This window comes from Heptranchias perlo, chromosome 9 (genome assembly GCF_035084215.1).
Source record: "Heptranchias perlo isolate sHepPer1 chromosome 9, sHepPer1.hap1, whole genome shotgun sequence".
Classification (NCBI taxonomy): Eukaryota; Metazoa; Chordata; class Chondrichthyes; order Hexanchiformes; family Hexanchidae; genus Heptranchias; species Heptranchias perlo.
In genome coordinates, this window is record NC_090333.1 from 83,648,456 (window position 1) to 83,720,544 (window position 72,089).

A 72,089-nucleotide genomic window follows, 5' to 3' on the forward strand; every position below is an offset into this window, starting at 1 on the left:
TATACTTTGTGTGAGTGTTTTATACGGGGTGTGAGTGTATTATACTGGGGTGTGAGTGTTTTATACGGGGTGTGAGTGTATTATACTGGGGTGTGAGTGTTTTTTTTTATTCGTTCACGGGATGTGGGCGTCGCTGGCGAGGCCAGCATTTATTGCCCATCCCGAATTGCCCTTGAGAAGGTGGTGGTGAGCCGCCTTCTTGAACCGCTGCAGTCCGTGTGGTGACGGTTCTCCCACAGTGCTGTTAGGAAGGGAGTTCCAGGATTTTGACCCAGCGACAATGAAGGAACGGCGATATATTTCCAAGTCGGGATGGTGTGTGACTTGGAGGGGAACGTGCAGGTGGTGTTGTTCCCATGTGCCTGCTGCTCTTGTCCTTCTAGGTGGTAGAGGTCGCTGGTTTTGGAGGTGCTGTCGAAGAAGCCTTGGCGAGTTGCTGCAGTGCATCCTGTGGATGGTACACACTGCAGCCACAGTGCGCCGGTGGTGATGGGAGTGAATGTTTAGGGTGGTGGATGGGGTGCCAATCAAGCGGGCTGTTTTATCTTGGATGGTGTCGAGCTTCTTGAGTGTTGTTGGAGCTGCACTCATCCAGGCAAGTGGAGAGTATTCCATCACACTCCTGACTTGTGCCTTGTAGATGGTAGAAAGGCTTTGGGGAGTCAGGAGGTGAGTCACTCGCCGCAGAATACCCAGCCTCTGACCTGCTCTTGTAGCCACAGTATTTATATGGCTGGTCCAGTTAAGTTTCTGGTCAATGGTGACCCCCAGGATGTTGATGGTGGGGGATTCGGTGATGGTAATGCCGTTGAATGTCAAGGGGAGGTGGTTGGACTCTCTCTTGTTGGAGATGGTCATTGCCTGGCACTTATCTGGCGCGAATGTTACTTGCCACTTATGAGCCCAAGCCTGGATGTTGTCCAGGTCTTGCTGCATGCGGGCTCGGATTGCTTCATTATTTGAGGGGTTGCGAATGGAACTGAACACTGTGCAGTCATCAGCGAACATCCCCATTTCTGACCTTATGATGGAGGGAAGGTCATTGATGAAGCAGCTGAAGATGGTTGGGCCTAGGACACTGCCCTGAGGAACTCCTGCAGCAATGTCCTGAGGCTGAGATGATTGGCCTCCAACAACCACTACCATCTTCCTTTGTGCTGGGTATGACTCCAGCCACTGGAGAGTTTTCCCACTGATTCCCATTGACTTCAATTTTACGAGGGCTCCTTGGTGCCACACTCGGTCAAATGCTGCCTTGATGTCAAGGGCAGTCACTCTCACCTCACCTCTGGAATTCAGCACTTTTGTCCATGTTTGGAACAAGGCTGTAATGAGGTCTGGAGCCGAGTGGTCCTGGCGGAACCCAAACTGAGCAGGTTGTTGGTGAGTAAGTGCCGCTTGATAGCACTGTCGACGACACCTTCCATCACTTTGCTGATGATTGAGAGTAGACTGATGGGGCGGTAATTGGCCGGATTGGATTTGTCCTGCTTTTTGTGGACAGAACATACCTGGGTAATTTTCCACATTGTCGGGTGGATGCCAGTGTTGTAGCTGTACTGGAACAGCTTGGCTGGAGGCGCAGACTAGTTCTGGAGCACAAGTCTTCAGCACGACAGCTGGGATGTTGTCGGGGCCCATAGCCTTTGCTGTATCCAGTGCACTCAGCCATTTCTTGATATCACGTGGAGTGAATCGAATTGGCTGAAGTCTGGCTTCTGTGATGGTGGGGATATCGGGAGGAGGCCAAGATGGATCATCCACTCGGCACTTCTGGCTGAAGATGGTTGCAAACGCTTCAGCCTTGTCTTTTGCACTCACCTGCTGGACTCCGCCATCATTGAGGATGGGGATGTTTGCAGAGCCTCCTCCTCCCGCTCGTTGTTGAATTGTCCACCACCATTCACGACTGGATGTGGCAGGACTGCAGAGCTTTGATCTGATCCGTTGGTTGTGGAATCGCTTCGCTCTGTCCATAGCATGTTGCTTCCGCTTTTTAGCATGCATGTAGTCGTGAGTTGTAGCTTCACCAGGTTGGCACCTCATTTTTAGGTACGCCTGGTGCTGCTCCTGGCATGCTCTTCTGCACTCACTGATCGAACCAGGGTTGATCCGCTGGCTTGTTGGTAATGGTAGAGTGAGGAATATGCCGGGCCATGAGGTTACAGATTGTGCTGGAATACAATTCTGCTGCTGATGGCCCACAGCGCCTCATGGATGCCCAGTTTTGAGCTGCTGGATCCATTCTGAATCTATCCCATTTAACACGGTGGTCGTGCCACACAACACGTTGGATGGTGTCCTCAGTGCGAAGACAGGACTTCATCTCCACGAGGACTGTGCAGTGGTCACTCCTACCAATACTGTCATGAACAGATGCATTTGCGACAGGTAGATTGGTGAGGACGAGGTCAAGTAAGTTTTTCCCTCGTGTTGGTTCGCTCACCACCTGCCGCAGGCCCAGTCTCGCAGCTATGTCCTTCAGGACTCGGCCAGCTCGGTCAGTATGCTGCCGAGCCATTCTTGGTGATGGACATTGAAGTCCCCCACCCAGACTACATTCTGTGCCCTTGCTACCCTCAGTGCTTCTCAACATGGAGGAGGACTGATTCATCAGCTGAGGGAGTGCGGTAGGTGGTAACCAGCAGGAGGTTTCCTTGCCCATGTTTGACCTGATGCCATGAGATTTCATGGGGTCCAGAGTCAATGTTGAGGACTCCCAGGGCCACTCCCTCCTTACTGTATATCACTGTACCACCACCTCTGGTGGGTCTGTCCTGCCGGTGGGACAGGACATACCCAGGGATGGTGATGGAATAGTCTGGGACGTTGGCTGAAAGATATGATTCTGTGAGTATGGCGAGGTCAGGCTGTTGCTTGACGAGTCTGTGGGACAGTTCTCCCAATTTTGGCACAAGTCCCCAGATGTTCGTAAGGAGGACCTTGCACGGTCGACTGGGCTTGGTGTTTTGCCGTTGTCGTGTCCGGTGCCTGGTGGTCCGTCCGGTTTTATTCTTATTGTGACTTTTCGCAGCGACATTTTACAACTGAGTGGCTTGCTGGGCCATTTCAGAGGGCAATTAAGTATCAACCACATTGCTGTGGGTCTGGAGTCACATCTCGGCCAGACCGGGGAAGGACGGCAGGTTTCCATTCAAAAAGGTCATGAGTGAACCAGATGGGTTTTTACGACAATCTGGTCGTTTCATGGTCATCATTACTGATACTAGCATTTTAATTCCAGATTTTAATTTAATTAATTGAATTTAAATTCACCAGCTGCTGCAGCAGGATTTGAACTCATGATTCTTGGATTTTAGTCCAGGCCTCTGCATAACTAGTCCAGTAACATAACCACTATGCGACCGTACTCTTATACTGGGTGTGAGTGTTTTATACTGGGGTGTGAGTGTTTTAAACTGGGGTGTGAGTGTTTTATCCTGGGGTGTGAGTGTTTTATCCTGGGGTGTGAGTGTTTTTTGCGAGGTGTGTGTGTTTTAAACTGGGGTGTGAGTGTTTTATACTGGGGTGTGTGTGTTTTATACTGGGGTGTGAGTGTTTTATACGAGGTGTGACTGTTTTATACTGGGTGTGAGTGTTTTATACGAGATGTGAGTGGTTTATACGGGGTGTGAGTGTTTTATACTGGGGTGTGAGTGTTTTATACTGGGTGTGAGTGTTTTATACGAGGTGTGAGTGTTTTATACTGGGGTGTGAGTGTTTTATACGAGGTGTGAGTGTTTTATACTGGGGTGTGAGTGTTTTATACGGGGTGTGAGTGTTTTATGCTGGGGTGTGAGTGTTTTATACTGGGTGTGTGTGCATTACACTGGGTGTGAGTGTTTTATACTGGGGTGTGAGTGTTTTATCCGAGGTGTGACTGTTTTATCCGGGGTGTGAGCGTTTTTTGCTGGGTGTGAGTGTTTTATACGGGGTGTGAGTGTTTTATATGGGGTGTGAGTGTTTTATACTGGGGTGTGAGTGTTTTATACTGGGGTGTGAGTGTTTTATACTGGGTGTGAGTGTTTTATACTGGGTGTGAGTGTTTTACACTGGGGTGTGAGTGTTTTATACGGGGTGTGAGTGTTTTATACTGGGTGTGTGTGTTTTACACTGGGTGTGAGTGTTTTATACGGGGTGTGAGTGTTAAATACGGGGTGTGAGTGTTTTATACTGGGTGTGAGTGTTTTATACGAGGTGTGTGTGTTTTATACTGGGGTGTGAGTGTTTTATACTGGGGTGTGAGTGTTTTATACTGGGTGTCTGTGTTTTACACTGGGGTGTGAGCGTTTTATACTGGGTATGAGTGTTTTATACGAGGTGTGAGTGTTTTATACTGGGGTGTGTGTGTTTTATACTGGGGTGTGAGTGTTTTATATTGGGGTGTGTGTGTTTTATACTGGGGTGTGAGTGTTTTATACGGGGTGTGAGTGTTTTATACTGGGGTGTGAGTGTTTTATATTGGGGTGTGTGTGTTTTATACTGGGGTGTGAGTGTTTTATACGGGGTGTGAGTGTTTTATACTGGGTGTGAGTGTTTTATACTGGGGTGTGAGTGTTTCATAATGGGGTGTGAGTGTTTTATACTGGGTGTGAGTGTTTTACACTGGGGTGTGAGCGTTTTATACTGGGTGTGAGTGTTTTATACGAGGTGTGTGTGTTTTACACTGGGGTGTGAGCGTTTTATACGGGGTGTGAGTGTTAAATACGGGGTGTGAGTGTTTTATACTGGGTGTGAGTGTTTTATACGGGGTGTGAGTGTTTTATACTGGGTGTGAGTGTTTTATACTGGGTGTGTGTGTTTTACACGGGGGTGTGAGTGTTTTATCCGGGGTGTGAGTGTTTTATACGGGGTGTGAGTGTTTTATACGGGGTGTGAGTGTTTTATACTGGGGTGTGTGTGTTTTATACTGGGGTGTGTGTGTTTTATACTGGGGTGTGAGTGTTTTATACTGGGTGTGAGTGTTTTATACGGGGTGTGAGTGTTTTATACGAGGTGTGTGTGTTTTACACTGGGGTTTGAGTGTTTTATACTGGGTGTGAGTGTTTTATACTGGGGTGTGAGTGTTTTACACTGGGGTGTGAGTGTTTTATACTGGGTGTGAGTGTTTTATACGAGGTGTGTGTGTTTTACACTGGGGTGTGAGTGTTTTATACTGGGGTGTGAGTGTTTTATACTGGGTGTGAGTGTTTTATACGAGGTGTGTGTGTTTTATACGGGGTGTGAGTGTTTTATACGGGGTGTGAGTGTTTTATACGAGGTGTGTGTGTTTTATACGGGGTGTGAGTGTTTTATACTGGGTGTGAGTGTTTTATACGAGGTGTGTGTGTTTTATACGGGGTGTGAGTGTTTTATACGGGGTGTGAGTGTTTTATACGGGGTGTGAGTGTTTTATACTGGGGTGTGAGTGTTTTATACGGGGTGTGAGTGTTTTATACTGGGGTGTGAGTGTTTTATACTGGGTGTGTGTGTTTTACACTGGGTGTGAGTGTTTTATACGGGGTGTGAGTGTTTTATACTGGGTGTGAGTGTTTTATACTGGGGTGTGAGTGTTTTATACTGGGGTGTGTGTGTTTTATACTGGGTGTGAGTGTTTTATACGGGGTGTGAGTGTTTTATACTGGGTGTGAGTGTTTTATACTGGGGTGTGAGTGTTTTATACTGGGGTGTGTGTGTTTTACACTGGGTGTGAGTGTTTTATACGGGGTGTGAGTGTTTTATACTGGGTGTGAGTGTTTTATACTGGGGTGTGAGTGTTTTATACTGGGGTGTGTGTGTTTTATACTGGGTGTGAGTGTTTTATACGGGGTGTGAGTGTTTTATACTGGGTGTGAGTGTTTTATACTGGGGTGTGAGTGTTTTATACTGGGGTGTGTGTGTTTTATACTGGGGTGTGTGTGTTTTATACGGGGTGTGAGCGTTTTATACTGGGTGTGAGTGTTTTCTACGAGGTGTGTGTGTTTTACACTGGGGTGTGAGCGTTTTATACGGGGTGTGAGTGTTAAATACGGGGTGTGAGTGTTTTATACTGGGTGTGAGTGTTTTATACGGGGTGTGAGTGTTTTATACTGGGTGTGAGTGTTTTATACTGGGTGTGTGTGTTTTACACGGGGGTGTGAGTGTTTTATCCGGGGTGTGAGTGTTTTATCCGGGGTGTGAGTGTTTTATACTGGGGTGTGTGTGTTTTATACTGGGGTGTGAGTGTTTTATACTGGGGTGTGAGTGTTTTATACTGGGTGTGAGTGTTTTATACGGGGTGTGAGTGTTTTATACGAGGTGTGTGTGTTTTACACTGGGGTGTGAGTGTTTTATACTGGGTGTGAGTGTTTTATACGGGGTGTGAGTGTTTTATACTGGGTGTGAGTGTTTTATACTGGGTGTGAGTGTTTTATACGAGGTGTGTGTGTTTTACACTGGGGTGTGAGTGTTTTATACTGGGGTGTGAGTGTTTTATACTGGGTGTGAGTGTTTTATACGGGGTGTGAGTGTTTTATACGAGGTGTGTGTGTTTTATACGGGGTGTGAGTGTTTTATACTGGGTGTGAGTGTTTTATACGAGGTGTGTGTGTTTTATACGGGGTGTGAGTGTTTTATACGGGGTGTGAGTGTTTTATACGGGGTGTGAGTGTTTTATACTGGGGTGTGAGTGTTTTATACTGGGTGTGTGTGTTTTACACTGGGTGTGAGTGTTTTATACGGGGTGTGAGTGTTTTATACTGGGGTGTGAGTGTTTTATACGGGGTATGAGTGTTTTCTACTGGGGTGTGTGTGTTTTATACTGGGTGTGAGTGTTTTATACTGGGGTGTGAGTGTTTTATACTGGGGTATGAGTGTTTTATACTGGGGTGTGAGTGTTTCATACGGGGTGTGAGTGTTTTATACGGGGTGTGAGTGTTTTATACTGGGGTGTGAGTGTTTTACACTGGGTGTGAGTGTTTTATACGAGGTGTGTGTGTTTTACACTGGGGTGTGAGCGTTTTATACGGGGTGTGAGTGTTTTATACTGGGGTGTGAGTGTTAAATACGGGGTGTGAGTGTTTTATCCGGGGTGTGAGCGTTTTATACTGGGTGTGAGTGTTTTATACGGGGTGTGAGTGTTTTATACGGGGTGTGAGTGTTTTATACGGGGTGTGAGTGTTTTATACTGGGGTGTGAGTATTTTATACGGGGTGTGAGTGTTTTATACTGGGGTGTGAGTGATTTATACTGGGGTGTGAGTGTTTTATACTGGGGTGTGTGTGTTTTATACTGGGGTGTGAGTGTTTTATACTGGGGTGTGAGTGTTTTATACTGGGGTGTGAGTGTTTTATACTGGGTGTGAGTGTTTTATACGAGGTGTGTGTGTTTTATACGGGGTGTGAGTGTTTTATACTGGTAGTGAGTGTTTTATACGAGGTGTGAGTGTTTTATACTGGGTGTGAGTGTTTTATACTGGGTGTGAGTGTTTTATACTGGGGTGTGAGTGTTTTATACGGGGTGTGAGTGTTTTATACTGGGTGTGAGTGTTTTATACTGGGTGTGAGTGTTTTATACTGGGGTGTGAGTGTTTTATACGGGGTGTGAGTGTTTTATACTGGGTGTGAGTGTTTTATACTGGGTGTGAGTGTTTTATACTGGGGTGTGTGTGTATTATACGGGGTGTGTGTGTTTTATACGGGGTGTGAGTGTTTTATACGGGGTGTGAGTGTTTTATACGGGGTGTGAGTGTTTTATACGGGGTGTGAGTGTTTTATACTGGGGTGTGAGTGTTTTATACTGGGTGTGAGTGATTTATAGGGGTGTGTGTGTTTTATACTGGGGTGTGAGTGTTTTATACTGGGTGTGAGTGTTTTCTACTGGGGTGTGAGTGTTTTATACTGGGTGTGAGTGTTTTATAGGGGTGTGTGTGTTTTATACTGGGGTGTGAGTGTTTTATACTGGGTGTGAGTGTTTTCTACTGGGGTGTGTGTGTTTTATACTGGGTGTGAGTGTTTTATAATGGGTGTGAGTGTTTTATACTGGGGTATGAGTGTTTTATACTGGGGTGTGAGTGTTTCATACGGGGTGTGAGTGTTTCATACGGGGTGTGAGTGTTTCATACTGGGGTGTGAGTGTTTTATACGGGGTGTGAGTGTTTTATACGGGGTGTGAGTGTTTTATGCTGGGGTGTGAGTGTTTTATACGGGGTGTGAGTGTTTTATACTGGGGTGTGAGTGTTTTATACGGGGTGTGAGTGTTTTATACTGGGGTGTGAGTGTTTTATACTGGGGTGTGAGTGTTTTATACGGGGTGTGAGTGTTTTATACGGGGTGTGAGTGTTTTATACTGGGGTGTGAGTGTTTTATACTGGGGTGTGAGTGTTTTATACGGGGTGTGAGTGTTTTATACGGGGTGTGAGTGTTTTATACTGGGGTGTGAGTGTTTTATACTGGGTGTGAGTGTTTTATACGAGGTGTGTGTGTTTTATACGGGGTGTGAGTGTTTTATACGGGGTGTGAGTGTTTTATATGGGGTGTGAGTGTTTTATACTGGGGTGTGAGTGTTTTATACGGGGTGTGAGTGTTTTATACTGGGGTGTGAGTGTTTTATACGGTGTGTGAGTGTTTTATAGTGGGTGTGAGTGTTTTATACGGGGTGTGAGTGTTTTATACGGGGTGTGAGTGTTTTATACTGGGGTGTGAGTGTTTTATACTGGGTGTGTGTGTTTTACACTGGGTGTGAGTGTTTTATACGGGGTGTGAGTGTTTTATACGGGGTGTGAGTGTTTTATACGGGGTGTGAGTGTTTTATACGGGGTGTGAGTGTTTTATACGAGGTGTGAGTGTTTTATACGGGGTGTGAGTGTTTTATACTGGGTGTGTATGTTTTACACTGGGTGTGAGTGTTTTATACGGGGTGTGAGTGTTTTATACGGGGTGTGAGTGTTTTATACTGGGTGTGAGTGTTTTATACGAGGTGTGTGTGTTTTACACTGGGTGTGAGTGTTTTATACGGGGTGTGAGTGTTTTATACTGGGTGTGTATGTTTTACACTGGGTGTGAGTGTTTTATACGGGGTGTGAGTGTTTTATACTGGGTGTGAGTGTTTTATACTGGGGTGTGAGTGTTTTATCCGGGGTGTGAGCGTTTTTTGCTGGGTGTGAGTGTTTTATACGGGGTGTGAGTGTTTTATACTGGGGTGTGAGTGTTTTATACTGGGTGTGAGTGTTTTATACTGGGTGTGAGTGTTTTATACGAGGTGTGTGTGTTTTACACTGGGGTGTGAGTGTTTTATACTGGGGTGTGAGTGTTTTATACTGGGTGTGAGTGTTTTATACGAGGTGTGTGTGTTTTATACGGGGTGTGAGTGTTTTATACGGGGTGTGAGTGTTTTATACTGGGGTGTGAGTGTTTTATACGGGGTGTGAGTGTTTTATACTGGGGTGTGAGTGTTTTATACTGGGTGTGTGTGTTTTACACTGGGTGTGAGTGTTTTATACGGGGTGTGAGTGTTTTATACGGGGTGTGAGTGTTTTATCCTGGGTGTGTGTGTTTTACACTGGGGTGTGAGTGTTTTATACTGGGGTGTGAGTGTTTTATACTGGGTGTGAGTGTTTTATACGGGGTGTGAGTGTTTTATACGAGGTGTGTGTGTTTTATACGGGGTGTGAGTGTTTTATACTGGGTGTGAGTGTTTTATACTGGGTGTGAGTGTTTTATACGAGGTGTGTGTGTTTTATACGGGGTGTGAGTGTTTTATACGGGGTGTGAGTGTTTTATACGGGGTGTGAGTGTTTTATACTGGGGTGTGAGTGTTTTATACTGGGTGTGTGTGTTTTACACTGGGTGTGAGTGTTTTATACGGGGTGTGAGTGTTTTATACTGGGGTGTGAGTGTTTTATATGGGGTATGAGTGTTTTCTACTGGGGTGTGTGTGTTTTATACTGGGTGTGAGTGTTTTATACTGGGGTGTGAGTGTTTTATACTGGGGTATGAGTGTTTTATACTGGGGTGTGAGTGTTTCATACGGGGTGTGAGTGTTTTATACGGGGTGTGAGTGTTTTATACTGGGGTGTGAGTGTTTTACACTGGGTGTGAGTGTTTTATACGAGGTGTGTGTGTTTTACACTGGGGTGTGAGCGTTTTATACGGGGTGTGAGTGTTTTATACTGGGGTGTGAGTGTTAAATACGGGGTGTGAGTGTTTTATCCGGGGTGTGAGCGTTTTATACTGGGTGTGAGTGTTTTATACGGGGTGTGAGTGTTTTATACGGGGTGTGAGTGTTTTATACGGGGTGTGAGTGTTTTATACTGGGGTGTGAGTATTTTATACGGGGTGTGAGTGTTTTATACTGGGGTGTGAGTGATTTATACTGGGGTGTGAGTGTTTTATACTGGGGTGTGTGTGTTTTATACTGGGGTGTGAGTGTTTTATACTGGGGTGTGAGTGTTTTATACTGGGGTGTGAGTGTTTTATACTGGGTGTGAGTGTTTTATACGAGGTGTGTGTGTTTTATACGGGGTGTGAGTGTTTTATACTGGTAGTGAGTGTTTTATACGGGGTGTGAGTGTTTTATACGGGGTGTGAGTGTTTTATACGGGGTGTGAGTGTTTTATACTGGGTGTGAGTGTTTTATACTGGGTGTGAGTGTTTTATACTGGGGTGTGTGTGTATTATACGGGGTGTGTGTGTTTTATACGGGGTGTGAGTGTTTTATACGGGGTGTGAGTGTTTTATACGGGGTGTGAGTGTTTTATACGGGGTGTGAGTGTTTTATACTGGGGTGTGAGTGTTTTATACTGGGTGTGAGTGATTTATAGGGGTGTGTGTGTTTTATACTGGGGTGTGAGTGTTTTATACTGGGTGTGAGTGTTTTCTACTGGGGTGTGAGTGTTTTATACTGGGTGTGAGTGTTTTATAGGGGTGTGTGTGTTTTATACTGGGGTGTGAGTGTTTTATACTGGGTGTGAGTGTTTTCTACTGGGGTGTGTGTGTTTTATACTGGGTGTGAGTGTTTTATAATGGGTGTGAGTGTTTTATACTGGGGTATGAGTGTTTTATACTGGGGTGTGAGTGTTTCATACGGGGTGTGAGTGTTTTATACTGGGGTGTGAGTGTTTTATACTCGGGTGTGAGTGTTTTATACTCGGGTGTGAGTGTTTTATACGGGGTGTGAGTGTTTTATACGGGGTGTGAGTGTTTTATACTGGGGTGTGAGTGTTTTATACTGGGGTGTGAGTGTTTTATACGGGGTGTGAGTGTTTTATACGGGGTGTGAGTGTTTTATACGGGGTGTGAGTGTTTTATACTGGGGTGTGAGTGTTTTATACTGGGGTGTGAGTGTTTTATACGGGGTGTGAGTGTTTTATACGGGGTGTGAGTGTTTTATACTGGGGTGTGAGTGTTTTATACTGGGTGTGAGTGTTTTATACGAGGTGTGTGTGTTTTATACGGGGTGTGAGTGTTTTATACGGGGTGTGAGTGTTTTATATGGGGTGTGAGTGTTTTATACTGGGGTGTGAGTGTTTTATACGGGGTGTGAGTGTTTTATACTGGGGTGTGAGTGTTTTATACGGTGTGTGAGTGTTTTATAGTGGGTGTGAGTGTTTTATACGGGGTGTGAGTGTTTTATACGGGGTGTGAGTGTTTTATACTGGGGTGTGAGTGTTTTATACTGGGTGTGTGTGTTTTACACTGGGTGTGAGTGTTTTATACGGGGTGTGAGTGTTTTATACGGGGTGTGAGTGTTTTATACGGGGTGTGAGTGTTTTATACGGGGTGTGAGTGTTTTATACGAGGTGTGAGTGTTTTATACGGGGTGTGAGTGTTTTATACTGGGTGTGTATGTTTTACACTGGGTGTGAGTGTTTTATACGGGGTGTGAGTGTTTTATACTGGGTGTGAGTGTTTTATACGAGGTGTGTGTGTTTTACACTGGGTGTGAGTGTTTTATACGGGGTGTGAGTGTTTTATACTGGGTGTGTATGTTTTACACTGGGTGTGAGTGTTTTATACGGGGTGTGAGTGTTTTATACTGGGTGTGAGTGTTTTATACTGGGGTGTGAGTGTTTTATCCGGGGTGTGAGCGTTTTTTGCTGGGTGTGAGTGTTTTATACGGGGTGTGAGTGTTTTATACTGGGGTGTGAGTGTTTTATACTGGGGTGTGAGTGTTTTATACTGGGTGTGAGTGTTTTATACTGGGTGTGAGTGTTTTATACGAGGTGTGTGTGTTTTATGCGGGGTGTGAGTGTTTTATACTGGGTGTGAGTGTTTTATACTGGGTGTGAGTGTTTTATACTGGGTGTGAGTGTTTTATACGAGGTGTGTGTGTTTTATACGGGGTGTGAGTGTTTTATACGGTGTGTGAGTGTTTTATAGTGGGTGTGAGTGTTTTATACGAGGTGTGTGTGTTTTACACTGGGTGTGAGTGTTTTATACGGGGTGTGAGTGTTTTCTTCTGGGGTGTGAGTGTTTTATACGGGGTGTGAGTGTTTTCTACTGGGGTGTATGTGTTTTATACTGAGTGTGAGTGTTTTATACTGGGTGTGAGTGTTTTATACTGGGGTATGAGTGTTTTATACTGGGGTGTGAGTGTTTCATACGGGGTGTGAGTGTTTTATACTGGGTGTGAGTGTTTTATACTGGGGTGTGAGTGTTTTATACGGGGTGTCAGTGTTTTATACTGGGGTGTGAGTGTTTTATACTGGGGTGTGAGTGTTTTATACGGGGTGTGAGTGTTTTACACGGGGTGTGAGTGTTTTATACTGGGTGTGAGTGTTTTATACGAGGTGTGTGTGTTTTATACGGGGTGTGAGTGTTTTATCCGGTGTGTGAGTGTTTTATACTGGGTGTGAGTGTTTTATACGAGGTGTGTGTGTTTTACACTGGGTGTGAGTGTTTTATACGGGGTGTGAGTGTTTTCTTCTAGGGTGTGAGTGTTTTATACGGGGTGTGAGTGTTTTCTACTGGGGTGTATGTGTTTTATACTGGGTGTGAGTGTTTTATACTGGGTGTGAGTGTTTTATACTGGGGTATGAGTGTTTTATACTGGGGTATGAGTGTTTTATACGGGGTGTGAGTGTTTTATACGAGGTGTGTGTGTTTTACACTGGGTGTGAGTGTTTTATACGGGGTGTGAGTGTTTTCTTCTGGGGTGTGAGTGTTTTATACGGGGTGTGAGTGTTTTCTACTGGGATGTATGTGTTTTATACTGGGTGTGAGTGTTTTATACTGGGTGTGAGTGTTTTATACTGGGGTGTGAGTGTTTCATACGGGGTGTGAGTGTTTTATACTGGGGTGTGAGTGTTTCATACGGGGTGTGAGTGTTTTATACGGGGTATGAGTGTTTTATACTGGGGTGTGAGTGTTTTATACTGGGTGTGAGTGTTTTATACTGGGGTGTGAGTGTTTTATACGGGGTGTGTGTGTTTTATACTGGGTGTGAGTGTTTTATACGGGGTGTGTATGTTTTATACTGGGGTGTGAGTGTTTTATACGGGGTGTGAGTGTTTTATACGGGGTGTGAGTGTTTTATACGGGGTGTGTGTGTTTTATACTGGGTGTGAGTGTTTTATACGGGGTGTGTGTGTTTTATACTGGGTGTGAGTGTTTTATACGGGGTGTGTATGTTTTATACTGGGGTGTGAGTGTTTTATACGGGGTGTGAGTGTTTTATACAGGGTGTGAGTGTTTTATACTGGGGTGTGAGTGTTTTATACGGGGTGTGAGTGTTTTATACGGGGTGTGTGTGTTTTATACTGGGTGTGAGTGTTTTATACGGGGTGTGTATGTTTTATACTGGGGTGTGAGTGTTTTATACGGGGTGTGAGTGTTTTATACGGGGTGTGAGTGTTTTATACTGGGGTGTGAGTGTTTTATACTGGGGTGTGAGTGTTTTATACTGGGGTGTGAGTGTTTTATACGGGGTGTGTGTGTTTTATACGGGGTGTGAGTGTTTTATACGGGGTGTGAGTGTTTTATACTGGGTGTGAGTGTTTTATACGGGGTGTGTATGTTTTATACTGGGGTGTGAGTGTTTTATACGGGGTGTGAGTGTTTTATACGGGGTGTGAGTGTTTTATACTGGGGTGTGAGTGTTTTATACTGGGGTGTGAGTATTTTATACTGGGGTGTGAGTGTTTTATACGGGGTGTGAGTGTTTTATACGGGGTGTGAGTGTTTTATACGGGGTGTGAGTGTTTTATACGGGGTGTGAGTGTTTTATACGGGGTGTGAGTGTTTTATACGGGGTGTGAGTGTTTTATACGGGGTGTGAGTGTTTTATATGGGGTGTGAGTGTTTTATACGGGGTGTGAGTGTTTTATACGGGGTGTGAGTGTTTTATACGGGGTGTGAGTGTTTTATACGGGGTGTGAGTGTTTTATACGGGGTGTGAGTGTTTTATACGGGGTGTGAGTGTTTTATACGGGGTGTGAGTGTTTTATATGGGGTGTGAGTGTTTTATACGGGGTGTGAGTGTTTTATACGGGGTGTCAGTGTTTTATACTGGGGTGTGAGTGTTTTATACTGGGGTGTGTGTGTTTTATACTGGGTGTGAGTGTTTTATACTGGGGTGTGAGTGTTTTATACGGGGTGTGAGTGTTTTATACGGGGTGTGTATGTTTTATACTGGGGTGTGAGTGTTTTATACGGGGTGTGAGTGTTTTATACTGGGGTGTGAGTGTTTTATACTGGGGTGTGAGTGTTTTATACGGGGTGTGAGTGTTTTATACGGGGTGTGAGTGTTTTATACGGGGTGTGAGTGTTTTATACTGGGTGTGAGTGTTTTATACGGGGTGTGTATGTTTTATACTGGGGTGTGAGTGTTTTATACGGGGTGTGAGTGTTTTATACGGGGTGTGAGTGTTTTATACTGGGGTGTGAGTATTTTATACTGGGGTGTGAGTGTTTTATACGGGGTGTGAGTGTTTTATACGGGGTGTGAGTGTTTTATACGGGGTGTGAGTGTTTTATACGGGGTGTGAGTATTTTATACTGGGGTGTGAGTGTTTTATACGGGGTGTGAGTATTTTATACTGGGGTGTGAGTGTTTTATACTGGGGTGTGAGTGTTTTATACGGGGTGTGAGTGTTTTATACGGGGTGTGAGTGTTTTATACGGGGTGTGAGTGTTTTATACTGGGGTGTGAGTGTTTTATACGGGGTGTGAGTGTTTTATACGGGGTGTGAGTGTTTTATACGGGGTGTGAGTGTTTTATACGGGGTGTGAGTATTTTATACTGGGGTGTGAGTGTTTTATACGGGGTGTGAGTATTTTATACTGGGGTGTGAGTGTTTTATACTGGGGTGTGAGTGTTTTATACGGGGTGTGAGTGTTTTATACGGGGTGTGAGTGTTTTATACGGGGTGTGAGTGTTTTATACTGGGGTGTGAGTGTTTTATACGGGGTGTGAGTGTTTTATACGGGGTGTGAGTGTTTTATACGGGGTGTGAGTGTTTTATACTGGGGTGTGAGTGTTTTATACTGGGGTGTGAGTGTTTTATACTGGGGTGTGAGTGTTTTATACGGGGTGTGAGTGTTTTATACGGGGTGTGAGTGTTTTATGCTGGGTGTGAGTGTTTTATACGGGGTGTGAGTGTTTTATACGGGGTGTGAGTGTTTTATATGGGGTGTGAGTGTTTTATACGGGGTGTGTGTGTTTTATACTGGGGTGTGTGTATTTTATACTGGGGTGTGAGTGTTTTATACGGGGTGTGTGTGTTTTATACTGGGGTGTGAGTGTTTTATACGGGGTATGAGTGTTTTATACTGGGGTGTGAGTGTTTTATACGGGGTGTGAGTGTTTTATACTGGGGTGTGAGTGTTTTATACTGGGGTGTGAGTGTTTTATACGGGGTGTGAGTGTTTTATGCTGGGTGTGAGTGTTTTATACGGGGTGTGAGTGTTTTATACGGGGTGTGAGTGTTTTATATGGGGTGTGAGTGTTTTATACGGGGTGTGAGTGTTTTATACTGGGGTGTGAGTGTTTTATACTGGGGTGTGAGTGTTTTATACGGGGTGTGAGTGTTTTATACGGGGTGTGAGTGTTTTATACTGGGGTGTGAGTGTTTTATACTGGGGTGTGAGTGTTTTATACAGGGTGTGAGTGTTTTATACTGGGGTGTGAGTGTTTTATACGGGGTGTGAGTATTTTATACGGGGTGTGAGTGTTTTATACGGGGTGTGAGTGTTTTATACGGGGTGTGTGTGTTTAATATAAGATGGTGTTTCCCAGTATATTTTATACACTGTGAGGTTTGATGAACACGGTCAGAGGGGATCAGTTCTCTGTTCTTTGATGTGAGCCTCCCATGACTGTCGCAGTGACTCAGACTGCAGTGCTGTTGTTCTCTGTCAGGAGTCTTGCATCACCAGGTTATAGTCCAACAGCTTTATTTAAAATCACAAGCTTTCGGAGGCTTCCTCCTTCGTCAGGTGAGTGTGGGATTCCATGAAAGGTACTGCATATCTGGTCAGAGAACAATTCCTGGTGATTGCAGATAATCTTTCCAACTGCCCGTAATCAAGGCAATCAAAGGAGTTGAATAGTGTTCAGACAGAGAGACATTACATTCAAGACTACTGAATATATAAACGGTCAGAACCCAAAGACAGATAGAGAGAGAGAGAGAGAGAAACATCCGAAAGGAAGAGAAAGAGAGAGAATTTCCAGTTGTATTAAAAACAGATAACTTTTTTTCACTGGTGGGGTAACGTGTAGCGTGACATGAACCCAAGATCCCGGTTGAGGCCGTCCTCATGGGTGCGGAACTTGGCTATCAATTTCTGCTCGACGATTTTGCGTTGTCGTGTGTCTCGAAGGCCGTCATGGAGAACGCTTACCCGAAGATCGGTGTCTGAATTTTGGATGAGAGTGGACGATGGGAGTCTGGCAAGAGGAGCATTGGATAGTTGAATTGGACGTGACAAAGATATGCATCAGCGGCCTCTCTGCCCCGTCCCTAATCTGCCTGTTCTCTCCTGAAGTCTTTGACAGTTCTCCTCTCTGTTTGCCAAACCTCTCCTTTTGTGCAGTCAGCACATTCCGATTCTCATGCTCCCTCTGCCCAAGTCCAAATCATCGATATATATCAGGAACAACTTGCACCTTTAATGGGGAAAACAATCCCACCACAGTTCACAGGACATCAGGAAAAGGGATACGAGCCAAGGAAGGAGAGATTAGGAGGGGTGACCAAAAGCTTGGTTAAAGATGTGGGTTTTAAGGAGGGGCTTAAAGGAAGAGAGGGCAGTGCAGTATTTCAGGGAGGCTGAAGGTAAAGGAGGTTATAGATATGGGAGTGGGAGAAGGCTACGGAGGGATCTAAAAACAAAGACAAGAACTTTGAATTTAAATTTGAAGGTGTTGGAGGATGGAAGGCCAATGTAGGTCAGCACGGACGGGGGTGATGGGCGAGCAGGACTTGGTTTGGGACAGGATATGGACAGCAGAGTTTTGGATGAGAGTGGACGATGGGAGTCTGGCAAGAGGAGCATTGGATAGTTGAATTGGACGTGACAAAGACATGAATAAGGGTTTCAGCAGCGGAAGAAGTGAGGAAGGTGCAGAGACGGGCAATGTTACGGAGGGGGAAGTGGGTGATCTTTGTGATGTAGAGGATATGGAGGTCAGCTTGGGGTCAAATACGACACCAAGGTTGTAAAGAGTCTGGTTCAGTGTGAGACAGTGCTCAGGGAGAGGGATGGAGATTGTGGTGGGAGATGAAGACGATGGCTTTGGTCTTCCCAATGTGTTTAGCTGGAGGAAAGAAAGAAAGAAAAAGAAAGGAGATTAAGATTCCACAATAAGGTAGATTGTACATGGTGTGTGGAGGGAGATTAAATGGGTGGGTCGAGTCCATGATAGGGGAGAGTGTACATGGTGTGTGGAGGGAGATTAAATGGGTGGGTAGAGTCCATGATAGGGGAGAGTGTACATGGTGTGTGGAGGGAGATTAAATGGGTGGGTAGAGTCCATGATAGGGGAGAGTGTACATGGTGTGTGGAGGGAGATTAAATGGGTGGGTAGAGTCCATGATAGGGGAGAGTGTACATGGTGTGTGGAGGGAGATTAAATGGGTGGGTAGAGTCCGTGATAGGGGAGAGTGTACATGGTGTGTGGAGGGAGATTAAATGGGTGGGGAGAGTCCGTGATAGGGGAGAGTGTACATGGGGTGTGGAGGAGATTAAATGGGTGGGTAGAGTCCATGATAGGGGAGAGTGTACATGGTGTGTGGAGGGAGATTAAATGGGTGGGTAGAGTCCATGATAGGGGAGAGTGTACATGGTGTGTGGAGGGAGATTAAATGGGTGGGGAGAGTCCGTGATAGGGGAGAGTGTACATGGTGTGTGGAGGGAGATTAAATGGGTGGGTAGAGTCCATGATAGGGGAGAGTGTACATGGTGTGTGGAGGGAGATTAAATGGGTGGGGAGAGTCCATGATAGGGGAGAGTGTACATGGTGTGTGGAGGGAGATTAAATGGGTGGGGAGAGTCCATGATAGGGGAGAGTGTACATGGTGTGTGGAGGGAGATTAAATGGGTGGGGAGAGTCCATGATAGGGGAGAGTGTACATGGTGTGTGGAGGGAGATTAAATGGGTGGGGAGAGTCCATGATAGGGGAGAGTGTACATGGGGTGTGGAGGGAGATTAAATGGGTGGGTAGAGTCCATGATAGGGGAGAGTGTACATGGGGTGTGGAGGGAGATTAAATGGGTGGGTAGAGTCCATGATAGGGGAGAGTGTACATGGTGTGTGGAGGGAGATTAAATGGGCTAATGGTTAAATGGCCTTTTCCCATTCTGGGAGAGTTGAGCTCACTCCTCTGTGACCTTGGTAATTCCTGTTGGGTGAGGGAGGAATCTCTCCCAATCCCCTGAACTGTCAGCCCTCCGTTTGGGGAGTGTTGCACTAGTCCTGTCCCTAAACCTGTCTGGAAGGCCATTAGAACAGAACTTTATTCCCAGGCTCCGTTGGGCTGTGCTGGAGGCCCTGAGTCCTGGGATTCAGACTATGGATCAAGGTTTGAGTTAGACCGGCTGAAATTGAGCCCCATGCCCGGTGTGGATGTGCTGAACACAGCAGTGTGCAGTTCCAGTGTCCAGAATCTAAGCACAGGCTCTTCTTCAAATGGGCTCCTGTTTCAGGGTTGACGGGGCGTGGAGAGTTTAGCTGCCAGTGAGCCTGGGTCTTCAGACCTGCTGTTATTTTGGCTGTTTAGACAGTTATTATTAGAGACTCAGACCACAGCAGGAATCCCCTGTGCAAAAAATAATTGAAAAGATGCTCAGATCGGAAGATTGAAACTGAACCAACAGAGGAAGTGAAAGAAGGAGCTCGGTGCAGCTGGACGATTGTTAATAACACGGGGAAAATCTGCGAACCGCGCCCACCCACACACAACCTCCAATCTGACAGCACAGAAGGAGGCCATTCGGCCCATCGTGCCTGTGCCGGCTCTTTGAAAGAGCTGTCCAATTGGTCCCACTCCCCCTCTATTCCCCATAGCCCTGCAACTTTCTCCTTTTCCAGTCGAGATCCAATTATCTCTTGTCGGCCTGGGGTTACTGCACAAGACTGCCCCTAACATGGGCACTAAAGTGGCATCTCATTCATTGATTGGACCAGGAAATGCCTGGTGTGGGTAATGGAGCTCAGGGCTCTGACCATTCCCTCTCCTCTCCTGAGGGTTCCTTCATGCTGGGGTACAGTTCCATGGGCCCCGGGCAACACATTCCTACCTCACCCACTTCCCCATTCTGTGTGTGGAAGACTGGACCCTGTCAGCAGGATATTTGACTGCAGAGGGCATCACCACTGTGTCCAATTCTGTCCTCACCCAAAATCCAAACACAACTTGCATTTAGATAGCGCCTTTAACATCCAAAACGTCCCAAGATGCTTCACACAGCTGCAGTTAGAGGAACAGAATGCTGAGCCCGGGAGGGGGGGAGGGAGAGGGAGGAGGGCGGGGGACTTTAGGAAGGGCGATTGAAGGCTTGTGTGAAAGGATGGAATTTGATGATGAGGAGAGAGAACGAGAGGGGTGAGGGATTAAGGGTGGGAGTTCAGAGAGCAGGGCCGAGGAGTCTGAAGGCTCTGCCATCAATGGTGGGATGAAGGAGGCAGCGATGGGCAGGAGGCCAGAGTCTGAGAGCGAGGGGTGTGGGAGGGAATGTAAGTCTGCAGCAGGACGCAGAGGTCGGGTGGAGCGAGGCCATGGAGGGAATTGGAGACAAGGCTTTCAAATTTGATGTGTTGGGGATCAGGGAGCCAGTGTCGGTCAGTGAGGTCAGGGGTCGTGTCCGAACGGGAGTGTGGGTGAAGGAAGCCGGGAGGGGCATTGGAATCATCGAGTTTGGAGGTGAGACAAGCAAGGGGCTGACGGAGGGAGGAGACGGGCAATGTTGTGGAGATGGAAATAAGTGGCCTTTGTGATGGAGTGGATGTGGGGTTTGAAGCTCAGCCATTGGAGCAACAATAGGGAGTAGGCCCATGATTACTGGTCCCTATTAGAGGACCAATAGGGAGTAGGCCCATGATTACTGGTCCCTATTAATGGACCAATAGGGAGTAGGCCCATGTTTACTGGTCCCTATTAGAGGACCAATAGGGAGTAGGCCCATGATTACTGGTCCCTATTAGAGGACCAATAGGGAGTAGGCCCATGTTTACTGGTCCCTATTAGAGGACCAATAGGGAGTAGGCCCATGATTACTGGTCCCAATTAATGGACCAATAGGGAGTAGGCCCATGTTTACTGGTCCCTATTAGAGGACCAATAGGGAGTAGGCCCATGATTACTGGTCCCAATTAATGGACCAATAGGCAGTAGGCCCATGTTTACTGGTCCCTATTAGAGGACCAATAGGGAGTAGGCCCATGATTACTGGTCCCAATTAATGGACCAATAGGGAGTGGGCCCATGTTTACTGGTCCCTATTAGAGGACCAATAGGGAGTAGGCCCATGATGACTGGTCCCTATTAATGGACCAATAGGGAGTGGGCCCATGTTTACTGGTCCCTATTAGAGGACCAATAGGGAGTAGGCCCATGATTACTGGTCCCAATTAATGGACCAATAGGCAGTAGGCCCATGATTACTGGTCCCTATTAGAGGACCAATAGGGAGTAGGCCAATGATTACTGGTCCCAATTAATGGACCAATAGGGAGTGGGCCCATGTTTACTGGTCCCTATTAGAGGACCAATAGGGAGTAGGCCCATGATTACTGGTCCCTATTAATGGACCAATAGGGAGTAGGCCCATGATTCCTGGTCCCTATTAGAGGACCAATAGGGAGTAGGCCCATGATTACTGGTCCCTATTAGAGGACCAATAGGGAGTAGGCCCATGATTACTGGTCCCTATTAGAGGACCAATAGGGAGTAGGCCCATGATTACTGGTCCCTATTAATGGACCAATAGGGAGTAGGCCCATGATTACTGGTCCCTATTAGAGGACCAATAGGGAGTAGGCCCATGATTACTGGTCCCCATTAATGGACCAATAGGGAGTAGGCCCATGTTTACTGGTCCCTATTAGAGGACCAATAGGGAGTAGGCCCATGTTTACTGGTCCCTATTAGAGGACCAATAGGGAGTAGGCCCATGTTTACTGGTCCCTATTAGAGGACCAATAGGGAGTAGGCCCATGTTTACTGGTCCCTATTAGAGGACCAATAGGGAGTAGGCCCATGTTTACTGGTCCCTATTAATGGACCAATAGGGAGTAGGCCCTTGTTTCCCGGTCCCCATTGGTCAGTGGGATGTGGACACCATGGTGATCGCTGATCCTTGATGTTTGAAATGTGGGACCGAACGGACCCCATCCCAGTAAATACACCACGATCCGGAGCCTGGACATGGAGAGGGGGAGGGGAGGGGAAGGGGGGAATAGAGGGGAGAGGGGAGTGGAGGGGAAATAGAGGGGGGAGAGAGGGAGGGAGGGATGGAGGGAGGGGAGGAGAGGAGAGGGGAGGAAAGGGGAAGGGGCTGGAGAGGGGAAGAGAGGTGGGGAGGATAGGGGAAGGAGAGGCGAGGAGGAGGGGGGGGGAGGTGAGGAGGGGGGAGGAGAGGGGGAGGTGAGGAGGGGGAGAAGTGGGGAGGAGGTGCGGAGAGGGGGAGGAGAGGGGGGAGGAGAGGGGGGAGAGGGGGAGGGGAGGGGGGAGGTGAGGAGAGGGGGAGCAGAGGGGGGGAGGTGAGGAGAGGGGGGGAGGTGAGGAGAGGGGTGGAGAGGGCGGAGGTGAGGAGGGGAGGTGAGGAGGGGGGAGGAGGTGAGCGGAGGGGTGGAGAGGGGGGAAGTGAGGAGGGGAGGTGAGGAGGGGGGAGGAGGTGAGGGGAGGGGTGGAGAGGGGGAGGTGGAGAGGGGGGGAGGTGAGGAGAGGGGGAGGTGAGGGGAGGGGGAGGAGAGGGGGGGGAGGTGAGGAGAGGGGGGAGGAGGTGAGGGGAAGGGTGGAGAGGGGGAGGTGAGGAGAGGGGGAGGTGAGGAGAGGGGGAGGTGAGGGGAGGGGGAGGAGAGGGGGGGGAGGAGAGGGGGGGGAGGTGAGGAGAGGGGGGAGGTGAGGAGAGGGGAGGAGGTGAGGGGGAGGTGGAGAGGGGGGTGAGGAGAGGGGGAGGAGAGGGGTGGAGAGAGGGGTGGAGAGAGGGGAGGAGAGGGGGGAGGTGAGGAGGGGTGAGGAGAGGGGGGAGGTGAGGAGAGGGGGAGGAGAGGGGCGAGGAGAGGGGCGAGGAGAGGGGGGAGGAGAGGGGGAGGTGAGGGGAGGGGGTGGAGAGGGGGGAGGGGGAGGAGAGGGGGGAGGGGGAGGAGAGGGGGGAGGTGAGGAGGGGTGAGGAGAGGGGGGAGGTGAGGAGAGGGGGGAGGAGAGGAGAGGGGGGAGGAGAGGAGAGGGGGGAGGAGAGGGGGGAGGTGAGGAGGGGTGAGGAGAGGGGGGAGGTGAGGAGAGGGGGGAGGTGGAGAGGGGGGAGGTGGAGAGGGGGGAGGTGGAGAGGGGGGAGGTGAGGAGAGGGGAGGTGAGGAGAGGGGAGGTGAGGGGGGGAGGTGAGGGGGGGAGGGGGAGGTGAGGAGGGGGGAGGAGAGGGGGACGAGTGGTGAAGGGATTAAGGAATGTTCCGTGAGTGGACGGGATGGGTCAGTGGGTCAGACCCTGTCCTGTCACTCCGGCCCACACTGATTGGCTGATCTCTCCTCTCTCTGCTGGCCCTCCATGAAATGTGTTTTCTGTACAAACCAGTCCCCAGTGAGAATCGGCCAACAGCACAGAACTGCCCTAATCTGACCATAACCTGCCAGTATTACTGAGAGAGGACACAGAATGGCCAATGTGGGAAGTGGGAAATGGCGTCTTGCTCCAGGAGGAGGCATGCTTCTGGGGTCAAAGGTTAACATCCATTGGCGGGGCAGAGGAGAGGGAGTTTTACTCTGCGTTTAACTGTGCGACACCTGGCCTGGAAATGCTCCATTCTCCAGAAATAATGTCTGTCACAGTGATCAGCGACAGAATTCACAATACAATGGAGGGTGGGAGAGGGAGAGGGAGAGGGAGAGGAGAGAGGGAGGCTGTGAGGCAGAGAGAGAGAAAGGGGAGGGGAGGCTGTGAGATAGAGGGCAGGGGAGGGAGCGAGGGGGACAGAGTAGGGGAGACAGCCGGGGGGGAGAGGTGGAGGGAGGGAGAGAGGTGGAGGGAGGGGGAGAGATGGAGGGAGGGGGAGTGAGGAGGAGAGAACTGGGAGTGAGGGGGAGAGAGGTGGAGTGTGGGGGAGTGAGGGGTCGAGAGGGAGAGAGAGTTTGAGTGTGGAGGAGAGTGGTGGAGGGAGGAGGAGGGAGGGAGAGAGACGTGGGGGAGTGAGATGGAGGGAGGAGAGAGATGGAGTGGGGGGAGAGGGGGGAGTGAGGGGGGAGGGAGGGGGAGGGGGGGAGGGAGAGAGGTGGAAGGAGGGGGAGAGGGGGGAGGGAGGGGGAGAGAGGTGGAGGGAGGGGGATAGGTGGAGTGAGGTGGATTGAGGGGAGAGGGGTGGAGTGAGGGGGAGTGAGGGGGAGAGGGGGAAGGCAGGGGAGAGGTGGAGTGAGGGGGAGAGATGGATTAAGGGTCAAGAGGTGGAGGAAGGGGGAGAGGGGGGAGGGAGGGGGAGAGGGGGGAGGCTGTGAGACAGTCAGAGAGAGAGAGAGAGAGGGAGAGAGAGACAGAGCGAGGGAGAGAGACAGAGAGAGAGAGGGAGAGACAGAGCGAGGGAGAGAGACAGAGAGAGAGAGAGAGACAGAGAGAGAGAGGGAGAGACAGAGCGAGGGAGAGAGACAGAGAGAGAGGGGGAGAGAGAGAGAGACAGAGCGAGGGAGAGAGAGACAGAGAGGGAGAGAGAGACAGAGAGAGAGAGGGAGAGACAGAGACAGAGAGAGACAGAGAGAGAGAGAGAGAGACAGAGACAGAGCGAGGGAGAGAGAGACAGAGAGGGAGAGAGAGACAGAGAGAGAGACAGAGCGAGGGAGAGAGACAGAGAGAGAGAGGGAGAGACAGAGAGGGAGAGAGACAGAGAGAGAGAGGGAGAGACAGAGCGAGGGAGAGAGACAGAGAGAGAGAGGGAGAGACAGAGAGAGAGAGGGAGAGACAGAGCGAGGGAGAGAGACAGAGAGAGAGAGGGAGAGACAGAGCGAGGGAGAGAGACAGAGAGAGAGAGAGAGACAGAGCGAGGGAGAGAGACAGAGAGAGAGAGGGAGAGAGGGAGAGAGGGAGAGAGACAGAGAGAGAGAGAGAGACAGAGAGAGAGAGGGAGAGACAGAGCGAGGGAGAGAGACAGAGAGAGAGAGGGAGAGACAGAGCGAGGGAGAGAGACAGAGAGAGAGAGAGAGACAGAGAGAGACAGAGACAGAGAGAGAGAGGGAGAGACAGAGCGGGGGAGAGAGACAGAGAGAGAGAGGGAGAGACAGAGCGAGGGAGAGAGACAGAGAGAGAGAGGGAGGGAGAGACAGAGCGAGGGAGAGAGACAGAGAGAGAGAGAGAGACAGAGAGAGAGAGAGAGACAGAGAGAGAGAGGGAGAGACAGAGCGAGAGAGAGAGACAGAGAGAGAGAGACAGAGCGAGAGAGACAGAGAGAGAGAGGGAGAGACAGAGCGAGGGAGAGAGACAGAGAGAGAGAGGGAGAGACAGAGCGAGGGAGAGAGACAGAGAGAGAGAGGGAGAGACAGAGCGAGGGAGAGAGACAGAGAGAGAGAGAGACAGAGAGAGAGAGAGACAGAGAGAGAGAGGGAGAGACAGAGCGAGAGAGAGAGACAGAGAGAGAGAGAGACAGAGCGAGAGAGACAGAGAGAAAGAGAGAGACAGAAAGAGAGAGACACAGAGAGGGAGAGAGAGAGACAGAGAGAGAGAGGGAGAGAGAGAGAGAGAGAGAGAGAAGCTGTGAGCCTGGAAGACGGTGAAGGAAATGGTGCTGACGTGTCTTTCGATGGTGATCACATTTCCATAGTGAGGGGCGGGCAGTGAGACTCTCACAAGCTGCAGGTTTATAAAGCAGAGCCCAGTAAAGGGACAGTTTATCAGTAACCAGGCACAGGAGCAGACACCATGCCTTCAACCATCCAACTGATCTGGGCTCTGGCATTCTGCATCGCAGGTACGAATCTCTCTCCTTCCACGTTTAATATTTTCCTGCTGTTGATTTCTGTCCAATTCTACAGACTTGTGATTGAGGGGAAAATACTGGAACAGGACGACCGGTCACTGTCTGTGGAACAATATCTCTCATTTTACAGCGTGTTTCTGTGACAGTTCTTAATTCACTTTGTTTCTCTCTTTCCCCTCAGGTATCAGTGGGGATATCATCATGACCCAGTCCCCTCCGGTGGTCTCAGTGAGCCCGGGACAGACCGCAACCATCTCCTGTACGGCCAGCGCATCCGTTAGCAGCTATGTTGCTTGGTACCAGCAGAAAACCGGACAGAAACCCACTCTCCTGATCTATGGAGCAACAACTCGATTCACAGGAACATCCGACCGTTTCAGCGGTCGTCAAGAGTCCACGAAGTTCTACCTGACCATCAGCAATGTGCAGAACGAGGAATTCGCAGACTATTACTGTCAGCAGTATCAGAGCTACCCCCGCACTGTGAGACAGAGCCGTACAAAAACCTCAATATACAGATTCCCACCCCCTGTACTGACACATCCCACAGTGATATATAATATATAATAATGGGCACACAGTCCCACCCCCTGTACTGACACATCCCACAGTTATATATAATATATAATAATGGACACACAGTCCCACCCCCTGTACTGACACATCCCACAGTTATATATAATATATAATAATGGACACACAGTCCCACCTCCTGTACTGACACATCCCACAGTTATAGATAATATATAATAATGGACACACAGTCCCACCCCCTGTACTGACACATCCCACAGTTATATATAATATATAATAATGGACACACAGTCCCACCTCCTGTACTGACACATCCCACAGTTATATATAATATATAATAATGGACACACAGTCCCACCTCCTGTACTGACACATCCCACAGTTATATATAATATATAATAATGGACACACAGTCCCACCTCCTGTACTGACACATCCCACAGTTATATATAATATATAATAATGGGCACACAGTCCCACCCCCTGTACTGACACATCCCACAGTTATATATAATATATAATAATGGACACACAGTCCCACCTCCTGTACTGACACATCCCACAGTTATATATAATATATAATAATGGGCACACAGTCCCACCCCCTGTACTGACACATCCCACAGTTATATATAATATATAATAATGGACACACAGTCCCACCTCCTGTACTGACACATCCCACAGTTATATATAATATATAATAATGGACACACAGTCCCACCTCCTGTACTGACACATCCCACAGTTATATATAATATATAATAATGGACACACAGTCCCACCTCCTGTACTGACACATCCCACAGTTATATATAATATATAATAATGGACACACAGTCCCACCTCCTGTACTGACACATCCCACAGTTATATATAATATATAATAATGGACACACAGTCCCACCTCCTGTACTGACACATCCCACAGTTATATATAATATATAATAATGGACACACAGTCCCACCCCCTGTACTGACACATCCCACAGTTATATATAATATATAATAATGGACACACAGTCCCACCTCCTGTACTGACACATCCCACAGTTATATATAATATATAATAATGGACACACAGTCCCACCCCCTGTACTGACACATCCCACAGTTATATATAATATATAATAATGGACACACAGTCCCACCTCCTGTACTGACACATCCCACAGTTATATATAATATATAATAATGGACACACAGTCCCACCTCCTGTACTGACACATCCCACAGTTATATATAATATATAATAATGGACACACAGTCCCACCTCCTGTACTGACACATCCCACAGTTATATATAATATATAATAATGGACACACAGTCCCACCTCCTGTACTGACACATCCCACAGTTATATATAATATATAATAATGGACACACAGTCCCACCCCCTGTACTGACACATCCCACAGTTATATATAATATATAATAATGGACACACAGTCCCACCCCCTGTACTGACACATCCCACAGTTATATATAATATATAATAATGGACACACAGTCCCACCTCCTGTACTGACACATCCCACAGTTATATATAATATATAATAATGGACACACAGTCCCACCCCCTGTACTGACACATCCCACAGTTATATATAATATATAATAATGGACACACAGTCCCACCCCCTGTACTGACACATCCCACAGTTATATATAATATATAATAATGGGCACACAGTCCCACCCCCTGTACTGACACATCCCACAGTTATATATAATATATAATAATGGACACACAGTCCCACCCCCTGTACTGACACATCCCACAGTTATATATAATATATAATAATGGACACACAGTCCCACCCCCTGTACTGACACATCCCACTGTTATATATAATATATAATAATGGACACACAGTCCCACCTCCTGTACTGACACACCCCACAGTTATATATAATATATAATAATGGGCACACAGTCCCACCCCCTGTACTGACACATCCCACAGTTATATATAATATATAATAATGGGCACACAGTCCCACCCCCTGTACTGACACATCCCACAGTTATATATAATATATAATAATGGACACACAGTCCCACCCCCTGTACTGACACATCCCACAGTTATATATAATATATAATAATGGACACACAGTCCCACCTCCTGTACTGACACATCCCACAGTTATATATAATATATAATAATGGACACACAGTCCCACCCCCTGTACTGACACATCCCACAGTTATATATAATATATAATAATGGACACACAGTCCCACCTCCTGTACTGACACATCCCACAGTTATATATAATATATAATAATGGACACACAGTCCCACCTCCTGTACTGACACATCCCACAGTTATATATAATATATAATAATGGACACACAGTCCCACCTCCTGTACTGACACACCCCACAGTTATATATAATATATAATAATGGACACACAGTCCCACCCCCTGTACTGACACATCCCACAGTTATATATAATATATAATAATGGACACACAGTCCCACCTCCTGTACTGACACATCCCACAGTTATATATAATATATAATAATGGACACACAGTCCCACCCCCTGTACTGACACATCCCACAGTTATATATAATATATAATAATGGACACACAGTCCCACCCCCTGTACTGACACATCCCACAGTTATATATAATATATAATAATGGACACACAGTCCCACCCCCTGTACTGACACATCCCACAGTTATATATAATATATAATAATGGACACACAGTCCCACCCCCTGTACTGACACATCCCACAGTTATATATAATATATAATAATGGACACACAGTCCCACCCCCTGTACTGACACATCCCACAGTTATATATAATATATAATAATGGACACACAGTCCCACCCCCTGTACTGGCACATCCCACAGTTATATATAATATATAATAATGGACACACAGTCCCACCCCCTGTACTGACACATCCCACTGTTATATATAATATATAATAATGGACACACAGTCCCACCTCCTGTACTGACACACCCCACAGTTATATATAATATATAATAATGGACACACAGTCCCACCTCCTGTACTGACACATCCCACAGTTATATATAATATATAATAATGGACACACAGTCCCACCCCCTGTACTGACACATCCCACAGTTATATATAATATATAATAATGGACACACAGTCCCACCCCCTGTACTGACACATCCCACAGTTATATATAATATATAATAATGGACACACAGTCCCACCTCCTGTACTGACACATCCCACAGTTATATATAATATATAATAATGGACACACAGTCCCACCTCCTGTACTGACACATCCCACAGTTATATATAATATATAATAATGGACACACAGTCCCACCCCCTGTACTGACACATCCCACAGTTATATATAATATATAATAATGGGCACACAGTCCCACCCCCTGTACTGACACATCCCACAGTTATATATAATATATAATAATGGACACACAGTCCCACCTCCTGTACTGACACATCCCACAGTTATATATAATATATAATAATGGACACACAGTCCCACCCCCTGTACTGACACATCCCACAGTTATATATAATATATAATAATGGACACACAGTCCCACCTCCTGTACTGACACATCCCACAGTTATATATAATATATAATAATGGACACACAGTCCCACCTCCTGTACTGACACATCCCACAGTTATATATAATATATAATAATGGACACACAGTCCCACCCCCTGTACTGACACATCCCACAGTTATATATAATATATAATAATGGACACACAGTCCCACCCCCTGTACTGACACATCCCACAGTTATATATAATATATAATAATGGGCACACAGTCCCACCCCCTGTACTGACACATCCCACAGTTATATATAATATATAATAATGGACACACAGTCCCACCCCCTGTACTGACACATCCCACAGTTATATATAATATATAATAATGGACACACAGTCCCACCCCCTGTACTGACACATCCCACTGTTATATATAATATATAATAATGGACACACAGTCCCACCTCCTGTACTGACACACCCCACAGTTATATATAATATATAATAATGGGCACACAGTCCCACCCCCTGTACTGACACATCCCACAGTTATATATAATATATAATAATGGGCACACAGTCCCACCCCCTGTACTGACACATCCCACAGTTATATATAATATATAATAATGGACACACAGTCCCACCCCCTGTACTGACACATCCCACAGTTATATATAATATATAATAATGGACACACAGTCCCACCTCCTGTACTGACACATCCCACAGTTATATATAATATATAATAATGGACACACAGTCCCACCCCCTGTACTGACACATCCCACAGTTATATATAATATATAATAATGGACACACAGTCCCACCTCCTGTACTGACACATCCCACAGTTATATATAATATATAATAATGGACACACAGTCCCACCTCCTGTACTGACACATCCCACAGTTATATATAATATATAATAATGGACACACAGTCCCACCTCCTGTACTGACACACCCCACAGTTATATATAATATATAATAATGGACACACAGTCCCACCCCCTGTACTGACACATCCCACAGTTATATATAATATATAATAATGGACACACAGTCCCACCTCCTGTACTGACACATCCCACAGTTATATATAATATATAATAATGGACACACAGTCCCACCCCCTGTACTGACACATCCCACAGTTATATATAATATATAATAATGGACACACAGTCCCACCCCCTGTACTGACACATCCCACAGTTATATATAATATATAATAATGGACACACAGTCCCACCCCCTGTACTGACACATCCCACAGTTATATATAATATATAATAATGGACACACAGTCCCACCCCCTGTACTGACACATCCCACAGTTATATATAATATATAATAATGGACACACAGTCCCACCCCCTGTACTGACACATCCCACAGTTATATATAATATATAATAATGGACACACAGTCCCACCCCCTGTACTGGCACATCCCACAGTTATATATAATATATAATAATGGACACACAGTCCCACCCCCTGTACTGACACATCCCACTGTTATATATAATATATAATAATGGACACACAGTCCCACCTCCTGTACTGACACACCCCACAGTTATATATAATATATAATAATGGACACACAGTCCCACCTCCTGTACTGACACATCCCACAGTTATATATAATATATAATAATGGACACACAGTCCCACCCCCTGTACTGACACATCCCACAGTTATATATAATATATAATAATGGACACACAGTCCCACCCCCTGTACTGACACATCCCACAGTTATATATAATATATAATAATGGGCACACAGTCCCACCCCCTGTACTAACACATCCCACAGTTATATATAATATATAATAATGGACACACAGTCCCACCCCCTGTACTGACACATCCCACAGTTATATATAATATATAATAATGGGCACACAGTCCCACCTCCTGTACTGACACACCCCACAGTTATATATAATATATAATAATGGACACACAGTCCCACCTCCTGTACTGACACATCCCACAGTTATATATAATATATAATAATGGACACACAGTCCCACCTCCTGTACTGACACATCCCACAGTTATATATAATATATAATAATGGACACACAGTCCCACCCCCTGTACTGACACATCCCACAGTTATATATAATATATAATAATGGACACACAGTCCCACCTCCTGTACTGACACATCCCACAGTTATATATAATATATAATAATGGACACACAGTCCCACCCCCTGTACTGACACATCCCACAGTTATATATAATATATAATAATGGACACACAGTCCCACCCCCTGTACTGACACATCCCACAGTTATATATAATATATAATAATGGACACACAGTCCCACCCCCTGTACTGACACATCCCACAGTTATATATAATATATAATAATGGACACACAGTCCCACCTCCTGTACTGACACATCCCACAGTTATATATAATATATAATAATGGACACACAGTCCCACCTCCTGTACTGACACATCCCACAGTTATATATAATATATAATAATGGACACACAGTCCCACCCCCTGTACTGACACATCCCACAGTTATATATAATATATAATAATGGGCACACAGTCCCACCCCCTGTACTGACACATCCCACAGTTATATATAATATATAATAATGGACACACAGTCCCACCTCCTGTACTGACACATCCCACAGTTATATATAATATATAATAATGGACACACAGTCCCACCCCCTGTACTGACACATCCCACAGTTATATATAATATATAATAATGGGCACACAGTCCCACCCCCTGTACTGACACATCCCACAGTTATATATAATATATAATAATGGACACACAGTCCCACCCCCTGTACTGACACATCCCACAGTTATATATAATATATAATAATGGACACACAGTCCCACCCCCTGTACTGACACATCCCACAGTTATATATAATATATAATAATGGACACACAGTCCCACCTCCTGTACTGACACATCCCACAGTTATATATAATATATAATAATGGACACACAGTCCCACCCCCTGTACTGACACATCCCACAGTTATATATAATATATAATAATGGACACACAGTCCCACCTCCTGTACTGACACATCCCACAGTTATATATAATATATAATAATGGGCACACAGTCCCACCTCCTGTACTGACACATCCCACAGTTATATATAATATATAATAATGGACACACAGTCCCACCTCCTGTACTGACACATCCCACAGTTATATATAATATATAATAATGGACACACAGTCCCACCTCCTGTACTGACACATCCCACAGTTATATATAATATATAATAATGGGCACACAGTCCCACCCCCTGTACTGACACACCCCACAGTGATATATAATATATAATAATGGACACACAGTCCCACCCCCTGTACTGACACATCCCACAGTTATATATAATATATAATAATGGGCACACAGTCCCACCCCCTGTACTGACACACCCCACAGTTATATATAATATATAATAATGGACACACAGTCCCACCCCCTGTACTGACACATCCCACAGTTATATATAATATATAATAATGGACACACAGTCCCACCTCCTGTACTGACACACCCCACAGTTATATATAACATATAATAATGTACACACAGTCCCACCTCCTGTACTGACACATCCCACAGTTATATATAATATATAATAATGTACACACAGTCCCACCTCCTGTACTGACACACCCCACAGTTATATATAATATATAATAATGGACACACAGTCCCACCTCCTGTACTGACACATCCCACAGTTATATATAATATATAATAATGGACACACAGTCCCACCTCCTGTACTGACACATCCCACAGTTATATATAATATATAATAATGGGCACACAGTCCCACCCCCTGTACTGACACATCCCACAGTTATATATAATATATAATAATGGACACACAGTCCCACCTCCTGTACTGACACATCCCACAGTTATATATAACATATAATAATGGGCACACAGTCCCACCCCCTGTACTGACACATCCCACAGTTATATATAATATATAATAATGGACACACAGTCCCACCTCCTGTACTGACACATCCCACAGTTATATATAATATATAATAATGTACACACAGTCCCACCTCCTGTACTGGCACATCCCACAGTTATATATAATATATAATAATGGACACACAGTCCCACCTCCTGTACTGGCACATCCCACAGTTATATATAATATATAATAATGGACACACAGTCCCACCTCCTGTACTGACATATCCCACAGTTATATATAATATATAATAATGGACACACAGTCCCACCTCCTGTACTGGCACATCCCACAGTTATTTATAATAGATAATAATGGACACACAGTCCCACCCCCTGTACTGACACATCCCACAGTTATATATAATATATAATAATGGACACACAGTCCCACCTCCTGGAGGGAGAGAGGGTAAGGAACGGGGAGAGGGAGAGAGGGTGAGGGAGGGAGGGAGAAGGTGAGGGAGGGAGGGGGAGAGGGAGAGAGGGTGAGGGACGGGGAGTGGGAGAGGGAGAGAGGGTGAGGGTGAGGGAGGGAGGGGGAGAGAGGGAGAGAGAGGGAGAGGGTGAGGGAGGGGGAGAGGGAGAGAGGGAGAGAGGGTGAGGGAGGGGGAGAGGGGGAGAGGCTCACGCAGGGGGCAGAGGATATTGTACAGCTCCTGCACTGTCAGCTCTCAGTGTGGGTTACGTTCGGTAAAGGAACCAAGCTCAGACTCAGTGAGTAAATTTACTAACCATTATTAACCCGTTAAATGCTGAACCTTTCTCACACACCAATGCTGAATACTCGAAGGTGTTGGTGAGGAGCTGCGGTGAATGAAATGGTTCATTGAAGAGTACTTTGTATGACAGGGTCCCAGGCTGTACTTTCTTTAGTTCCACTCCCCCCTTCGACCAGCAAAGTATAAGTAACAAACTTTTACCGAGAGTGTGGAGGAGATCTGGGCGTTTGCAGACTGCAGTCACATTCCTGCACCATTGAGTGGAATAACTCACTGGAATCCTGGCAGTCTCAGTGCCAACAGACACGGGCAGAGTGTGGGGTGAGCCCTGGGCACTCTGTGCCCTGTAGGACTCTCTGATGTAACTGAGCACAGCATCAGCACAGTGAGACAAGCACAGAGGTCCCACCTCGAAACACACAACTCTCCTCCAGCTTTAACTGGGAGATCTGTCCAGTCCCCCGTTACCTGGTGTCCAAGTTCTGCTCACAAACGGGTACAGCAGGGCTCTCAATCGATTGGATTCATGTTCAAGGGGTTTGGGGAGACTCTCAGTTGCTTTGTCTTTGGGTCGAATCCAGGTCGATATTTACCCCAAAAACCAACATCGCTAAAAATGGCCATTTATCTCATTGCTGTTTGTGGGATCTTGCTGTGCACAAATTGGCTGCCACATTTCCCACATTACAACAGTGACTACACTTCAGAAAAAGTACTTCATTGGCTGTAAAGCACTTTGGGCGGTCCTGGGATTGTGAAAGGTGCCATAAAAATACAAGTTCCTCCCATTCTTTTGATGAACTGGGGTCTCAGACAATTCCCCTGTTTAAATCTGACCCGGCAGAAAATCCCCCCAGAAAACTGATTAATATTGGCCTGATTTGTCTGCGTGTTTATTAGACGTGACAGACCAGACAGGGAGAGTTTCACCAGCAACAAAGGACGTTCCATTAGTGCCCGTCCCACTTTCCCGATCGACTTACGACATTCTTACAGGTAAACAATCTCTGCCCACTGCCATCGACCGGTTCCATATCACCCCTCTAGACTATGGGCATACCCGTGATCTGCTCCCCTCCTCTCTCCTGAAGGCACTGCCTCTGGCTGGGGTAAAGCTCCACCTTCCCCAAGTGGGGTCGTTCCTCCAAGTCTGAGCCCGGAGGGTGAGCGCGGCAGGCTATTCGACCATGAGGTGTCAGCCATGGCTCAGTGGGTCAGAAGGTCGTGGGTTCAAGACCCACTCCAGAGACTTGAGCCCATAATCCAGGCTGACACCCACAGTGCAGTTCTGAGGGAGTGCTGCACTGTCGGAGGGCCAGTACTGATGGAGTGCTGCACTGTCGGAGGGCCAGTACTGAGGGAGTGCTGCACTGTCGGAGGGCCAGTACTGAGGGAGTGCTGCACTGTCGGAGGGCCAGTACTGAGGGAGTGCTGCACTGTCGGAGGGCCAGTACTGAGGGAGTTCTGCACTGTCGGAGGGCCAGTACTGAGGGAGTGCTGCACTGTCGGAGGTGCCGCCTTTCGGGTGAGACATTAAACCGAGGCCCCGTCTGCCCTCTCAGGTGGATGTAAAAGATCCCACAGCACGATTTGAAGAAGAGCAGTGGAGTTCACCCCGGTGTTAAAACAGATGATCTGCTCATTATCACATTGCTGTTTGTGGGATCTTGCTGTGTGCAAATTGGCTGCTGTGTTTCTCACATAAAAACAGTGACTGCACTTCAGAAGTGGGAGAATCCTGATCCTGACCCTGACCCTCCCTGACCCTGATCCTGACCCTGACTCTCCCTGACCTTGACCCCGATCCTGACCCTCCCTGACCCCGATTCTAACCCTGACCCTGATCCTGACCCTGACCCATTGTCCACACGCACCTTCCAGGGGGTCGTGGGATTATTAGGAGCGGTGACCCTCCCTGACCCTGACCCTGAGGTCAATTGTAGCCTGACCCCAGTGCTGGGAGGCAAGGTTTTCAATTAAATCTGGAACCTTCTCCACCCAGACCCACGATGAAGCCTTTCTGAAGTGTGTTGATACAAGTCTGCTCCAGGGTCCAATGTTCTGGGGTAAAGTTCCCCCTGATCTGTGTGTGATCTGAGCTTTGTTAATGCTGAGCCTGTTTCCTCCAGATAGACTGATCTATAGTTCGAGCTTCCTGCCCGGTTAACAGCGTCTTAAAGGGACACCCAGTCTTTAAGTACTCTGACTATTAACCATTTCATCGCTGAATTTGTGGCAACCCTTCATTGCAGATGTTTATCGAACAGTCCAATCTGATTTATCCATCTTAACATCAAACCATCCGGTGTATTTATATTTAGATTAAATTTGAGAGGCAAAAAAAAGCAAATTAAGAATTAGCGATGCTCACCTGAAATGGTTAATCGTCCGCCGGGAGTTCATTGTCCCAGCAATCCGTTATCTGAGGTGAATTTTCCAAACACAGAAGCACCCACAGAGACACGCACCCAAATATACACAACAGAACACACCAATATACACAACAGAACACACCAATATACACAACAGAACACACCAATATACACAACAGAACACACCAATATACACAACAGAACGCACCAATATACACAACAGAACACACCAATATACACAACAGAACACACCAATATACACAACAGAACGCACCAATGTGCACAACAGAACACACCAATATACACAACAGAACGCACCAATATACACAACAGAACGCACCAATATGCACAACAGAACGCACCAATATACACAACAGAACACACCAATGTGCACAACAGAACACACCAATATGCACAACAGAACGCACCAATATACACAACAGAACACACCAATATGCACAACAGAACGCACAACAGAACACACCAATATGCACAACAGAACGCACCAATATGCACAACAGAACGCACCAATATACACAACAGAACGCACCAATATACACAACAGAACACACCAATATGCACAACAGAACGCACCAATATACACAACAGAACACACCAATATGCACAACAGAACGCACCAATATACACAACAGAACACACCAATATGCACAACAGAACGCACAACAGAACACACCAATATGCACAACAGAACACACCAATATACACAACAGAACGCACCAATATGCACAACAGAATGTACACAAATATACACAACAGAACACACCAATGTACACAACAGAATGTGCACAAATATACACAACAGAACACCCAAGTACACACACACAGATGTGTCACATTAAGTTGTACGACTGACACTAACACCTTCCCCAGCCTGTCTGCTCAGGAGCAGGTTTCTGCACCGTGAACATGTGTCTCATTACATATTCATGACACCGGGTTCATTTGCATTTCTTTTCCCATTACTTGCCTTTCTCTTCAGCCTTTTAAAGTAAAGTCTGAGCCCATTTCCCCCCAGACTCTGGGCCTTTTCCATTTTGGGATGTTGGTTGTTTTAAGATGGTGTTTCGAGGGGCCATTCCCGAGGGTCTGTGACACAGGAAGTGCTGTTGTCTGACAGTTATTCCTTGTATTCACCACCCCAGCTCCGTGCAGCTCTCCCGGTCGATCTGCTCTGAATGGAGACAGGACACTGGCTGCCTGCCGTAGTCACAAGACTGTGACCCGCCCAGCTCCCCAATGGCATGTGGGCACTGAGACACACACACCAGGAGGAGCCCAGCTTCATTCCCTGGTCCGTGCCGAGGAACAGGAGGAGGCCATTCAGCCCCTCCAGCCTGTTCCTCCATTGAATGAGATCATGACTGGTCTGTCCCTGATCTCCATTTACCCTCCTTTGCTCCATATCCTCGATACCCTCCCCCAACAAAAATCGATCCATCTCAGTACTGAAAGCTCCTATTGACCCCCACCATCCACAGCCTTTTGGGGGAGGGGGTTCCAGATTTCCACTCCCCCTTGAGTGAAAAAGTGCTTCCTGATTTCACCCCTGAATGGCCAGGCTCGAATTACAGAGAATTACATCGAATTTACAGCACAGAAACAGGCCATTCGGCCCAACAGTAGTGTTAGGATTGTGTCCCCTTGTTCTGGGGGGGTTGCCGCTGAGGAGCAGCCGTTGGACTTGGTGCCCCCTCTAAATGAGGGAGGGGGATCCTGCTCCTGATTGCCATCCAGTGACACCCCCCTTCTCTCCCCCAACACCCCCCACTGTTGAAGGCAATGGTTTCAGGAGATGAGGGGAGAATGAACACAGAAACACAGTGAGGGCCAGTCCCTGTGTTATCTTGTCCCCCTCTTACCCTGTGTGGGGGGTTTCATAGAATCACAGAATCATACAGCACAGAAGGAGGCCATTCGGCCCATCCTCCCTATGCTAGCTCTTTGAAAGAGCTATCCAATTAGTCTCACTCCCCTGCTCTTTCCCCATAGCCCCGACATTTTTTCCCTTTTCAAGTATTTATTCGGTTCCCTTTTGAAAGTTACTATTGAATCTTCCTCCCCCCACCCTTTCAGGCCGTGTGTTCCAGATCACAACAACTCACTGAGCAAAACAATTTCTCCATCTCTCCTCTCTGGTTCTTTACCAATTACCTCAAACCCGTTACCTCTGGTTACCGACCCTCCTGCCACTGGAAACAGTTCCTCCCGATTTGCTCCATTAAAACCCTTCATGATTTTGAGCACCTCTATTAAATCTCCCCTTGACCTTCTCTGCTCTCAGGGTCGTCTCAATAACACCACACAGTTTTGCTGGCCCGTTTTACTGGCTGTTCATTTTATGCTCTCCCCTCATGGGATCAGACTCTGTCGATCTGCTGCCCGTATCCTAACTCGTACCAAGTCCCGTTCACCCATCACCCCAGTGCTCGCTGACCTACATCGGCTCCCAGTCCAGCAAAGTCCTCATCTTTGTGTTCAAATCCCTCCATGGCCTTGCCCTGCCCAATCTCTGTAACCTCCTCCAGCCCTTCAACCCTCCGAGATCTCTGCGCTCCTCCAATTCTGGTCTCTTGTTCATCCCCGATTTTCATCGCTCCACCATTGGCGGCCGTGCCTTCAGCTGCCTGGGCCCTAAGCTCTGGAATTCCCGCCCTAAACTTCTTTGCCCCTCCCCCTCTCTCTCCTCCTTTAAGATGCTCCTTCAAACCTACCTCTTTGACCAAGCTTTGAGTCACCAGTCCTAATATCTCCTCAAGAGTCAATTTCTGTCCGAGAAACTTCCTGTGAAGCGCCTTAGGGACATGGGAAAAGGAGGAGGCCATTCAGCCCCTCGAGTATGTTCCGCCATTCAATTAGATCATGGCTGATGTGCATCGTAACTCTGTCCACCGGCCTTCATTTCCTGACCCTTAATAATCTTGTCTAACAAAAACCTATCGGTCTCAGTTTTGAATCCTTGGGATGTTTTACTATGTTAAAGGCACTATATAAATGCAAGTTGTTGTTGTAGTGGAGTGCAGGTCAATAAGAGGTTGTCGTGGGTACGGTGTGGGCTCCTCAGACTGGCCCTGTGCTGCCAGCCGAGGCCTTGCCCACCGTCCTACTCTGGCCCTCGCGAGGAGGCCTCGGGGAGAGACTCCAAACTCCCATTAAAAGTCCTTGTCTTTCATCTCTTTCAGCCCGAGAGAAGGTTCAACCATCGCTGACCCTGATGCCCCCCTCCCCGGAGGAGGTCTCGGCCAAGGGCACTGCCACCCTGGTGTGCCTCGTCGATCACTTCTACCCCGACGCTGTGGGGGTGGAGTGGAAGAAGGACGGGGCGGCCATTTCGGGCGGGGTTCAGACCAGTGACTACCTGCGAGCTTCGGACAACACCTACAGTGTCAGTAGCCTGCTGACCCTCTCCGGCTCCGACTGGAAGTCTGACGCCAGCTTCTCCTGCGCCATCACCCACGAGACCCTTCAGTCTCCCCTCAGCAAGAGCATCAGGAGAACAGAATGTTCATAGAGCGTCAGAGACAGTCCACAGAGGAGACGGAACCTTAAATATAACAGGGGGCGAGTGGGGAGGGCAAAGGTCATTGTCAGCACTGCATTTCCACTCTCTTCCTTATCGTGATTGGGTCTGAGACGCTTCTCAGGTTGGGGGTTAAGGCACATTATTGGGACAGTGTAGAGGGAGCTTTACTCTGTATCTAACCCGTGCTGTACCTGCCCTGGGAGTGTTTGATGGGACAGTGTAGAGGGAGCTTTACTCTGTATCTAACCCGTGCTGTACCTGCCCTGGGAGTGTTTGATGGGACAGTGTAGAGGGAGCTTTACTCTGTATCTAAACCGTGCTGTACCTACCCTGGGAGTGTTTGATGGGACAGTGTAGAGGGAGCTTTACTCTGTATCTAACCCGTGCTGTACCTGCCCTGGGAGTGTTTGATGGGACATTGTAGAGGGAGCTTTACTCTGTATCTAACCCGTGCTGTACCTGTCCTGGGAGTGTTTGATGGGACAGTGTAGAGGGAGCTTTACTCTGTATCTAAACCGTGCTGTACCTGCCCTGGGAGTGTTTGATGGGACAGTGTAGAGGGAGCTTTACTCTGTATCTAACCCGTGCTGTACCTGCCCTGGGAGTGTTTGATGGGACAGTGTAGAGGGAGCTTTACTCTGTATCTAACCCGTGCTGTACCTGCCCTGGGAGTGTTTGATGGGACAGTGTAGAGGGAACTTTACTCTGTATCTAACCCGTGCTGTACCTACCCTGGGAGTGTTTGATGGGACAGTGTAGAGGGAGCTTTACTCTGTATCTAACCCGTGCTGTACCTGCCCTGGGAGTGTTTGATGGGACAGTGTAGAGGGAGCTTTACTCTGTATCTAACCCGTGCTGTACCTGCCCTGGGAGTGTTTGATGGGACAGTGCAGAGGGAGCTTTACTCTGTATCTAACCCGTGCTGTACCTGCCCTGGGAGTGTTTGATGGGACAGTGTCGACTTGTGATGCCAAATAAAACCTCTCTCAGACCCTGAAGACTGTCAGCTGAGCAAAAATAATGTTAAACACGGAAGTCCCCGCTTCAGTAAGACCAGACCTCCTTCCTGCTCACCCTGCAGTTATAATTTAAGGTTTTGTCACCGTTTAAAGGGACAGGATTCTCCCATTATTGAGCAAATGCCCACAGCCGTTTTAATCAATCTTCTCTCTCCCTGTGTATTTCTCCTACTCGTTGGGCTGTTTATTCAATTCTTTTTTCTGTAAATGTAAATGTGTAAAAGGTAATAAATGTTCAGAATATTCAGTCTCCGTCTCGTGAGTGCTGTGGAAATGTCCCACCTCCCCCTCAGCTGGATTGGCTGCATTTCAGCAAGTGACTCCCCTGGTTGGGCTGTCAATCAATGCATCACCAGCTGATGATTTGATTAAAACCCAATTCTCAATCATTTCAACATTTTCAGTTTTCCCTCGAATCCAAAGACTATGTTTTCAGGATAAAGCACAAAGTGTACAAGTTATAAAACAGAAAATAAACTCCAAGCTGCTGGGATTAAATCATCAAAGGCCCAGAATTCACTCTTCACTCTGCACACTGGAGGTGTTGGTCCAGTCCAAGCTGGTGGGATCGCACTGTGCTCTGTGCTGACTGTCAGGGTCCAGTGTGAAATGGGCTCGGGGCAAAGTCAGGTCTGAAAGTCACAGTCAGAACACCTCATTCTCTCTCCTTAATGTGTTGCTCGTGGTAACAGATCAAATCTATACCGAATCAGGTCTCCACTTCTCAGAGAGAGGAGGGGTCAGAGTATAACTGTGTACATGCCCCTGAGTGTCAGTGTGACTGTTTCCCAGTACTGTCTGTAGGTGGATGTCCCTGACTGTCAGTGTGACTGTTACCCAGTACTGTCGGTAGGTGCATGTCGCTGACTGTCAGTGTGACTGTTACCCAGTACTGTCTGTAGGTGGATGGCCCTGACTGTCAGTGTGACTGTTTCCCAGTACTGTCTGTAGGTGGATGTCCCTGACTGTCAGTGCGACTGTTACCCAGTACTGTCTGTAGGTGGATGGCCCTGACTGTCAGTGTGACTGTTTCCCAGTACTGTCTGTAGGTGGATGTCCCTGACTGTCAGTGCGACTGTTACCCAGTACTGTCTGTAGGTGCATGGCCACGACTGTCAGTGTGACTGTTACCCAGTACTGTCTGTAGGTGCATGTCCCTGACTGTCAGTGCGACTGTTTCCCAGTACTGTCTGTAGGTGCATGTCCCTGACTGTCGGTGTGACTGTTTCCCAGTACTGTCTGTAGGTGCATGTCCCTGACTGTCAGTGTGACTGTTACCCAGTACTGTCTGTAGGTGCATGTCCCTGAGTGTCAGTGTGACTGTTTCCCAGCACTGTCTGTAGGTGCATGGCCCTGACTGTCAGTGTGACTGTTACCCAGTACTGTCTGTAGGTGCATGTCCCTGAGTGTCAGTGTGACTGTTACCCAGTACTGACTGTAGGTGCATGGCCCTGAGTGTCAGTGTGACTGTTTCCCAGCACTGTCTGTAGGTGCATGGCCCTGACTGTCAGTGTGACTGTTACCCAGTACTGTCTGTAGGTGCATGTCCCTGAGTGTCAGTGTGACTGTTACCCAGTACTGACTGTAGGTGCATGGCCCTGACTGTCGGTGTGACTGTTACCCAGTACTGTCTGTAGGTGCATGGCCCTGACTGTCAGTGTGACTGTTACCCAGTACTGTCTGTTGGTGCATGGCCCTGACTGTCAGTGTGACTGTTACCCAGTACTGTCTGTAGGTGCATGGCCCTGACTGTCAGTGTGACTGTTACCCAGTACTGTCTGTAGGTGCATGGCCCTGACTGTCGGTGTGACTGTTACCCAGTACTGTCTGTAGGTGCATGGCCCTGACTGTCAGTGCGACTGTTACCCAGTACTGTCTGTTGGTGCATGGCCCTGACTGTCAGTGTGACTGTTACCCAGTACTGTCTGTAGGTGCATGTCCCAGACTGTCAGTGTGACTGTTTCCCAGTACTGTCTGTAGGTGCATGTCCCTGACTGTCAGTGTGACTGTTACCCAGTACTGTCTGTAGGTGGATGTCCTTGACTGTCGGTGTGACTGTTACCCAGTACTGTCTGTAGGTGCATGTCCCTGACTGTCAGTGTGACTGTTACCCAGTACTCTCTGTAGGTGCATGTCCCTGCCTGTCGGTGTGACTGTTACCCAGTACTGTCTGTAGGTGGATGTCCTTGACTGTCGGTGTGACTGTTACCCAGTACTGTCTGTAGGTGGATGTCCTTGACTGTCGGTGTGACTGTTACCCAGTACTGTCTGTTGGTGGATGTCCCTGCCTGTCAGTGTGACTGTTACCCAGTACTGTCTGTAGGTGGATGTCCCTGACTGTCAATGTGACTGTTTCCCAGTACTGTCTGTAGGTGCATGTCCCTGACTGTCAGTATGACTGTTACCCAGTACTGTCTGTAGGTGGAGGTCCCTGACTGTCGGTGCGACTGTTACCCAGTACTGTCTGTAGGTGCATGTCCCTGACTGTCAGTACGACTGTTTCTCAGTACTGTCTGTAGGTGGATGTCCCTGACTGTCGGTGCGACTGTTCCCCAGTACTGTCTGTAGGTGCATGTCCCTGACTGTCAGTATGACTGTTACCCAGTACTGTCTGTAGGTGCATGGCCCTGACTGTCGGTGCGACTGTTACCCAGTACTGTCTGTAGGTGCATGTCCCTGTCAGTGTGACTGTTACCCAGTACTGTCTGTTGGTGGATGTCCCTGACTGTCGGTGCGACTGTGACCCAGTACTGTCTGTTGGTGCATGTCCCTGACTGTCGGTGCGACTGTTTCCCAGTACTGTCTGTAGGTGCATGTCCCTGACTGTCGGTGCGACTGTTACCCAGTACTGTCTGTAGGTGCATGTCCCTGACTGTCGGTGCGACTGTTACCCAGTACTGTCTGTAGGTGCATGGCCCTGACTGTCGGTGCGACTGTTACCCAGTACTGTCTGTAGGTGGATGTCCCTGACTGTCGGTGCGACTGTTACCCAGTACTGTCTGTAGGTGCATGTCCCTGACTGTCAGTGCGACTGTTTCCCAGTACTGTCTGTAGGTGCATGTCCCTGACTGTCAGTACGACTGTTACCCAGTACTGTCTGTTGGTGCATGTCCCTGACTGTCAGTACGACTGTTTCCCAGTACTGTCTGTAGGTGCATGTCCCTGACTGTCGGTGCGACTGTTACCCAGTACTGTCTGTAGGTGCATGTCCCTGACTGTCAGTGTGACTGTTACCCAGTACTGTCTGTTGGTGCATGTCCCTGACTGTCAGTACCACTGTTACCCAGTACTGTCTGTAGGTGCATGTCCCTGACTGTCAGTACGACTGTTTCCCAGTACTGTCTGTAGGTGCATGGCCCTGACTGTCAGTGCGACTGTTACCCAGTACTGTCTGTAGGTGGATGTCCCTGACTGTCGGTGCGACTGTTACCCAGTACTGTCTGTAGGTGCATGGCCCTGACTGTCGGTGCGACTGTTACCCAGTACTGTCTGTAGGTGCATGGCCCTGACTGTCGGTGCGACTGTTACCCAGTACTGTCTGTAGGTGCATGGCCCTGACTGTCGGTGTGACTGTTACCCAGTACTGTCTGTAGGTGCATGTCCCTGACTGTCAGTGTGACTGTTACCCAGTACTGTCTGTTGGTGGATGTCCCTGACTGTCAGTGTGACTGTTACCCAGTATTGTCTGTGGGTGCATGTCCCTGACTGTCGGTGCGACTGTTTCCCAGTACTGTCTGTAGGTGCATGTCCCTGACTGTCGGTGCGACTGTTACCCAGTACTGTCTGTAGGTGGATGGCCCTGACTGTCGGTGCGACTGTCACCCAGTACTGTCTGTAGGTGCATGGCCCTGACTGTCGGTGTGACTGTTACCCAGTACTGTCTGTAGGTGCATGTCCCTGACTGTCAGTGTGACTGTTACCCAGTACAGTCTGTAGGTGGATGTCCTTGACTGTCGGTGCGACTGTTACCCAGTACTGTCTGTAGGTGGATGTCCCTGAGTGTTGGTGCGACTGTTACCCAGCACTGTCTGTAGGTGCATGTCCCTGACTGTCAGTGTGACTGTTACCCAGTACTGTCTGTAGGTGGATGTCCTTGACTGTCGGTGCGACTGTTACCCAGTACTGTCTGTAGGTGGATGTCCCTGACTGTCAGTGTGACTGTTACCCAGTACTGTCTGTGGGTGCATGTCCCTGACTTTCGGTGCGACTGTTACCCAGTACTGTCTGTAGGTGGATGTCCCTGACTGTCAGTGTGACTGTTACCCAGTACTGTCTGTAGGTGCATGTCCCTGAGTGTCAGTGTGACTGTTTCCCAGTACTGTCTGTAGGTGCATGTCCCTGACTGTCAGTGTGACTGTTACCCAGTACTGTCTGTTGGTGGATGTCCTTGACTGTCAGTGTGACTGTTACCCAGTACTGTCTGTAGGTGGATGTCCTTGACTGTCGGTGTGACTGTTACCCAGTACTGTCTGTAGGTGGATGTCCCTGACTGTCAGTGCGACTGTTACCCAGTACTGTCTGTAGTTGGATGTCCTTGACTGTCGGTGTGACTGTTATCCAGTACTGTCTGTAGGTGGATGTCCCTGACTGTCAGTGCGACTGTTACCCAGTACTGTCTGTAGGTGGATGTCCTTGACTGTCGGTGCGACTGTTAACCAGTACTGTCTGTAGGTGCATGTCCCTGACTGTCAGTGTGACTGTTACCCAGTACTGTCTGTAGGTGGATGTCCCTGACTGTCAGTGCGACTGTTACCCAGTACTGTCTGTAGGTGGATGTCCTTGACTGTCGGTGTGACTGTTACCGAGTACTGTCTGTAGGTGGATGTCCCTGACTGTCAGTGCGACTGTTACCCAGTACTGTCTGTAGGTGGATGTCCTTGACTGTCGGTGTGACTGTTACCCAGTACTGTCTGTAGGTGGATGTCCTTGACTGTCGGTGCGACTGTTACCCAGTACTGTCTGTAGGTGGATGTCCCTGACTGTCAGTGTGACTGTTTCCCAGTACTGTCTGTAGGTGCATGTCCCTGGCTGTCAGTGCGACTGTTACCCAGTACTGTCTGTAGGTGGATGTCCTTGACTGTCGGTGCGACTGTTACCCAGTACTGTCTGTAGATGCATGTCCCTGACAGTCAGTGTGACTGTTACCCAGTACTGTCTGTAGGTGGATGTCCCTGACTGTCAGTGTGACTGTTACTCAGTACTGTCTGTTGGTGGATGTCCCTGCCTGTCAGTGTGACTGTTACCCAGTACTGTCTGTGGGTGCATGTCCTTGACTGTCGGTGCGACTGTTACCCAGTACTGTCTGTAGGTGGATGTCCTTGACTGTCGGTGCGACTGTTACCCAGTACTGTCTGTAGGTGCATGTCCCTGACTGTCAGTGTGACTGTTACCCAGTACTGTCTGTAGGTGCATGTCCCTGTCGGTGTGACTGTTACCCAGTACTGTCTGTAGGTGCATGTCCCTGACTGTCGGTGTGACTGTTACCCAGTACTGTCTGTAGGTGCATGTCCCTGACTGTCAGTGTGACTGTTACCCATTACTGTCTGTAGGTGGATGTCCCTGACTGTCAGTGTGACTGTTACCCAGTACTGTCTGTAGGTGCATGTCCCTGACTGTCAGTGTGACTGTTACCCAGTACTGTCTGTAGGTGCATGTCCCTGACTGTCAGTGCGACTGTTACCCAGTACTGTCTGTAGGTGGATGTCCCTGACTGTCGGTGCGACTGTTACCCAGTACTGTCTGTAGGTGCATGTCCCTGACTGTCAGTGTGACTGTTACCCAGTACTGTCTGTAGGTGCATGTCCCTGAATGTCAGTGTGACTGTTACCCAGTACTGTCTGTAGGTGCATGTCCCTGACTGTCAGTGTGACTGTTACCCAGTACTGTCTGTAGGTGCATGTCCCTGACTGTCAGTGTGACTGTTACCCAGTACTGTCTGTAGGTGCATGTCCCTGACTGTCAGTGCGACTGTTACCCAGTACTGTCTGTCGGTGCATGTCCCTGACTGTCAGTGTGACTGTTACCCAGTACTGTCTGTAGGTGGATGTCCCTGACTGTCAGTGTGACTGTTACCCAGTACTGTCTGTAGGTGCATGTCCCTGACTGTCAGTGTGACTGTTACCCAGTACCGTCTGTAGGTGCATGTCCCTGACTGTCAGTGTGACTGTTACCCAGTACTGTCTGTAGGTGGATGTCCCTGCCTGTCAGTGTGACTGTTACCCAGTACTGTCTGTGGGTGCATGTCCTTGACTGTCGGTGCGACTGTTACCCAGTACTGTCTGTAGGTGGATGTCCTTGACTGTCGGTGCGACTGTTACCCAGTACTGTCTGTAGGTGCATGTCCCTGACTGTCAGTGTGACTGTTACCCAGTACTGTCTGTAGGTGCATGTCCCTGTCGGTGTGACTGTTACCCAGTACTGTCTGTAGGTGCATGTAACTGACTGTCGGTGTGACTGTTACCCAGTACTGTCTGTAGGTGCATGTCCCTGACTGTCAGTGTGACTGTTACCCAGTACTGTCTGTAGGTGGATGTCCCTGACTGTCAGTGTGACTGTTACCCAGTACTGTCTGTCGGTGCATGTCCCTGACTGTCAGTGTGACTGTTACCCAGTACTGTCTGTAGGTGCATGTCCCTGACTGTCAGTGTGACTGTTACCCAGTACTGTCTGTAGGTGGATGTCCCTGACTGTCGGTGCGACTGTTACCCAGTACTGTCTGTAGGTGCATGTCCCTGACTGTCAGTGTGACTGTTACCCAGTACTGTCTGTAGGTGCATGTCCCTGACTGTCAGTGTGACTGTTACCCAGTACTGTCTGTAGGTGCATGTCCCTGACTGTCAGTGTGACTGTTACCCAGTACTGTCTGTAGGTGCATGTCCCTGACTGTCAGTGTGACTGTTACCCAGTACTGTCTGTAGGTGCATGTCCCTGACTGTCAGTGTGACTGTTAACCAGTACTGTCTGTAGGTGCATGTCCCTGACTGTCGGTGCGACTGTTACCCAGTACTGTCTGTAGGTGGATGTCCCTGACTGTCAGTGTGACTGTTACCCAGTACTGACTGTAGGTGGATGTCCCTGACTGTCAGTGTGACTGTTTCCCAGTACTGTCTGTAGGTGCATGTCCCTGACTGTCGGTGCGACTGTTACCCAGTACTGTCTGTAGGTGGATGTCCCTGACTGTCAGTGTGACTGTTACCCAGTACTGTCTGTAGGTGCATGTCCCTGACTGTCGGTGCGACTGTTACCCAGTACTGTCTGTAGGTGCATGTCCCTGACTGTCAGTGTGACTGTTACCCAGTACTGTCTGTAGGTGCATGTCCCTGACTGTCAGTGTGACTGTTTCCCAGTACTGTCTGTAGGTGCATGTCCCTGACTGTCGGTGCGACTGTTACCCAGTACTGTCTGTAGGTGGATGTCCCTGACTGTCGGTGTGACTGTTACCCAGTACTGTCTGTAGGTGCATGTCCCTGACTGTCAGTGTGACTGTTACCCATTACTGTCTGTAGGTGGATGTCCCTGACTGTCAGTGTGACTGTTACCCAGTACTGTCTGTAGGTGCATGTCCCTGACTGTCAGTGTGACTGTTACCCAGTACTGTCTGTAGGTGCATGTCCCTGACTGTCAGTGCGACTGTTACCCAGTACTGTCTGTAGGTGGATGTCCCTGACTGTCGGTGCGACTGTTACCCAGTACTGTCTGTCGGTGCATGTCCCTGACTGTCAGTGTGACTGTTACCCAGTACTGTCTGTAGGTGCATGTCCCTGAATGTCAGTGTGACTGTTACCCAGTACTGTCTGTAGGTGCATGTCCCTGACTGTCAGTGTGACTGTTACCCAGTACTGTCTGTAGGTGCATGTCCCTGACTGTCAGTGTGACTGTTACCCAGTACTGTCTGTCGGTGCATGTCCCTGACTGTCAGTGTGACTGTTACCCAGTACTGTCTGTAGGTGGATGTCCTTGACTGTCGGTGCGACTGTTACCCAGTACTGTCTGTAGATGCATGTCCCTGACTGTCAGTGTGACTGTTACCCAGTACTGTCTGTAGGTGCATGTCCCTGTCGGTGTGACTGTTACCCAGTACTGTCTGTAGGTGCATGTAACTGACTGTCGGTGTGAATGTTACCCAGTACTGTCTGTAGGTGCATGTCCCTGACTGTCAGTGTGACTGTTACCCAGTACTGTCTGTAGGTGGATGTCCCTGACTGTCAGTGTGACTGTTACCCAGTACTGTCTGTCGGTGCATGTCCCTGACTGTCAGTGTGACTGTTACCCAGTACTGTCTATAGGTGCATGTCCCTGACTGTCAGTGTGACTGTTACCCAGTACTGTCTGTAGGTGGATGTCCCTGACTGTCGGTGCGACTGTTACCCAGTACTGTCTGTAGGTGCATGTCCCTGACTGTCAGTGTGACTGTTACCCAGTACTGTCTGTAGGTGCATGTCCCTGACTGTCAGTGTGACTGTTACCCAGTACTGTCTGTCGGTGCATGTCCCTGACTGTCAGTGTGACTGTTACCCAGTACTGTCTGTAGGTGCATGTCCCTGACTGTCAGTGTGACTGTTACCCAGTACTGTCTGTAGGTGCATGTCCCTGACTGTCAGTGTGACTGTTTCCCAGTACTGTCTGTAGGTGCATGTCCCTGACTGTCGGTGCGACTGTTACCCAGTACTGTCTGTAGGTGGATGTCCCTGACTGTCAGTGTGACTGTTACCCAGTACTGACTGTAGGTGGATGTCCCTGACTGTCAGTGTGACTGTTTCCCAGTACTGTCTGTAGGTGCATGTCCCTGACTGTCGGTGCGACTGTTACCCAGTACTGTCTGTTGGTGGATGTCCTTGACTGTCAGTGCGACTGTTACCCAGTACTGTCTGTAGGTGCATGTCCCTGCCTGTCAGTGTGACTGTTACCCAGTACTGTCTGTGGGTGCATGTCCTTGACTGTCGGTGCGACTGTTACCCAGTACTGTCTGTAGGTGGATGTCCTTGACTGTCGGTGCGACTGTTACCCAGTACTGTCTGTAGGTGCATGTCCCTGACTGTCAGTGTGACTGTTACCCAGTACTGTCTGTAGGTGCATGTCCCTGTCGGTGTGACTGTTACCCAGTACTGTCTGTAGGTGCATGTAACTGACTGTCGGTGTGACTGTTACCCAGTACTGTCTGTAGGTGCATGTCCCTGACTGTCAGTGTGACTGTTACCCAGTACTGTCTGTAGGTGGATGTCCCTGACTGTCAGTGTGACTGTTACCCAGTACTGTCTGTCGGTGCATGTCCCTGACTGTCAGTGTGACTGTTACCCAGTACTGTCTGTAGGTGCATGTCCCTGACTGTCAGTGTGACTGTTACCCAGTACTGTCTGTAGGTGGATGTCCCTGACTGTCGGTGCGACTGTTACCCAGTACTGTCTGTAGGTGCATGTCCCTGACTGTCAGTGTGACTGTTACCCAGTACTGTCTGCAGGTGCATGTCCCTGACTGTCAGTGTGACTGTTACCCAGTACTGTCTGTAGGTGCATGTCCCTGACTGTCAGTGTGACTGTTACCCAGTACTGTCTGTAGGTGCATGTCCCTGACTGTCAGTGTGACTGTTACCCAGTACTGTCTGTAGGTGCATGTCCCTGACTGTCAGTGTGACTGTTAACCAGTACTGTCTGTAGGTGCATGTCCCTGACTGTCGGTGCGACTGTTACCCAGTACTGTCTGTAGGTGGATGTCCCTGACTGTCAGTGTGACTGTTACCCAGTACTGACTGTAGGTGGATGTCCCTGACTGTCAGTGTGACTGTTTCCCAGTACTGTCTGTAGGTGCATGTCCCTGACTGTCGGTGCGACTGTTACCCAGTACTGTCTGTAGGTGGATGTCCCTGACTGTCAGTGTGACTGTTACCCAGTACTGTCTGTAGGTGCATGTCCCTGACTGTCGGTGCGACTGTTACCCAGTACTGTCTGTAGGTGCATGTCCCTGACTGTCAGTGTGACTGTTACCCAGTACTGTCTGTAGGTGCATGTCCCTGACTGTCAGTGTGACTGTTTCCCAGTACTGTCTGTAGGTGCATGTCCCTGACTGTCGGTGCGACTGTTACCCAGTACTGTCTGTAGGTGGATGTCCCTGACTGTCGGTGTGACTGTTACCCAGTACTGTCTGTAGGTGCATGTCCCTGACTGTCAGTGTGACTGTTACCCATTACTGTCTGTAGGTGGATGTCCCTGACTGTCAGTGTGACTGTTACCCAGTACTGTCTGTAGGTGCATGTCCCTGACTGTCAGTGTGACTGTTACCCAGTACTGTCTGTAGGTGCATGTCCCTGACTGTCAGTGCGACTGTTACCCAGTACTGTCTGTAGGTGGATGTCCCTGACTGTCGGTGCGACTGTTACCCAGTACTGTCTGTCGGTGCATGTCCCTGACTGTCAGTGTGACTGTTACCCAGTACTGTCTGTAGGTGCATGTCCCTGAATGTCAGTGTGACTGTTACCCAGTACTGTCTGTAGGTGCATGTCCCTGACTGTCAGTGTGACTGTTACCCAGTACTGTCTGTAGGTGCATGTCCCTGACTGTCAGTGTGACTGTTACCCAGTACTGTCTGTAGGTGCATGTCCCTGACTGTCAGTGTGACTGTTACCCAGTACTGTCTGTCGGTGCATGTCCCTGACTGTCAGTGTGACTGTTACCCAGTACTGTCTGTAGGTGGATGTCCCTGACTGTCAGTGTGACTGTTACCCAGTACTGTCTGTAGGTGCATGTCCCTGACTGTCAGTGTGACTGTTACCCAGTACCGTCTGTAGGTGCATGTCCCTGACTGTCAGTGTGACTGTTACCCAGTACTGTCTGTAGGTGGATGTCCCTGCCTGTCAGTGTGACTGTTAACCAGTACTGTCTGTGGGTGCATGTCCTTGACTGTCGGTGCGACTGTTACCCAGTACTGTCTGTAGGTGGATGTCCTTGACTGTCGGTGCGACTGTTACCCAGTACTGTCTGTAGATGCATGTCCCTGACTGTCAGTGTGACTGTTACCCAGTACTGTCTGTAGGTGCATGTCCCTGTCGGTGTGACTGTTACCCAGTACTGTCTGTAGGTGCATGTAACTGACTGTCGGTGTGAATGTTACCCAGTACTGTCTGTAGGTGCATGTCCCTGACTGTCAGTGTGACTGTTACCCAGTACTGTCTGTAGGTGGATGTCCCTGACTGTCAGTGTGACTGTTACCCAGTACTGTCTGTCGGTGCATGTCCCTGACTGTCAGTGTGACTGTTACCCAGTACTGTCTATAGGTGCATGTCCCTGACTGTCAGTGTGACTGTTACCCAGTACTGTCTGTAGGTGGATGTCCCTGACTGTCGGTGCGACTGTTACCCAGTACTGTCTGTAGGTGCATGTCCCTGACTGTCAGTGTGACTGTTACCCAGTACTGTCTGTAGGTGCATGTCCCTGACTGTCAGTGTGACTGTTACCCAGTACTGTCTGTCGGTGCATGTCCCTGACTGTCAGTGTGACTGTTACCCAGTACTGTCTGTAGGTGCATGTCCCTGACTGTCAGTGTGACTGTTACCCAGTACTGTCTGTAGGTGCATGTCCCTGACTGTCAGTGTGACTGTTTCCCAGTACTGTCTGTAGGTGCATGTCCCTGACTGTCGGTGCGACTGTTACCCAGTACTGTCTGTAGGTGGATGTCCCTGACTGTCAGTGTGACTGTTACCCAGTACTGACTGTAGGTGGATGTCCCTGACTGTCAGTGTGACTGTTTCCCAGTACTGTCTGTAGGTGCATGTCCCTGACTGTCGGTGCGACTGTTACCCAGTACTGTCTGTTGGTGGATGTCCTTGACTGTCAGTGCGACTGTTACCCAGTACTGTCTGTAGGTGCATGTCCTTGACTGTCAGTGTGACTGTTACCCAGTACTGTCTGTAGGTGCATGTCCCTGACTGTCAGTGTGACTGTTACCCAGTACTGTCTGTAGGTGGATGTCCTTGACTGTCGGTGTGACTGTTACCCAGTACTGTCTGTAGGTGCATGTCCCTGACTGTCAGTGCGACTGTTACCCAGTACTGTCTGTAGGTGGATGTCCCTGACTGTCAGTGTGACTGTTACCCAGTACTGTCTGTAGGTGGATGTCCCTGACCGTCAGTGTGACTGTTACCCAGTACTGTCTGTAGGTGCATGTCCCTGACTGTCAGTGTGACTGTTACCCAGTACTGTCTGTAGGTGCATGTCCCTGACTGTCAGTATGACTGTTACCCAGTACTGTCTGTAGGTGGATGTCCTTGACTGTCGGTGTGACTGTTACCCAGTACTGTCTGTAGGTGGATGTCCTTGACTGTCGGTGTGACTGTTACCCAGTACTGTCTGTTGGTGGATGTCCCTGACTGTCAGTGTGACTGTTACCCAGTATTGTCTGTAGGTGGATGTCCCTGACTGTCGGTGCGACTGTTACCCAGTACTGTCTGTAGGTGGATGGCCCTGACTGTCGGTGCGACTGTCACCCAGTACTGTCTGTAGGTGCATGGCCCTGACTGTCGGTGTGACTGTTACCCAGTACTGTCTGTAGGTGCAGGTCCCTGACTGTCAGTGTGACTGTTACCCAGTACTGTCTGTAGGTGGATGTCCTTGACTGTCGGTGCGACTGTTACCCAGTACTGTCTGTAGGTGGATGTCCCTGACTGTTGGTGCGACTGTTACCCAGTACTGTCTGTCGGTGCATGTCCCTGACTGTCAGTGTGACTGTTACCCAGTATGTCTGTAGGTGGATGTCCTTGACTGTCGGTGCGACTGTTACCCAGTACTGTCTGTAGGTGGATGTCCCTGACTGTCAGTGTGACTGTTACCCAGTACTGTCTGTGGGTGCATGTCCCTGACTGTCGGTGCGACTGTTTCCCAGTACTGTCTGTAGGTGCATGTCCCTGACTGTCGGTGCGACTGTTACCCAGTACTGTCTGTAGGTGGATGGCCCTGACTGTCGGTGCGACTGTCACCCAGTACTGTCTGTAGGTGCATGGCCCTGACTGTCGGTGTGACTGTTACCCAGTACTGTCTGTAGGTGCATGTCCCTGACTGTCAGTGTGACTGTTACCCAGTACTGTCTGTAGGTGGATGTCCTTGACTGTCGGTGCGACTGTTACCCAGTACTGTCTGTAGGTGGATGTCCCTGAGTGTTGGTGCGACTGTTACCCAGCACTGTCTGTAGGTGCATGTCCCTGACTGTCAGTGTGACTGTTACCCAGTACTGTCTGTAGGTGGATGTCCTTGACTGTCGGTGCGACTGTTACCCAGTACTGTCTGTAGGTGGATGTCCCTGACTGTCAGTGTGACTGTTACCCAGTACTGTCTGTGGGTGCATGTCCCTGACTTTCGGTGCGACTGTTACCCAGTACTGTCTGTAGGTGGATGTCCCTGACTGTCAGTGTGACTGTTACCCAGTACTGTCTGTAGGTGCATGTCCCTGAGTGTCAGTGTGACTGTTTCCCAGTACTGTCTGTAGGTGCATGTCCCTGACTGTCAGTGTGACTGTTACCCAGTACTGTCTGTTGGTGGATGTCCTTGACTGTCAGTGTGACTGTTACCCAGTACTGTCTGTAGGTGGATGTCCTTGACTGTCGGTGTGACTGTTACCCAGTACTGTCTGTAGGTGGATGTCCCTGACTGTCAGTGCGACTGTTACCCAGTACTGTCTGTAGTTGGATGTCCTTGACTGTCGGTGTGACTGTTACCCAGTACTGTCTGTAGGTGGATGTCCCTGACTGTCAGTGCGACTGTTACCCAGTACTGTCTGTAGGTGGATGTCCTTGACTGTCGGTGCGACTGTTACCCAGTACTGTCTGTAGGTGCATGTCCCTGACTGTCAGTGTGACTGTTACCCAGTACTGTCTGTAGGTGGATGTCCCTGACTGTCAGTGCGACTGTTACCCAGTACTGTCTGTCGGTGCATGTCCCTGACTGTCAGTGTGACTGTTACCCAGTACTGTCTATAGGTGCATGTCCCTGACTGTCAGTGTGACTGTTACCCAGTACTGTCTGTAGGTGGATGTCCCTGACTGTCGGTGCGACTGTTACCCAGTACTGTCTGTAGGTGCATGTCCCTGACTGTCAGTGTGACTGTTACCCAGTACTGTCTGTAGGTGCATGTCCCTGACTGTCAGTGTGACTGTTACCCAGTACTGTCTGTCGGTGCATGTCCCTGACTGTCAGTGTGACTGTTACCCAGTACTGTCTGTAGGTGCATGTCCCTGACTGTCAGTGTGACTGTTACCCAGTACTGTCTGTAGGTGCATGTCCCTGACTGTCAGTGTGACTGTTTCCCAGTACTGTCTGTAGGTGCATGTCCCTGACTGTCGGTGCGACTGTTACCCAGTACTGTCTGTAGGTGGATGTCCCTGACTGTCAGTGTGACTGTTACCCAGTACTGACTGTAGGTGGATGTCCCTGACTGTCAGTGTGACTGTTTCCCAGTACTGTCTGTAGGTGCATGTCCCTGACTGTCGGTGCGACTGTTACCCAGTACTGTCTGTTGGTGGATGTCCTTGACTGTCAGTGCGACTGTTACCCAGTACTGTCTGTAGGTGCATGTCCTTGACTGTCAGTGTGACTGTTACCCAGTACTGTCTGTAGGTGCATGTCCCTGACTGTCAGTGTGACTGTTACCCAGTACTGTCTGTAGGTGGATGTCCTTGACTGTCGGTGTGACTGTTACCCAGTACTGTCTGTAGGTGCATGTCCCTGACTGTCAGTGCGACTGTTACCCAGTACTGTCTGTAGGTGGATGTCCCTGACTGTCAGTGTGACTGTTACCCAGTACTGTCTGTAGGTGGATGTCCCTGACCGTCAGTGTGACTGTTACCCAGTACTGTCTGTAGGTGCATGTCCCTGACTGTCAGTGTGACTGTTACCCAGTACTGTCTGTAGGTGCATGTCCCTGACTGTCAGTATGACTGTTACCCAGTACTGTCTGTAGGTGGATGTCCTTGACTGTCGGTGTGACTGTTACCCAGTACTGTCTGTAGGTGGATGTCCTTGACTGTCGGTGTGACTGTTACCCAGTACTGTCTGTTGGTGGATGTCCCTGACTGTCAGTGTGACTGTTACCCAGTATTGTCTGTAGGTGGATGTCCCTGACTGTCGGTGCGACTGTTACCCAGTACTGTCTGTAGGTGGATGGCCCTGACTGTCGGTGCGACTGTCACCCAGTACTGTCTGTAGGTGCATGGCCCTGACTGTCGGTGTGACTGTTACCCAGTACTGTCTGTAGGTGCAGGTCCCTGACTGTCAGTGTGACTGTTACCCAGTACTGTCTGTAGGTGGATGTCCTTGACTGTCGGTGCGACTGTTACCCAGTACTGTCTGTAGGTGGATGTCCCTGACTGTTGGTGCGACTGTTACCCAGTACTGTCTGTCGGTGCATGTCCCTGACTGTCAGTGTGACTGTTACCCAGTATGTCTGTAGGTGGATGTCCTTGACTGTCGGTGCGACTGTTACCCAGTACTGTCTGTAGGTGGATGTCCCTGACTGTCAGTGTGACTGTTACCCAGTACTGTCTGTGGGTGCATGTCCCTGACTGTCGGTGCGACTGTTTCCCAGTACTGTCTGTAGGTGCATGTCCCTGACTGTCGGTGCGACTGTTACCCAGTACTGTCTGTAGGTGGATGGCCCTGACTGTCGGTGCGACTGTCACCCAGTACTGTCTGTAGGTGCATGGCCCTGACTGTCGGTGTGACTGTTACCCAGTACTGTCTGTAGGTGCATGTCCCTGACTGTCAGTGTGACTGTTACCCAGTACTGTCTGTAGGTGGATGTCCTTGACTGTCGGTGCGACTGTTACCCAGTACTGTCTGTAGGTGGATGTCCCTGAGTGTTGGTGCGACTGTTACCCAGCACTGTCTGTAGGTGCATGTCCCTGACTGTCAGTGTGACTGTTACCCAGTACTGTCTGTAGGTGGATGTCCTTGACTGTCGGTGCGACTGTTACCCAGTACTGTCTGTAGGTGGATGTCCCTGACTGTCAGTGTGACTGTTACCCAGTACTGTCTGTGGGTGCATGTCCCTGACTTTCGGTGCGACTGTTACCCAGTACTGTCTGTAGGTGGATGTCCCTGACTGTCAGTGTGACTGTTACCCAGTACTGTCTGTAGGTGCATGTCCCTGAGTGTCAGTGTGACTGTTTCCCAGTACTGTCTGTAGGTGCATGTCCCTGACTGTCAGTGTGACTGTTACCCAGTACTGTCTGTTGGTGGATGTCCTTGACTGTCAGTGTGACTGTTACCCAGTACTGTCTGTAGGTGGATGTCCTTGACTGTCGGTGTGACTGTTACCCAGTACTGTCTGTAGGTGGATGTCCCTGACTGTCAGTGCGACTGTTACCCAGTACTGTCTGTAGTTGGATGTCCTTGACTGTCGGTGTGACTGTTACCCAGTACTGTCTGTAGGTGGATGTCCCTGACTGTCAGTGCGACTGTTACCCAGTACTGTCTGTAGGTGGATGTCCTTGACTGTCGGTGCGACTGTTACCCAGTACTGTCTGTAGGTGCATGTCCCTGACTGTCAGTGTGACTGTTACCCAGTACTGTCTGTAGGTGGATGTCCCTGACTGTCAGTGCGACTGTTACCCAGTACTGTCTGTAGGTGGATGTCCTTGACTGTCGGTGTGACTGTTACCGAGTACTGTCTGTAGGTGGATGTCCCTGACTGTCAGTGCGACTGTTACCCAGTACTGTCTGTAGGTGGATGTCCTTGACTGTCGGTGTGACTGTTACCCAGTACTGTCTGTCGGTGGATGTCCTTGACTGTCGGTGCGACTGTTACCCAGTACTGTCTGTAGGTGCATGTCCCTGACAGTCAGTGTGACTGTTACCCAGTACTGTCTGTAGGTGGATGTCCCTGACTGTCAGTGTGACTGTTACTCAGTACTGTCTGTAGGTGGATATCACTGCCTGTCAGTGTGACTGTTACCCAGTACTGTCTGTGGGTGCATGTGCTTGACTGTCGGTGCGACTGTTACACAGTACTGTCTGTAGGTGGATGTCCTTGACTGTCGGTGCGACTGTTACCCAGTACTGTCTGTAGGTGCATGTCCCTGACTGTCAGTGTGACTGTTACCCAGTACTGTCTGTAGGTGCATGTCCCTGTCGGTGTGACTGTTACCCAGTACTGTCTGTAGGTGCATGTCCCTGACTGTCGGTGTGACTGTTACCCAGTACTGTCTGTAGGTGCATGTCCCTGACTGTCAGTGTGACTGTTACCCAGTACTGTCTGTAGTTGGATGTCCCTGACTGTCAGTGTGACTGTTACCCAGTACTGTCTGTAGGTGCATGTCCCTGACTGTCAGTGTGACTGTTACCCAGTACTGTCTGTAGGTGCATGTCCCTGACTGTCAGTGCGACTGTTACCCAGTACTGTCTGTAGGTGGATGTCCCTGACTGTCGGTGCGACTGTTACCCAGTACTGTCTGTAGGTGCATGTCCCTGACTGTCAGTGTGACTGTTACCCAGTACTGTCTGTTGGTGCATGTCCCTGAATGTCAGTGTGACTGTTACCCAGTACTGTCTGTAGGTGCATGTCCCTGACTGTCAGTGTGACTGTTACCCAGTACTGTCTGTAGGTGCATGGCCCTGACTGTCGGTGCGACTGTCACCCAGTACTGTCTGTAGGTGCATGGCCCTGACTGTCGGTGTGACTGTTACCCAGTACTGTCTGTAGGTGCATGTCCCTGACTGTCAGTGTGACTGTTACCCAGTACTGTCTGTAGGTGGATGTCCTTGACTGTCGGTGCGACTGTTACCCAGTACTGTCTGAAGGTGGATGTCCCTGAGTGTTGGTGCGACTGTTACCCAGCACTGTCTGTAGGTGCATGTCCCTGACTGTCAGTGTGACTGTTACCCAGTACTGTCTGTAGGTGGATGTCCTTGACTGTCGGTGCGACTGTTACCCAGTACTGTCTGTAGGTGGATGTCCCTGACTGTCAGTGTGACTGTTACCCAGTACTGTCTGTGGGTGCATGTCCCTGACTTTCGGTGCGACTGTTACCCAGTACTGTCTGTAGGTGGATGTCCCTGACTGTCAGTGTGACTGTTACCCAGTACTGTCTGTAGGTGCATGTCCCTGAGTGTCAGTGTGACTGTTTCCCAGTACTGTCTGTAGGTGCCTGTCCCTGACTGTCAGTGTGACTGTTACCCAGGACTGTCTGTTGGTGGATGTCCTTGACTGTCAGTGTGACTGTTACCCAGTACTGTCTGTAGGTGGATATCCTTGACTGTCGGTGTGACTGTTACCCAGTACTGTCTGTAGGTGGATGTCCCTGACTGTCAGTGCGACTGTTACCCAGTACTGTCTGTAGTTGGATGTCCTTGACTGTCGGTGTGACTGTTACCCAGTACTGTCTGTAGGTGGATGTCCCTGACTGTCAGTGCGACTGTTACCCAGTACTGTCTGTAGGTGGATGTCCTTGACTGTCGGTGCGACTGTTACCCAGTACTGTCTGTAGGTGCATGTCCCTGACTGTCAGTGTGACTGTTACCCAGTACTGTCTGTAGGTGGATGTCCCTGACTGTCAGTGCGACTGTTACCCAGTACTGTCTGTAGGTGGATGTCCTTGACTGTCGGTGTGACTGTTACCGAGTACTGTCTGTAGGTGGATGTCCCTGACTGTCAGTGCGACTGTTACCCAGTACTGTCTGTAGGTGGATGTCGTTGACTGTCGGTGTGACTGTTACCCAGTACTGTCTGTAGGTGGATGTCCTTGACTGTCGGTGCGACTGTTACCCAGTACTGTCTGTAGGTGCATGTCCCTGACAGTCAGTGTGACTGTTACCCAGTACTGTCTGTAGGTGGATGTCCCTGACTGTCAGTGTGACTGTTACTCAGTACTGTCTGTAGGTGGATGTCCCTGCCTGTCAGTGTGACTGTTACCCAGTACTGTCTGTGGGTGCATGTGCTTGACTGTCGGTGCGACTGTTACACAGTACTGTCTGTAGGTGGATGTCCTTGACTGTCGGTGCGACTGTTACCCAGTACTGTCTGTAGGTGCATGTCCCTGACTGTCAGTGTGACTGTTACCCAGTACTGTCTGTAGGTGCATGTCCCTGTCGGTGTGACTGTTACCCAGTACTGTCTGTAGGTGCATGTCCCTGACTGTCGGTGTGACTGTTACCCAGTACTGTCTGTAGGTGCATGTCCCTGACTGTCAGTGTGACTGTTACCCAGTACTGTCTGTAGTTGGATGTCCCTGACTGTCAGTGTGACTGTTACCCAGTACTGTCTGTAGGTGCATGTCCCTGACTGTCAGTGTGACTGTTACCCAGTACTGTCTGTAGGTGCATGTCCCTGACTGTCAGTGCGACTGTTACCCAGTACTGTCTGTAGGTGGATGTCCCTGACTGTCGGTTTGACTGTTACCCAGTACTGTCTGTAGGTGCATGTCCCTGACTGTCAGTGTGACTGTTACCCAGTACTGTCTGTAGGTGCATGTCCCTGAATGTCAGTGTGACTGTTACCCAGTACTGTCTGTAGGTGCATGTCCCTGACTGTCAGTGTGACTGTTACCCAGTACTGTCTGTAGGTGCATGTCCCTGACTGTCAGTGTGACTGTTACCCAGTACTGTCTGTAGGTGCATGTCCCTGACTGTCAGTGTGACTGTTACCCAGTACTGTCTGTCGGTGCATGTCCCTGACTGTCAGTGTGACTGTTACCCAGTACTGTCTGTAGGTGGATGTCCCTGACTGTCAGTTTGACTGTTACCCAGTACTGTCTGTAGGTGCATGTCCCTGACTGTCAGTGTGACTGTTACCCAGTACCGTCTGTAGGTGCATGTCCCTGACTGTCAGTGTGACTGTTACCCAGTACTGTCTGTCGGTGGATGTCCCTGACTGTCGGTGCAACTGTTACCCAGTACTGTCTGTAGGTGCATGTCCCTGACTGTCAGTGTGACTGTTACCCAGTACTGTCTGTAGGTGCATGTCCCTGACTGTCAGTGTGACTGTTACCCAGTACTGTCTGTAGGTGCATGTCCCTGACTGTCAGTGTGACTGTTACCCAGTACTGTCTGTAGGTGCATGTCCCTGACTGTCAGTGTGACTGTTACCCAGTACTGTCTGTAGGTGCATGTCCCTAACTGTCAGTGTGACTGTTAACCAGTACTGTCTGTAGGTGCATGTCCCTGACTGTCGGTGCGACTGTTACCCAGTACTGTCTGTAGGTGGATGTCCCTGACTGTCAGTGTGACTGTTACCCAGTACTGACTGCAGGTGGATGTCCCTGACTGTCAGTGTGACTGTTTCCCAGTACTGTCTGTAGGTGCATGTCCCTGACTGTCGGTGCGACTGTTACCCAGTACTGTCTGTAGGTGGATGTCCCTGACTGTCCGTGTGACTGTTACCCAGTACTGTCTGTAGGTGCATGTCCCTGACTGTCGGTGCGACTGTTACCCAGTACTGTCTGTAGGTGCATGTCCCTGACTGTCAGTGTGACTGTTACCCAGTACTGTCTGTAGGTGCATGTCCCTGACTGTCAGTGTGACTGTTTCCCAGTACTGTCTGTAGGTGCATGTCCCTGACTGTCAGTGCGACTGTTACCCAGTACTGTCTGTAGGTGGAAGTCCCTGACTGTCGGTGTGACTGTTACCCAGTACTGTCTGTAGGTGCATGTCCCTGACTGTCAGTGTGACTGTTACCCATTACTGTCTGTAGGTGGATGTCCCTGACTGTCAGTGTGACTGTTACCCAGTACTGTCTGTAGGTGCATGTCCCTGACTGTCAGTGTGACTGTTACCCAGTACTGTCTGTAGGTGCATGTCCCTGACTGTCAGTGTGACTGTTACCCAGTACTGTCTGTCGGTGCATGTCCCTGACTGTCAGTGTGACTGTTACCCAGTACTGTCTGTAGGTGGATGTCCCTGACTGTCAGTTTGACTGTTACCCAGTACTGTCTGTAGGTGCATGTCCCTGACTGTCAGTGTGACTGTTACCCAGTACCGTCTGTAGGTGCATGTCCCTGACTGTCAGTGTGACTGTTACCCAGTACTGTCTGTAGGTGGATGTCCCTGACTGTCGGTGCAACTGTTACCCAGTACTGTCTGTAGGTGCATGTCCCTGACTGTCAGTGTGACTGTTACCCAGTACTGTCTGTAGGTGCATGTCCCTGACTGTCAGTGTGACTGTTACCCAGTACTGTCTGTAGGTGCATGTCCCTGACTGTCAGTGTGACTGTTACCCAGTACTGTCTGTAGGTGCATGTCCCTGACTGTCAGTGTGACTGTTACCCAGTACTGTCTGTAGGTGCATGTCCCTGACTGTCAGTGTGACTGTTAACCAGTACTGTCTGTAGGTGCATGTCCCTGACTGTCGGTGCGACTGTTACCCAGTACTGTCTGTAGGTGGATGTCCCTGACTGTCAGTGTGACTGTTACCCAGTACTGACTGTAGGTGGATGTCCCTGACTGTCAGTGTGACTGTTTCCCAGTACTGTCTGTAGGTGCATGTCCCTGACTGTCGGTGCGACTGTTACCCAGTACTGTCTGTAGGTGGATGTCCCTGACTGTCAGTGTGACTGTTACCCAGTACTGTCTGTAGGTGCATGTCCCTGACTGTCGGTGCGACTGTTACCCAGTACTGTCTGTAGGTGCATGTCCCTGACTGTCAGTGTGACTGTTACCCAGTACTGTCTGTAGGTGCATGTCCCTGACTGTCAGTGTGACTGTTACCCAGTACTGTCTGTAGGTGCATGTCCCTGAATGTCAGTGTGACTGTTACCCAGTACTGTCTGTAGGTGCATGTCCCTGACTGTCAGTGTGACTGTTACCCAGTACTGTCTGTAGGTGCATGTCGCTGACTGTCAGTGTGACTGTTACCCAGTACTGTCTGTAGGTGCATGTCCCTGACTGTCAGTGTGACTGTTACCCAGTACTGTCTGTCGGTGCATGTCCCTGACTGTCAGTGTGACTGTTCCCCAGTACTGTCTGTAGGTGGATGTCCCTGACTGTCAGTGTGACTGTTACCCAGTACTGTCTGTAGGTGCATGTCCCTGACTGTCAGTGTGACTGTTACCCAGTACCGTCTGTAGGTGCATGTCCCTGACTGTCAGTGTGACTGTTACCCAGTACTGTCTGTAGGTGGATGTCCCTGCCTGTCAGTGTGACTGTTACCCAGTACTGTCTGTGGGTGCATGTCCTTGACTGTCGGTGCGACTGTTACCCAGTACTGTCTGTAGGTGGATGTCCTTGACTGTCGGTGCGACTGTTACCCAGTACTGTCTGTAGATGCATGTCCCTGACTGTCAGTGTGACTGTTACCCAGTACTGTCTGTAGGTGCATGTCCCTGTCGGTGTGACTGTTACCCAGTACTGTCTGTAGGTGCACGTAACTGACTGTCGGTGTGAATGTTACCCAGTACTGTCTGTAGGTGCATGTCCCTGACTGTCAGTGTGACTGTTACCCAGTACTGTCTGTAGGTGGATGTCCCTGACTGTCAGTGTGACTGTTACCCAGTACTGTCTGTCGGTGCATGTCCCTGACTGTCAGTGTGACTGTTACCCAGTACTGTCTATAGGTGCATGTCCCTGACTGTCAGTGTGACTGTTACCCAGTACTGTCTGTAGGTGGATGTCCCTGACTGTCGGTGCGACTGTTACCCAGTACTGTCTGTAGGTGCATGTCCCTGACTGTCAGTGTGACTGTTACCCAGTACTGTCTGTAGGTGCATGTCCCTGACTGTCAGTGTGACTGTTACCCAGTACTGTCTGTAGGTGCATGTCCCTGACTGTCAGTGTGACTGTTACCCAGTACTGTCTGTAGGTGCATGTCCCTGACTGTCAGTGTGACTGTTACCCAGTACTGTCTGTAGGTGCATGTCCCTGACTGTCAGTGTGACTGTTTCCCAGTACTGTCTGTAGGTGCATGTCCCTGACTGTCGGTGCGACTGTTACCCAGTACTGTCTGTAGGTGGATGTCCCTGACTGTCAGTGTGACTGTTACCCAGTACTGACTGTCGGTGGATGTCCCTGACTGTCAGTGTGACTGTTTCCCAGTACTGTCTGTAGGTGCATGTCCCTGACTGTCGGTGCGACTGTTACCCAGTACTGTCTGTTGGTGGATGTCCTTGACTGTCAGTGCGACTGTTACCCAGTGCTGTCTGTAGGTGCATGTCCTTGACTGTCAGTGTGACTGTTACCCAGTACTGTCTGGAGGTGCATGTCCCTGACTGTCAGTGTGACTGTTACCCAGTACTGTCTGTAGGTGGATGTCCTTGACTGTCGGTGTGACTGTTACCCAGTACTGTCTGTAGGTGCATGTCCCTGACTGTCAGTGCGACTGTTACCCAGTACTGTCTGTAGGTGGATGTCCCTGACTGTCAGTGTGACTGTTACCCAGTACTGTCTGTAGGTGGATGTCCCTGACCGTCAGTGTGACTGTTACCCAGTACTGTCTGTAGGTGCATGTCCCTGACTGTCAGTGTGACTGTTACCCAGTACTGTCTGTAGGTGCATGTCCCTGACTGTCAGTATGACTGTTACCCAGTACTGTCTGTAGGTGGATGTCCTTGACTGTCGGTGTGACTGTTACCCAGTACTGTCTGTAGGTGGATGTCCTTGACTGTCGGTGTGACTGTTACCCAGTACTGTCTGTTGGTGGATGTCCCTGACTGTCAGTGTGACTGTTACCCAGTATTGTCTGTAGGTGGATGTCCCTGACTGTCGGTGCGACTGTTACCCAGTACTGTCTGTAGGTGGATGGCCCTGACTGTCGGTGCGACTGTCACCCAGTACTGTCTGTAGGTGCATGGCCCTGACTGTCGGTGTGACTGTTACCCAGTACTGTCTGTAGGTGCAGGTCCCTGACTGTCAGTGTGACTGTTACCCAGTACTGTCTGTAGGTGGATGTCCTTGACTGTCGGTGCGACTGTTACCCAGTACTGTCTGTAGGTGGATGTCCCTGACTGTTGGTGCGACTGTTACCCAGTACTGTCTGTCGGTGCATGTCCCTGACTGTCAGTGTGACTGTTACCCAGTATGTCTGTAGGTGGATGTCCTTGACTGTCGGTGCGACTGTTACCCAGTACTGTCTGTAGGTGGATGTCCCTGACTGTCAGTGTGACTGTTACCCAGTACTGTCTGTGGGTGCATGTCCCTGACTGTCGGTGCGACTGTTACCCAGTACTGTCTGTAGGTGGATGGCCCTGACTGTCGGTGCGACTGTCACCCAGTACTGTCTGTAGGTGCATGGCCCTGACTGTCGGTGTGACTGTTACCCAGTACTGTCTGTAGGTGCATGTCCCTGACTGTCAGTGTGACTGTTACCCAGTACTGTCTGTAGGTGGATGTCCTTGACTGTCGGTGCGACTGTTACCCAGTACTGTCTGTAGGTGGATGTCCCTGAGTGTTGGTGCGACTGTTACCCAGCACTGTCTGTAGGTGCATGTCCCTGACTGTCAGTGTGACTGTTACCCAGTACTGTCTGTAGGTGGATGTCCTTGACTGTCGGTGCGACTGTTACCCAGTACTGTCTGTAGGTGGATGTCCCTGACTGTCAGTGTGACTGTTACCCAGTACTGTCTGTGGGTGCATGTCCCTGACTTTCGGTGCGACTGTTACCCAGTACTGTCTGTGGGTGCATGTCCTTGACTGTCAGTGTGACTGTTACCCAGTACTGTCTGTAGGTGCATGTCCCTGAGTGTCAGTGTGACTGTTTCCCAGTACTGTCTGTAGGTGCATGTCCCTGACTGTCAGTGTGACTGTTACCCAGTACTGTCTGTTGGTGGATGTCCTTGACTGTCAGTGTGACTGTTACCCAGTACTGTCTGCAGGTGGATGTCCTTGACTGTCGGTGTGACTGTTACCCAGTACTGTCTGTAGGTGGATGTCCCTGACTGTCAGTGCGACTGTTACCCAGTACTGTCTGTAGTTGGATGTCCTTGACTGTCGGTGTGACTGTTACCCAGTACTGTCTGTAGGTGGATGTCCCTGACTGTCAGTGCGACTGTTACCCAGTACTGTCTGTAGGTGGATGTCCTTGACTGTCGGTGCGACTGTTACCCAGTACTGTCTGTAGGTGCATGTCCCTGACTGTCAGTGTGACTGTTACCCAGTACTGTCTGTAGGTGGATGTCCCTGACTGTCAGTGCGACTGTTACCCAGTACTGTCTGTAGGTGGATGTCCTTGACTGTCGGTGTGACTGTTACCGAGTACTGTCTGTAGGTGGATGTCCCTGACTGTCAGTGCGACTGTTACCCAGTACTGTCTGTAGGTGGATGTCCTTGACTGTCGGTGTGACTGTTACCCAGTACTGTCTGTAGGTGGATGTCCTTGACTGTCGGTGCGACTGTTACCCAGTACTGTCTGTAGGTGCATGTCCCTGACAGTCAGTGTGACTGTTACCCAGTACTGTCTGTAGGTGGATGTCCCTGACTGTCAGTGTGACTGTTACTCAGTACTGTCTGTAGGTGGATGTCCCTGCCTGTCAGTGTGACTGTTACCCAGTACTGTCTGTGGGTGCATGTGCTTGACTGTCGGTGCGACTGTTACACAGTACTGTCTGTAGGTGGATGTCCTTGACTGTCGGTGCGACTGTTACCCAGTACTGTCTGTAGGTGCATGTCCCTGACTGTCAGTGTGACTGTTACCCAGTACTGTCTGTAGGTGCATGTCCCTGTCGGTGTGACTGTTACCCAGTACTGTCTGTAGGTGCATGTCCCTGACTGTCGGTGTGACTGTTACCCAGTACTGTCTGTAGGTGCATGTCCCTGACTGTCAGTGTGACTGTTACCCAGTACTGTCTGTAGTTGGATGTCCCTGACTGTCAGTGTGACTGTTACCCAGTACTGTCTGTAGGTGCATGTCCCTGACTGTCAGTGTGACTGTTACCCAGTACTGTCTGTAGGTGCATGTCCCTGACTGTCAGTGCGACTGTTACCCAGTACTGTCTGTAGGTGGATGTCCCTGACTGTCGGTGCGACTGTTACCCAGTACTGTCTGTAGGTGCATGTCCCTGACTGTCAGTGTGACTGTTACCCAGTACTGTCTGTAGGTGCATGTCCCTGAATGTCAGTGTGACTGTTACCCAGTACTGTCTGTAGGTGCATGTCCCTGACTGTCAGTGTGACTGTTACCCAGTACTGTCTGTAGGTGCATGTCCCTGACTGTCAGTGTGACTGTTACCCAGTACTGTCTGTAGGTGCATGTCCCTGACTGTCAGTGTGACTGTTACCCAGTACTGTCTGTCGGTGCATGTCCCTGACTGTCAGTGTGACTGTTACCCAGTACTGTCTGTAGGTGGATGTCCCTGACTGTCAGTTTGACTGTTACCCAGTACTGTCTGTAGGTGCATGTCCCTGACTGTCAGTGTGACTGTTACCCAGTACCGTCTGTAGGTGCATGTCCCTGACTGTCAGTGTGACTGTTACCCAGTACTGTCTGTAGGTGGATGTCCCTGCCTGTCAGTGTGACTGTTACCCAGTACTGTCTGTGGGTGCATGTCCTTGACTGTCGGTGCGACTGTTACCCAGTACTGTCTGTAGGTGGATGTCCTTGACTGTCGGTGCGACTGTTACCCAGTACTGTCTGTAGGTGCATGTCCCTGACTGTCAGTGTGACTGTTACCCAGTACTGTCTGTAGGTGCATGTCCCTGTCGGTGTGACTGTTACCCAGTACTGTCTGTAGGTGCATGTAACTGACTGTCGGTGTGACTGTTACCCAGTACTGTCTGTAGGTGCATGTCCCTGACTGTCAGTGTGACTGTTACCCAGTACTGTCTGTAGGTGGATGTCCCTGACTGTCAGTGTGACTGTTACCCAGTACTGTCTGTCGGTGCATGTCCCTGACTGTCAGTGTGACTGTTACCCAGTACTGTCTGTAGGTGCATGTCCCTGACTGTCAGTGTGACTGTTACCCAGTACTGTCTGTAGGTGGATGTCCCTGACTGTCGGTGCGACTGTTACCCAGTACTGTCTGTAGGTGCATGTCCCTGACTGTCAGTGTGACTGTTACCCAGTACTGTCTGTAGGTGCATGTCCCTGACTGTCAGTGTGACTGTTACCCAGTACTGTCTGTAGGTGAATGTCCCTGACTGTCAGTGTGACTGTTACCCAGTACTGTCTGTAGGTGCATGTCCCTGACTGTCAGTGTGACTGTTACCCAGTACTGTCTGTAGGTGCATGTCCCTGACTGTCAGTGTGACTGTTTCCCAGTACTGTCTGTAGGTGCATGTCCCTGACTGTCGGTGCGACTGTTACCCAGTACTGTCTGTAGGTGGATGTCCCTGACTGTCAGTGTGACTGTTACCCAGTACTGACTGTAGGTGGATGTCCCTGACTGTCAGTGTGACTGTTTCCCAGTACTGTCTGTAGGTGCATGTCCCTGACTGTCGGTGCGACTGTTACCCAGTTCTGTCTGTAGGTGGATGTCCCTGACTGTCAGTGTGACTGTTACCCAGTACTGCCTGCAGGTGCATGTCTCTGACTGTCGGTGCGACTGTCACCCAGTACTGTCTGTAGGTGCATGTCCCTGACTGTCAGTGTGACTGTTCCCCAGTACTGTCTGTAGGTGGATGTCCTTGACTGTCGGTGCGACTGTTACCCAGTACTGTCTGTAGGTGCATGTCCCTGACTGTCGGTGCGACTGTTACCCAGTACTGTCTGTTGGTGGATGTCCTTGACTGTCAGTGCGACTGTTACCCAGTACTGTCTGTAGGTGCATGTCCTTGACTGTCAGTGTGACTGTTACCCAGTACTGTCTGTAGGTGGATGTCCTTGACTGTCGGTGCGACTGTTACCCAGTACTGTCTGTAGGTGGATGTCCTTGACTGTCGGTGTGACTGTTACCCAGTACTGTCTGTAGGTGCATGTCCCTGACTGTCAGTGCGACTGTTACCCAGTACTGTCTGTAGGTGGATGTCCCTGACTGTCAGTGTGACTGTTACCCAGTACTGTCTGTAGGTGGATGTCCCTGACCGTCAGTGTGACTGTTACCCAGTACTGTCTGTAGGTGCATGTCCCTGACTGTCAGTGTGACTGTTACCCAGTACTGTCTGTAGGTGCATGTCCCTGACTGTCAGTATGACTGTTACCCAGTACTGTCTGTAGGTGGATGTCCTTGACTGTCGGTGTGACTTTTACCCAGTACTGTCTGTAGGTGGATGTCCTTGACTGTCGGTGTGACTGTTACCCAGTACTGTCTGTTGGTGGATGTCCCTGACTGTCAGTGTGACTGTTACCCAGTATTGTCTGTAGGTGGATGTCCCTGACTGTCAATGTGACTGTTTCCCAGTACTGTCTGTAGGTGCATGTCCCTGACTGTCGGTGCGACTGTTACCCAGTACTGTCTGTAGGTGGATGGCCCTGACTGTCGGTGTGACTGTTTCCCAGTACTGTCTGTAGGTGCATGTCCCTGACTGTCGGTGCGACTGTTACCCAGTACTGTCTGTAGGTGGATGGCCCTGACTGTCGGTGCGACTGTCACCCAGTACTGTCTGTAGGTGCATGGCCCTGACTGTCGGTGTGACTGTTACCCAGTACTGTCTGTAGGTGCAGGTCCCTGACTGTCAGTGTGACTGTTACCCAGTACTGTCTGTAGGTGGATGTCCCTGACTGTTGGTGCGACTGTTACCCAGTACTGTCTGTAGGTGCATGTCCCTGACTGTCAGTGTGACTGTTACCCAGTATGTCTGTAGGTGGATGTCCTTGACTGTCGGTGCGACTGTTACCCAGTACTGTCTGTAGGTGGATGTCCCTGACTGTCAGTGTGACTGTTACCCAGTACTGTCTGTGGGTGCATGTCCCTGACTGTCGGTGCGACTGTTTCCCAGTACTGTCTGTAGGTGCATGTCCCTGACTGTCGGTGCGACTGTTACCCAGTACTGTCTGTAGGTGGATGGCCCTGACTGTCGGTGCGACTGTCACCCAGTACTGTCTGTAGGTGCATGGCCCTGACTGTCGGTGTGACTGTTACCCAGTACTGTCTGTAGGTGCATGTCCCTGACTGTCAGTGTGACTGTTACCCAGTACTGTCTGTAGGTGGATGTCCTTGACTGTCGGTGCGACTGTTACCCAGTACTGTCTGTAGGTGGATGTCCCTGAGTGTTGGTGCGACTGTTACCCAGCACTGTCTGTAGGTGCATGTCCCTGACTGTCAGTGTGACTGTTACCCAGTACTGTCTGTAGGTGGATGTCCTTGACTGTCGGTGCGACTGTTACCCAGTACTGTCTGTAGGTGGATGTCCCTGACTGTCAGTGTGACTGTTACCCAGTACTGTCTGTGGGTGCATGTCCCTGACTGTCGGTGCGACTGTTACCCAGTACTGTCTGTAGGTGGATGTCCCTGACTGTCAGTGTGACTGTTACCCATTACTGTCTGTAGGTGCATGTCCCTGAGTGTCAGTGTGACTGTTTCCCAGCACTGTCTGTAGGTGCATGTCCCTGACTGTCAGTGTGACTGTTACCCAGTACTGTCTGTTGGTGGATGTCCTTGACTGTCAGTGTGACTGTTACCCAGTACTGTCTGTAGGTGGATGTCCTTGACTGTCGGTGTGACTGTTACCCAGTACTGTCTGTAGGTGGATGTCCCTGACTGTCAGTGCGACTGTTACCCAGTACTGTCTGTAGTTGGATGTCCTTGACTGTCGGTGTGACTGTTACCCAGTACTGTCTGTAGGTGGATGTCCCTGACTGTCAGTGTGACTGTTTCCCAGTACTGTCTGTAGGTGCATGTCCCTGACTGTCAGTGCGACTGTTACCCAGTACTGTCTGTAGGTGGATGTCCTTGACTGTCGGTGCGACTGTTACCCAGTACTGTCTGTAGGTGCATGTCCCTGACAGTCAGTGTGATTGTTACCCAGTACTGTCTGTAGGTGGATGTCCCTGACTGTCAGTGTGACTGTTACTCAGTACTGTCTGTAGGTGGATGTCCCTGCCTGTCAGTGTGACTGTTACCCAGTACTGTCTGTGGGTGCATGTCCTTGACTGTCGGTGCGACTGTTACCCAGTACTGTCTGTAGGTGGATGTCCTTGACTGTCGGTGCGACTGTTACCCAGTACTGTCTGTAGGTGCATGTCCCTGACTGTCAGTGTGACTGTTACCCAGTACTGTCTTTAGGTGCATGTCCCTGTCGGTGTGACTGTTACCCAGTACTGTCTGTAGGTGCATGTCCCTGACTGTCGGTGTGACTGTTACCCAGTACTGTCTGTAGGTGCATGTCCCTGACTGTCAGTGTGACTGTTACCCAGTACTGTCTGTAGGTGCATGTCCCTGACTGTCAGTGTGACTGTTACCCAGTACTGTCTGTCGGTGGATGTCCCTGACTGTCAGTGTGACTGTTACCCAGTACTGTCTGTAGGTGCATGTCCCTGACTGTCAGTGTGACTGTTACCCAGTACTGTCTGTAGGTGGATGTCCCTGACTGTCAGTGTGACTGTTACCCAGTACTGTCTGTAGGTGCATGTCCCTGACTGTCAGTGTGACTGTTACCCAGTACTGTCTGTAGGTGGATGCCCCTGCCTGTCAGTGTGACTGTTACCCAGTACTGTCTGTGGGTGCATGTCCTTGACTGTCGGTGCGACTGTTACCCAGTACTGTCTGTAGGTGGATGTCCTTGACTGTCGGTGCGACTGTTACCCAGTACTGTCTGTAGGTGCATGTCCCTGACTGTCAGTGTGACTGTTACCCAGTACTGTCTGTAGGTGCATGTCCCTGTCGGTGTGACTGTTACCCAGTACTGTCTGTAGGTGCATGTAACTGACTGTCGGTGTGACTGTTACCCAGTACTGTCTGTAGGT

General features: G+C 49.2%; 1 long non-coding RNA gene and 1 gene segment (V, D, J or C); one reads left to right on the plus strand and one right to left on the minus strand.

Annotated features, from left to right (window-relative positions):
• Positions 1–16,332: 16,332 nt before the first annotated feature.
• Positions 16,333–37,678, minus strand: LOC137325572 (uncharacterized). The gene is made up of 2 exons (XR_010963902.1): positions 36,791–37,678; positions 16,333–19,216 (listed from the first exon to the last, which is right to left on the minus strand). It is a non-coding gene; the product is annotated as an uncharacterized lncRNA (long non-coding RNA).
• On the plus strand, positions 25,459–41,598 carry LOC137325571 (Ig kappa chain V region Mem5-like). The segment is given in 4 exon segments: positions 25,459–25,565; positions 25,756–26,053; positions 34,383–34,414; positions 39,992–41,598. Coding segments are annotated over 4 exon segments (708 nt in total).
• Positions 41,599–72,089: the final 30,491 nt, after the last annotated feature.